Source organism: Musa acuminata, chromosome BXJ2-3 (assembly GCF_036884655.1).
Source record: "Musa acuminata AAA Group cultivar baxijiao chromosome BXJ2-3, Cavendish_Baxijiao_AAA, whole genome shotgun sequence".
Lineage (NCBI taxonomy): Eukaryota > Viridiplantae > Streptophyta > Magnoliopsida > Zingiberales > Musaceae > Musa > Musa acuminata.
Window position 1 is genome coordinate 7,532,890 of NC_088340.1, and position 62,348 is coordinate 7,595,237.

General features: G+C 39.1%; 9 protein-coding genes and 1 long non-coding RNA gene across 14 annotated transcripts in view; 4 read left to right on the plus strand and 6 right to left on the minus strand.

Moving 5' to 3' along the window:
* Positions 1-855, minus strand: part of LOC135607178 (patellin-6-like) — a 1,713-nt gene extending 858 nt beyond the window's left edge. Inside the window, exon 1 of the mRNA XM_065098783.1 lies at positions 35-855. Coding sequence (XP_064954855.1) covers positions 35-778 — 744 coding nt within the window. The 5' untranslated portion in view covers positions 779-855. The remainder of the gene's footprint in view (positions 1-34) is intronic.
* A 991-nt stretch (positions 856-1,846) lies between these two features.
* On the minus strand, positions 1,847-4,257 carry LOC103977798 (laccase-3). The gene is made up of 5 exons (XM_009393420.3): positions 4,117-4,257; positions 3,870-4,021; positions 3,536-3,777; positions 3,233-3,361; positions 1,847-3,149 (listed from the first exon to the last, which is right to left on the minus strand). The coding sequence occupies exons 1-5, from the start codon at positions 4,207-4,209 to the stop codon at positions 2,065-2,067; spliced, it is 1,701 nt and encodes a 566-aa protein (XP_009391695.2). The 5' UTR covers positions 4,210-4,257; the 3' UTR covers positions 1,847-2,064.
* Positions 4,258-11,228: 6,971 nt separating this feature from the next.
* Positions 11,229-18,701, plus strand: LOC103977800 (sorting nexin 2B). Of its 4 annotated transcripts, XM_018822728.2 has the most exons (6): positions 11,229-12,366; positions 13,567-13,779; positions 13,894-14,154; positions 16,843-16,929; positions 17,798-17,878; positions 18,248-18,701. In XM_018822728.2, the coding sequence occupies exons 1-5, from the start codon at positions 11,380-11,382 to the stop codon at positions 17,876-17,878; spliced, it is 1,629 nt and encodes a 542-aa protein (XP_018678273.2). In that variant the 5' UTR covers positions 11,229-11,379; the 3' UTR covers positions 18,248-18,701. The 4 variants fall into 4 exon arrangements, with proteins under 4 accessions (XP_018678273.2, XP_064954857.1, XP_018678274.2 ...); XM_065098785.1 differs by lacking the exon at positions 18,248-18,701 and having other exon boundaries at positions 17,798-18,094; XM_065098786.1 differs by lacking the exon at positions 18,248-18,701 and having other exon boundaries at positions 11,231-12,366; positions 13,570-13,779; positions 17,798-18,094.
* A 1,319-nt stretch (positions 18,702-20,020) lies between these two features.
* Positions 20,021-20,916, minus strand: LOC103977801 (PRA1 family protein B2-like). Its single transcript, XM_009393422.3, has one exon. The coding sequence runs from the start codon at positions 20,866-20,868 to the stop codon at positions 20,215-20,217; it is 654 nt and encodes a 217-aa protein (XP_009391697.2). The 5' UTR covers positions 20,869-20,916; the 3' UTR covers positions 20,021-20,214.
* Positions 20,917-21,655: 739 nt separating this feature from the next.
* LOC135607183 (protein trichome birefringence-like 35) lies at positions 21,656-23,702 on the minus strand. The gene is made up of 5 exons (XM_065098787.1): positions 23,227-23,702; positions 22,848-23,019; positions 22,541-22,740; positions 22,303-22,455; positions 21,656-22,167 (listed from the first exon to the last, which is right to left on the minus strand). Exons 1-5 carry the CDS (start codon positions 23,316-23,318, stop codon positions 21,837-21,839), a joined length of 948 nt encoding a protein of 315 aa, XP_064954859.1. The 5' UTR covers positions 23,319-23,702; the 3' UTR covers positions 21,656-21,836.
* Positions 23,703-27,828: 4,126 nt separating this feature from the next.
* Positions 27,829-29,769, plus strand: LOC135607184 (abscisic acid receptor PYL4-like). The gene has a single exon (XM_065098789.1). The coding sequence runs from the start codon at positions 27,997-27,999 to the stop codon at positions 28,606-28,608; it is 612 nt and encodes a 203-aa protein (XP_064954861.1). The 5' UTR covers positions 27,829-27,996; the 3' UTR covers positions 28,609-29,769.
* A 1,139-nt stretch (positions 29,770-30,908) lies between these two features.
* LOC103977803 (protein GET4) lies at positions 30,909-49,229 on the minus strand. The gene is made up of 12 exons (XM_009393423.3): positions 49,072-49,229; positions 48,360-48,439; positions 45,095-45,173; positions 44,340-44,421; positions 42,274-42,424; positions 42,101-42,191; positions 40,155-40,238; positions 38,301-38,347; positions 37,782-37,910; positions 33,008-33,092; positions 32,137-32,217; positions 30,909-31,294 (listed from the first exon to the last, which is right to left on the minus strand). The coding sequence occupies exons 1-12, from the start codon at positions 49,117-49,119 to the stop codon at positions 31,286-31,288; spliced, it is 966 nt and encodes a 321-aa protein (XP_009391698.1). The 5' UTR covers positions 49,120-49,229; the 3' UTR covers positions 30,909-31,285.
* A 906-nt stretch (positions 49,230-50,135) lies between these two features.
* On the minus strand, positions 50,136-50,858 carry LOC103977804 (LOB domain-containing protein 12-like). The gene is made up of 2 exons (XM_009393424.3): positions 50,655-50,858; positions 50,136-50,575 (listed from the first exon to the last, which is right to left on the minus strand). The coding sequence occupies exons 1-2, from the start codon at positions 50,808-50,810 to the stop codon at positions 50,261-50,263; spliced, it is 471 nt and encodes a 156-aa protein (XP_009391699.2). The 5' UTR covers positions 50,811-50,858; the 3' UTR covers positions 50,136-50,260.
* Positions 50,859-53,826: 2,968 nt separating this feature from the next.
* Positions 53,827-55,639, plus strand: LOC103978090 (transcription factor MYB35). Its single transcript, XM_009393793.3, has 3 exons — positions 53,827-54,043; positions 54,153-54,282; positions 54,791-55,639. Exons 1-3 carry the CDS (start codon positions 53,911-53,913, stop codon positions 55,488-55,490), a joined length of 963 nt encoding a protein of 320 aa, XP_009392068.2. The 5' UTR covers positions 53,827-53,910; the 3' UTR covers positions 55,491-55,639.
* Positions 55,640-55,711: 72 nt separating this feature from the next.
* LOC135607185 (uncharacterized) lies at positions 55,712-60,712 on the plus strand. 2 transcript variants are annotated; one of them, XR_010485106.1, is made up of 5 exons: positions 55,712-55,993; positions 58,066-58,159; positions 58,736-58,799; positions 59,769-59,929; positions 60,570-60,712. It is a non-coding gene; the product is annotated as an uncharacterized LOC135607185 (long non-coding RNA). The 2 variants fall into 2 exon arrangements; XR_010485105.1 differs by having other exon boundaries at positions 58,736-58,789.
* The last annotated feature ends 1,636 nt before the right edge of the window (positions 60,713-62,348 follow it).

Below are 62,348 nucleotides of genomic sequence, written 5' to 3' on the forward strand. Positions count from 1 at the left end.
ATGAAGCAAAGAAGAGAGCTCGCCGTGCGCTGACCTTTCTCGTGACCATTTCAGGGTAATTGTCCTGAAAGAGGGAGAGGATGTGATTGGAGGCGGCGCGGAGCTGGCGCTTGGGCATGTCCTTGAGGTCGGTAACCTGGATGATGGAGTTGACGCCGCCGGGACGGAGCTGGAGCAGGCGGACGCCGCGCTCCATGACCTGGATGCGCCACCGGAGGAAGCGCTTCAGCTTCTCGGGGTTGCCCAGCACGCTCTCGTACACGGCCTTATCCCTGAATACGCCGTAGGCGTTGTAGCACACGGGGTGGCCGCGCCGGTCCCAGCCGTGCATGTACGCCACCACGCCCTCCAGCTCCTTGAACCCCACCAGCTCCTCCTCCGCCACCCCGTCGGCGCCGAACTCCCGTCGCCACTCCGCGCACCGCAGCAACATGTCGTGTGCCTGCCCCGCGTCGAAGTCGCGGGCTCGCAGGAACTTGAGGAGGACGACGTCGGCCCGGTCGTCGCCGGGCGCAGAGGGGGCGAGTGGCACGCCCCACATGGAGATGGGCGTGGGGGAGGCGGAGAGGAGCTGCTTGAGCTCCCGAAGTGCCTTCTGCTCGGACGACTTGAGGGTGGAGAGGAGGTAGGTGTCCTCCTTGAACGAAGGGGAGCTGTCGGGGACGGTGGAGACCGCCGTGGCGCCGGCTGTGGCCTCCATGAGAGAGCTCAACAGGCTTCGCTTGGTGGCAGGTTTGGAAGAATGAACGGGCTCACTGGTTGCTTGAGATGCCTCCATTGTAAGCGTTGAGAGAAGGAAGAGAGACCAAGGTACGTAGTCTTCCTCTTCCTTGTGTTGACTGCTGCTACTCCTACTACTACTATTGCTTTAGTCGAGAGAGAGAGAGAGCTTTTATTGTGTCATGGACATGAATGATCCGTGAGTGTTCTTGTCGAATGATGTGTTGTGTTCTATTCTCTTTCTGTTCTCTTCACCAACACATCACAAATCTTCAAAGATGATTCCACAATCTATTTCCTAAAGCAGTCGCCTTTGGCAGCATCAAAGATTGATATTACATTGGCGCAACAAAAGGACTCCAACAAGACCAAAAGCGAGACTGTGCTTTGCCACCATAAAGAGAGAGATGCTTAAGGAAGGAACCTTTTAAACTAAAGCTCAAGAATGACTACCACAACAATGATCTCCTTGGATTTGAAGATGAGATCAGTCTTCTTCTTTAGGATCTAATTCCGAATTGAAACAGCATTTAGGGAGAGCAATGGCTTTTAGAAGCTCACTTTAACCTTATGCAGTGACAGAAAGGTTGGGTTTGAATGAGATTGGCAAGTTTAGTTTTGGATGAGGGCAAAAGAAGATGAAAGAGTTTTGAGCAAAGCTTTCTCGTAGACCGAGAGAAGTTTAAATTAAAGGATCACAAGTGTGGAACACTGTGCACGTCTGGGTAGACTGATGAGCTGCATGGCTTCTTATCGTAGTGCATTAAGCTATAAGGTAATTATTATCCTGATAGATGATTAGAATACATTTCCAGGTCTGATCCCAAGTCTACGATTGATTGCACATCAAAGATAGGTTTAGTCAACGAGGTGGATTAGTTTGAAATGATAAGACTAATTAGTTTAGCATCATTCCGTGGGAGAATCTTATGCAGCAGATTTAGGTAGGGAGTGTCGAGCCGAAGTCGAGCAATTCCAAGTTTTAGTAAGAGAAAGTTGAAGGAGGAATCATTAGTGGGTGCGTTTGTTGGCTTCCATATCAACTTTCTTTTTCTAAAGACCACAATCGCGATGGATGATTGATCCTTTTTTTTTGTTTCTGTTAAACTTGAATGACGGATCTAAAATGCTTCATCATTTTTAATGATTATAATGTGCTACAAATCATGTTTACGAGATCTAAACATTGCAACAGATCAATGAGAGACTTGGCAACTCAATAGTGACTGACTTCGATCGCCAAACAAACCAGAAGAAGAAGAAGAAGAAGAGCAGATGACAGTGCCACAATACAACACGAGGACTGCAAATTACGAAGACACGACTGTGGATTTGGAACGTCGATCAGCACCGAGGAAGGTCAGCCGGAGGCGGCTCCAGAGACTGCAGCTTGCCGACGCCGTTCTCCACCAGGAACGCCATGGCCAAGCCCCAGGTGATGTGCACGTCGAGGTGGCAGTGCATCAGCCACACCCCCGGGTTGTCCGCCACGAACCGGATCACCGCCCACCCGTTCACCGGCACCCCCACCGTGTTCCGCAGCGGCGGGTCCACCAGGTTGAAGTTGGCGGCGTCCCTCGCGGGGTCGAAGTTGCCGAACCCGGTCGCCAGCACGTAAAAGTGGTACCCGTGGATGTGCATGGGGTGCTCCTCCCCCGCGAAGATGTTGGTGCCCTGCAGCACCAGCTGCACCACCGACCCGTACTTGAGCGGGTACAACTTCGTCCCTGGCACAGGCTGCCACAGCGCCCGGCTGATGTTGGCGGCGGTGTAATCGAACTGCACCGGTGGCGCCGCCGGGAAGTCGGTGGTGAACACCCCCCGCACTCCCAGGTGATAGGCTTGCAGGATGGAGAGGCGGGTGGGCAGCTGGAAGGAGACGTTGTTCATGCTGGCGCCGAAACGGGTTCCGTTGGGGCCGCTGCAGCGCCGGCCGGGTGGGCAGTTGAACAGGCCCAGTCCAACGGTGAAGAAGAGGTGGTGGTCGATGGGGCTAGGTATCTTGACGGGGCGTGGGCTTCTGATGCCGGCGGCGAAGGCAGTGGCGGTGGGCGTGTCGTTGAAGGCCGGGAGCACCGGGAACGCTGGGCGGACTCCGGGGCGGTTCTTGGTGGGGCACCCGCTGTTGGTGTACTCGAGAATGGCGGTGGTGGTGGTGTTGTCGAAGGCGACGCCGCGAGCGCTGGCGTAGGCGTGGGCGGCCATGTAGTAGCGCCCGGCCGGCTGGTCGGCTGTGAGGAGCACGTCGGTCGTCTGCCCCGGCGCCAGCATAAGGACCGAGGTGGTGAAGGGCTTGGTGTAGGCGGCGTCGGCCGCCACCACCGTCATTTTGTGGCCAGCGATGCTGATGAAGTGCTCGTTGTTGAGGGCCGCGTTGATGAACCGCAGCAGGTTGGTCTCACCGGGCGCCACCGTGAACACCGTCGTCTCTGTAAGGTGTACCACATACGATCACTCTCTACCATGAGAACAGCACCATCATCACCACCTCTCACTGACAATAAAATGTTACCTTTGTTGGAGCATTTGTAGAGATCGCCGGGCTGGCCATTGATTGTGAAGGCATCGGACACATTTGGGGCGGCTCCGGTCCTCGCCGCCCGCCGCACTACACGAATGGGATCCTCGTTCCACCACTCCCCTGTTGAACAGATGATTCATCAAGAAGATTTCAGAGATGTGTCATTATACAAGTCACTCTTCTCTTCTTTACGTCATATTCAAGAACTTGGTGTGGCCATGTAACCATGTGTTTGCAGAGTTACGTCCGCTTGAACCCTTTGAAGAAGAAGAAGAGGAGGAAGAGGTATAGTACCAAGGATAACGGGGATTTCTTTCTTGGGCTTAGGGAAAGGGTAGGAGCCATGTTTAGGGTAGATGATGAGAGCGCCGTGGACGGTGGCTCTGAGCCAGGAGCTGTGCGCGTGCCACCACAGCGTGCCTTCCTGCTCCTCGATCGTGAACCGGTACGTGTAGCTGCCGCCGGGCCTGATGGGGCACTGCGTCACGAACTCGGGGCCGTCAGCCCACGCCGTCCGCAGCTGCCGAACGCCGTGCCTGCCAACAACACCGCCACCCGGCCATCAGATCTCTCCTGAACCAAACCAAAAACAGCGTCTACGTGCATGCATGAACCGGGAAGGAGGTACCAGTGAAGCGTGACGTTGTACTTGGCCCGGTTGATGACGTTGACCACGAGCGTGTCCCCGTCCCTGACCGCCAGCGTCGGGCCGGGATACTGGCCGTTGACTGTGATGATGTTGTGGGTCCTGCACAGCCTCTTCACTGGCGTCGCTTCCACCTGCGCGCGCGCACACACGCACGACTTGACTCAAAACACGTACACACGACACAGGAACGAGGAGATGTAACAATAAGCACATACGACAGACATACCACGAACTCATGGTGGTGGACTTCAGCACTGGCACAGCCAAACAGCAGCAACAACAGCAAGCATTGGATGATCGAGTCCTTGAGAACCTCCATGTCTCAACTCAATCCTGTTATGGGTGGCGGTGGTGATGATGGAACAGAGCATGAAGGGGGTTGGCTTATATATGCACACACAGCAATGGGTTTGTTTGAGGTTGGAAGATTAGGTTTTGTATTTGTGGAGACAGTGAATGCAGGTCCTTAATCAAACTCTAGAAAGACAGTTAGCAGTACATCTCTGTGGGAGTTGTTACACCCACCGGATCACCACGAAAATTGCATCAATGCTTGCAGCACAAGCCTTCTTCCACAATGAGAGGGTTGCTTTCCTTGATGAGAAGAACTCCATCATTGCAGGTTTGCATTCCAATTGATTTGGTAATGACATGTACATGCAGATAACGGAACTTAAAGGAGTCATAGATAACTGCTCTAACCTTTTTGACAGCTAGCTGAACTAGCCCACTATTTAAAGTACTTTTTGCAGTCTTTGTAGGAATTATGACACATTGTGATGGTGTTTGGTTAGGGTTGGTGGAGGAGGAGACACCTCATCCAGTAGTTCTCAGGTAGAAGGTGAAATGGGCCTTTAAAGTCCATCAGGAAGTTCTGTTTCCACATCTTTTTGTTTGAATCGAAGTCAGCAAGTTAGAAAAATTGAATCTAACTAATTTGACCCTTCATGTCTCCAGATTTCTTCTGGTTACATTTCATCAATCCATAACTGCTTGATTTATGACATCTACTAGAAAAGGAAGCTTCAAGTCAGTTGGCTTCTTCAGCTGAACCATATTGACGTTACAATGCAATGCAAACTCACCCAGTTAAGGCAGGTAATAAACAGGATTGAACTGGAGTTATGGCAGCTAAAGAACAAATTCTAATTAGAATACATGAATGCTGCTGTAGAACCCCTTTGAAATCAACAACATAATCTGTACAGGAAAATGTTTTTTTTTTATAAGGATACTAATCATTTTTAGCAAGAATTTTTTCTAATAAGATACATGTAAAAAATTAACTGTTTTTAGATGAGGCAGAAGGTCATGAGCTGAACTGATGTAGAGGTCTCATGAAGATATATTTGCCTTAGAAACAGTTCGAAGGCAAAACATAAATTAATTTCTTAAAAGTTAAAATGTACTTTGATATATACTTACTCGAAATAACAAGAGAGCAAACGAAATCTGCCAAAAAAACCCATTTCTTTCTAACTGGATCTCGTTTAGGCTCTCCCTGGATCATGTCAGCTTTCCTCTTTTCTATTCCCTGGTTTAAAGCTTCCGATCTTCTTCTGCACATGAAAAAAATATTAACATTAAATGATAGTTAAAAAAAATAAGCTTTAACATCTGATACAAGAAACTTTCATGTTTATAAAATATAGTTTATTAGTGAAAAGCAACAGACACACACTAGCACAAGGCTGCACTGTTTGCTAGATGGTTTCCTTCACTCTTTGCATCCATCTCCTAGAATTATATGCATGTCTATCGTTGAGTCAACGATTTGGGAACTCATCCAGTATTTGATATCAATATAATGATGATATTAAACTGGAACTCCTGGTCTGTAGATGTTCTTATAATTTATACAATCTTATATTCCAATAAGGCAATAACAACATATAAGTTATGCTGACATGACATTATTAGACATGACAAAATAAAAATTGGACTTCATACAATTGTAATGTAAAATCTTATGAAACATATCACAATAAAGATAATTCATTAAAAACACGAAAAAATTAGAGAGATACTCAGTATCCTCAAGGTGTCCATGCAAACTCCAGCGCTGATGAAATCCTTCCATGCCTTGAATTCCACTTGCAAGAATCATGTGCCTAGAAGAATTCATAATATAAATGGAACTTTATAATTAGCTAATACAAGAAGATTTTGCAGTCAAAATCATTAATAATGAATTCCATAATGTAGAAACAATCATTGCTTTGTATCACATATAATGGATTTTTTCTTCCAACTCTAAGGTACACCACATTTTAATAAGTACTAAGTGATATATTAGCTTTTATTAGGACAGCTTTTTCTAAATGTAAACAGTTACTAGCAACTATCTGCACTTTGGTTGAGCATATAAAAGGTCAGTTAAGAAAATAAAGATCACATAGTTTTTTCTATCTTTCACTTCTATCAAATGAACCACAATGTTGGATAAATAAACAAAGGGGTAGATAAAATGTTAATCCACAATCATTTGCAAATATATCAGATGCAATTCTGGCTATTTAATCAAGTGTGATGACATATATGTTCCATGAAGAGATACGTGGATTACATTATAAAAAAAAAAAAGAAAAAAGGAAAGATGCAATGGAGGTACTTGTCATTCTACCATTCTCTAGACCATTGTGACTACCATATATCAGAAAGACAATAAAAAGCTAAAATATTGTACCTTTCTAAAGATGTAACCTCAGATTGAAGTTGAGCAGCTCTTTCCTTTGCTTCTTCAATGGGCATGGACAATCCCAATTTATGTTCACTATCTGAAAGTCTCCGTCTTAGCTCTTTATCCTATTAGAAATTTGTCCAACAGACAAGTCAAATATCAATTCAAAGGACCAAATAGAATTTTGTATAACACAATGAAAGAATACATAAATGTTACCAACCCTTTTCGCAGCACACACTCGATACAAGACAATCTCATTAGTGAGTTCCACGGTAATGTTCAAAATAAAGTTCAATGATTCAATCACATCAATTTATTTTTTTGGTGACGAGATGGATACTAGCACCAGTGTTTTTAAAAGGTGCCCGGGCACTCACCTAGGTGCTTGACTGAGCCAAGGTGCTGAGCGCCTCAAGCGAGTGCTCAATTGAATCCAACAAATCGAACCAGATTTTGGACTCTGGTTCAATTCAATAGTGAGTTGGTTGGTTCAATCGAACCAACTAAGTCCAATAGTAAACATCGAAACCCACCCTGCTCCCCCAACTCGCTTGATAAACCCAAGGATCCGCCGCGGCATCCTCTGCAGCCGATGGAAGGTCCAATCTTCCTCTTGCGCTACTGACTAAGTCCTCTACCGCCGATGTAAAGGTCCGAATCTTCCTCCTTAGCCACTGCTTTTTTTTTGCGCAGCTCCTTCTACCGTCTAATCTTTCATGTGCAGCTCCCTCCACCGTTGAGGGATAGGTCCACAACTTTCTCTATCGCTGCCACCGCCATCCGCAACTTCCTCCGCTGCCGTTGCCGCTGTCCGCAGCTTCCAGAGTAAGGTGCATGGAGCTAGTCACTACTGAGAACTAGCAATAGCGCAACGAACAATCAAGGGCAAAAGAGGCTCTCTCATGAGTATGTTCCCCATCTTTGTAGGTCTTAATCTAATCAATCAGGGGCTTTTGTTTAGTGTGGTTGATTCGATACGTTCTTTCCTTCTAATAGCTCTCCTTGACTCCTTGAAGAAATCCTTCCGTTGGGGGGCGTTCCCAATAATCCATCTCAACCTTTAGTTTAACAGACTCTCAGAAAGATACCGGAGTTGTCATATCTATATTCTTAGATCAGAATTCTTGCTTTTACTACACCTCAAACTCAAAAAAGGAAGAAGAGGTATAGCGAGCGCAAGCGCATCTGTCCGGAAGTCTCCTTCGCCCAGCCCTAGAAGGAAGGAGGATTGCTTCTCTCATCAGTAGGCAAACTTCGCTTTCATGCATCGGGATAATAGTTTCACCTATGACTAAGCTCTGTGACTAGCTCCATTGTCATCATCTAAGTTCTTCTTCATCATGGCATGACGCGATCAATTCTACTCTTAGGGCCTTCATTCAGAGCGGACCAGACTCTTCTTTGTTTCAGCTGCTCCCAGCAGATCAAGATCATAAGCGGTGCTCAAGTCTGCTGGAACCGCAAGTCCCGTTTCGTTTTCAGGTCGCGTTCGGGTGCTCGGAAAGTCGACCAGAGAATCTGCAGTAGAAAGTCCGGGTAGGGCTGTAGCTCAAAGTAAGGCGGGAAAGAATCTTAGTCTGACTCTCAAAAACAATGGATCAAGCAAGTAGAAAAGCGGAAGATGGAAAGTCATTACAATTCTTGTTTTCGGGAGTTAAGTTCGGAAAGTCAAAGAAGATAGGCACCCTGCTTTCCATTCCATTCCAGTCTATTCTCTAAGACAAACAGATTCAGTCCTGTATTCATGGCGGTAGGGCTGCTCTTCCACTACTCCAATGGGAAAAACCCTATGTTGCCCTTTATCAGCTCTTCTAACGCATTTTGACCTAATAATATCACCCTTTCTTCTCTTGCTAATACATCTCCTGCTCCAAAGTCAGCATAGGAATGGGAGGTTCCTGTTCTTAGGAAGTATCCAGTTGTTGGCAAAAGAAAGAAAGCCCTTCGAGATGCAAGAAAGGGAACGTAGTCTCTAAATCCACATTTGAAAACACCACATCTTTTCTTTGTGCACACATGTCTAAATCACATAAACTAAGATTCCTTCTCAGAAAGATATTCTTTATTTATATATATATCAACTTCACTGCATTGATGACAAAGAAGCTTAGATGAGACATTTCCCCAGAGTGGATCCCGATATGGCTTTTGGACTTCTGCTCGATCATCGGCTCTTTCGCAAACCGCCATCCGAAGGTTCCTCCGTCACCGTCACCCTCTCGTTCCCCACCTTCCACCGTCGGTGACTCCTCTTCTCCCACCCTATTGAGCACTATTATAACTACTATTAACAGCGGATTGTTAATCCTAGTACTGATATTTAAACTATTATTAACATATTTTATATTATATATTATAATATATTTTAAAATTATATTATATATTTTTTATATTTTAATATTCTAGAGTGCTTCGCTTCGCTTGAGCGGGCGCCTGGGCGAGTGCCTCAAGAATTTTAGGATCTTAGCATCTTTTGGGGCCTAACGCTTTTAAAAACATTGACTACTAGAGTTATATGACATGATTCACTATCATTTACATAAATAAAGATTCCTTAGCACTCCATCACATAGATCAACACCTTCGAGAACATAAGATGCAATCTTCGGGGGAATGATAGGTTAAGGAAGCCCTAGCATAAGGCCATCACCTACTTACTAAAATTGTTTCTTCTATGGTTGGCTGTGAATCAACTGAAGCAAGATAAACAAAACACATTAAAGCAATACAACCATAAAAATATTATTCCAAGCAGAACCACCTAACTGTTACACAAATCAGTACAGTTTCAACAAGTACATTGGTCTAAAACAAAGGCATGATAAGGAGTCAAATTTACTATCGATTGAACAAATAGCTCACAAAATAATAAGTGACAAGCACATAGACAAACACAGTAACACGTAATTCCAGATAATGCATTCAATAACTAGAGATGAATGATGTCATTTGAATTGGTTGCTAAAATAATATCATAACACACTATTTAGTTACTAACACAAAGCCGTGACGAAGTCCGAGAAAATAAAGATTGGATACAAGAAAAAAAAAACTAGATGAACTAAAATTAAAATTGTTGTGATTTTAGAACCAAGAATCCACAAAATTTTGAATCAGTTCGAACTCATAAGCCCACTTCGTTATCTATGGTTTCCCAATAAAACCTTGATTTTGCAGATACTGAAGAAAAAAATGATAATATCAATATTTATTAATCAACCTTCCAAGTAGATGCTCAGTGCAATGATTTCTTCAACAATGTAGTTCAAGACAAGAATTAAATTGCTAAAGTTCCTTCCCAGTAGACAACAAGTTCATTAACATAATTCCCAACCTAAGGAACTAAGATCAATCCTTTTGTATCCTGAAATAAGATATTTCTCTTTTTTTCTTCTTTTTTTCTTTTTGGAGAGTTGTTTGTTGAAACAAGTAATTAAAGAAAGCAATACAGTCATAAGATATGATTTTTTCCATTTGGAACACAGTGCCAATGATGGAATAATAAGCATACACACTGCATAAAATAAAAAAGCAATTAGATGCATCTATTTTAACTTACTGCCAATCAAATCTGCAAGAAGAAAGTGCAATTAGTCTAAAGCTTCAAACAAACAACTAGTCTGAAATGTATGATCCGTTCTTGTTGTAGATAGCCCCTGTTGGTGTGAACCTAATTATAACAGTTTTACCTCCCTATTATGCATAACAAAGGAACCAGAAAATACATGAGATGGAAAGATTTTCTACCATCCACGATTGCACTACTGGTATGTGTCCTCCCTCTGGCAACGACTACGAATACCTCCATAGGTTAACCCCAACGCAGATGATGTTTGGCATCGAAGATTCAGCTACAACAGAAACAAGGAATTATAAGTAAATTCCAAGGCAGCAATCAGTGACATTAATGTCAGTTTTGATCAGATCGTATAGATTAACTAACAGTATTTATCCAAAAATCCAGTCAGAATGTCAAGTCAATCATCCTCTGTACATTGGAACAAGAAAGATGCCTTTCTAAGATAGTTCTTCACTGTCAATTTGTGAATATGAAGCAGCAAAATGGCATCCCTTGTTTTTTTCGAGCATTACGTCGAACAGGTGACGCGCAACTGTTTGTCAACTGGATGAGGAGCCATGTAAAGAAATAGCATGAAGTAAGAAGAAGAAAACGGCTAGAAAGAGAGCTAAGCACGGAGAATCTATCGAAGGAAAACCGGGTTGGAAGAGGAGACAGCGGCACATTGTTGCTCGTAGTCTGGGCGACAGCGACGCTCGAGGGAGGATGTTGAGAGAGCCACCAAAAGCAACATTAAGGCGGATGACTGCACCCAATAGAAGGCTGGGATTTCACCGAAGCGCCTTCTCTGTACAAAGTAGAGATGGGCCCGTGTTGCTTTCACATAGATGACACGTGGAAGTACAAATGGACGATAAATTAGCACCAACAGATGATCGAGATATGGAATTAAATGTTTGATTACTCAATTCTTGTCGATTTATATGCTTAATTAATCAATCTCAATTAATTAAGTCATGAATTATGAATTAATCTGTTTAATTAATCCATCGGACACAACGACGGTCACGTGACCCGTGATTTCTGTTACGGCAGTGTCCAACTCTCCCCTACGACTCTCTCTAACGAGTCCTTATCGTCACCGCCAGTGCAACTATCCCTCTTCATTCGTAACTTCCCCTCCGAACGCTTCTTTATATCTCCTCTTTCCCTCCGAATCCCGTCGAGATTTATCTCACCAATTTGCTTCTTTGTTTCTCTTCTTGCAAATAGACAATCAAACAATCATGATGGGTCTGGAGGCGTTCTTAGGGTTTGCCTCAATCAGGGCGAGAAAAGAGAGGGAGAGCCTCGCCCGCTCCGACGCCGCCGCCTCAGACTGCCGCACCGCCATACCTTCCTCCCTTCCCTCCGACGTAGATCCCCTCCTCTTTCCCACTCCTCGCGGCGGTGACTCCCCTCCGCCGTCGTCCTCCTCCGTCCTCGAGCCGCCTTCCTACGCAGACGTTGTCTTCAGCCCCTTTGAATCCAGCAATGGCGCGTCCGATCAGGGGCCCTTCCTTCGCCTCGATGCCTCCCCCAGATCTGCCCGCGCCGTCGCCTCCGATTACCGCCGTATCGCCGTATCCGACCCGCAGACAGAGGTGGAGGCCTCGAACTCGCTCGTCCCAGGCGGGACGACCTACGTCACCTACCTCATTACCACCCGCGTCCGTCCGGGCTCCGATGACGCCGGCCCCGAGTTCAGCGTCCGGCGGCGGTTCCGCGACGTTGTGACGCTCGCTGACCGGCTTTCTGAGGCATACCGCGGCTTCTTCATCCCGCCGCGGCCTGATAAGAACCTGGTCGATAGCCAGATAATGCAGAAGCACGAGTTTGTGGAGCACCGACGGTTGGCGCTCGAGAAGTACCTGCGGAGGCTCGCGGAGCACCCGGTTATTGGGAAAAGTGATGAGCTTAGGGTGTTCCTGCAGGAAAAGGGGAAGCTGCCGCTGCCAACGACGACCGACGTGGCTTCGAGGATGATGGATGGGGCGGTACGGCTGCCGAAGCAGCTGTTCGGGGAGTGGGCGGCCGCACAAGTCGCGCCACAGGACATCGTCCAGCCTGCGAAGGGCGGCAGGGATTTGCTGAGGATATTTAAGGAATTGAAGCAGGCCGTGGTCAATGACTGGAGTGGAGTGAAGCCATCGGTCGTGGAGGACAAGGAGTTTTTGGAGAGGAAGGAGAAGATGCAGGACCTCGAATGGCAGCTGACCCCCGCATCACAGCAGGTATGTGAAAATTACTGAGAAATGGAAGTGGAGTCTGGATGCTTGTCTGATCCACTGATGAATGTGGTATCTGTTGCTGTAGATATGGTCTTAGAAATTGAATTAAGAGAAAAGATCGTTTAGTTTACTTCAATTTTATTGTTTTTGTACAAAATTTGACTTAAGAATCTAACAATCCAGAATTCTGTGTTTTGATTGATTTAATCTTCGAAGTTTCTCAGCTGTAAATAAACAAAATACCACTTTGGAAGCAGAACTACAATGTAGTATTTCTAATGGAGTGGAAAAGGATTTGCAGTCATTTACAGTGCAGTGTTCTTAAGCAGTAACCACAATTACCAACTATTTGGAAGCATTTATTCTGAGAACAATGATGCATTAAATTGTCTGGTCATGGTTATCAATTCTTCTTATAGAAGGTTTTTGTGACTGCAAGATCGTCAAGGACATTCTATGACAATATTATAATACTTTATTGACAAACCTTGTGCCTTTAACCTTCGGAAAAGGGTCACGGTAAGTGGAGAGAGATGCTCGCTGTATTGGATGACTTATTTTCTTTTGTTTTGCATACTTGTTCCAAGATCTTCATGCATCATTTTTGCACCTTTATATTGCATTTTGTTTGGATGAGGATTTCTAGACTGTTCAAGTGTTGTTACTCATTATATCTTGCTCTCTTTAAGGATTAACCATTTGTTGGCAATTTAAATTAGATTCCTAACAAGTGTTTGTTGTTACTCATTATATCTTGCTCTCTTTAAGGATTAACCATTTGTTGGCAATTTAAATTAGATTCCTAACAAGTGTTTGTATAAGGCCACGTTTATGCAGAATAAGCTACATGAGGAACACAGCTCTAATTTGTCGGTTTTCTGACAAAGCACAAACTCTTGCTTAAGGAGTTAAGATTGTCTAATTTAGAGTTTTCTAAGCTTTTTGGGCCTAAATATTATTTCATTTTTGGTTAAACCTTTCACATAAAATGCCACTCTTATATAATTGGGAATTAAGTTTCTTGATGAGAAGTGTGGTTCTGGTTAATAGTTTTATAGTCAACCTAACTACCTTCAGAGTCTTCTTGTGTTATCACTCAGAATTTGCCTGGTGCTTTTTTAATATTTCAGTGGTCCAGTTGTTGAATCCTTAGATTTTGTTTGCACCTTTAGATTTCTACTAATTGAGCATTATGCTTTTTAGCAGGCTGAAGCTCTTATTAGATCACAACAAGATGTCAGTGAAATAATGGGAGGGTTGGGTTTGACCTTCATCAAACTGATAAAGTTTGAGACTGAGGAGAGTGTATACCGCTCGCAGAGGATACGAGTTGCTGATACCAAAAATGTCGCAACTGCTGCAGTAAAAGCAAGCAGATTATATCAAGAATTGAATGCTCAAACTGTCAAACATCTGGTACTTATCATAGCTAGCTTATCTATTTTTGCATGAACTTCATTAAACCAAAAATTGTCGAGGAGGGACTTTATGTGTCCTGCTATTTACTTATCTGGGAATTTCATTTCTCAGGACACACTGCATGAGTATCTAGGACTAACGGTAGCTGCTCGCAGTGCATTCTCAGACAGAACTAGCACTCTGTTGACTGTGCAAACACTAATGTCGGATTTAACAACCTTGAATACAAGGGTTGAGAAACTTGAAGCTGCATCCTCAAAGATATTTGGTGGTGACAGATCAAGACTCCGTAAAGTGGATGAACTAAGAGAAACAATAAGAGTCACCGAGGATGCAAAAAGCTGTGCAATAAGAGAGTATGAGAGGATAAAGGTATTGTCTGTTTCTCTCACAGATCACACAGAACAATGCATAAACACTGAATATATTACCAAATAGAAATTTCATCATTTTTTTCATGTACCATGCTTGTCCATCTACAATGATTGGAATTTTCAGTTATAATAATTTTCAATCAAACTTCATAGCATATCTTTCAGGTTCCATGGCTATTCAGGATATTTCTTTAAATTATGAGTGCATCGATCTTGCCTTGGTAGACTGGAAGGAACCATCTGGACTTGTCTTGCTGAAACATTAATGCAACTTGCATTGGACTCTAGTTGTTCAACACGTAATAAAAAGGAAATTCCTAGTAAATTTATCAAGCTGCAATACTGCTTTACACTAAAGACCTAACAAAGCATGTTAATCTTGTCAAAAAATATAAAAAATTTGTACTAATGTTTTAGCAAGTGTTTTCAAATCAACTTTGGGAATTAGCTTAACTGTCATTTCCTGATGTACCATACCAAGGATGACACCACGGATGTCTTTGTTACGTTCTAATCTGTTTGCAGTTTGTCAAAGTTGATTTGGTAGATAATAGTTAAGCTAATTTTCAGAACTGATTTGGAAACACTTATTGAAAAGTCGGTACTGAGTCTTTTTTATTTTTTTGACAAGATTAACATGCTTGGTTAGGTCTTTAGTGTAGTTGTATCACATCAAAAATTCTGACAATAGTCTTTGTTATTATGGTTCTTTTGCTGTTTTGAACTTATATATGCAACGTCTTCCTCAGTAAGGTAGGGGTGTTGAAAAGAAGAAGACTCTCGTTCCTCCACCGTGTCCTTTTGATGTTGTTGAAGCAAGATATCTTTATGTCTGTTGAAAGTTAGCTTATGATGTCCAAGTAAATTTATCAAGCTGCAATGCTGCACCAGATAGTTTCTTATTTGACTGCATGATGAAATTTGTCTTACTAAATGGTGAACTTTTTAAGTGATGCAGCCCAATCAGTAACACATTTGCACATTTTGGTAACTTACTACTAATGGCAAAAATAATAAAATTCTTATCCTAGTTTTAAAGATGCAATGAATTGTCATTTGCAAAATATGCTATGGTAATGTGAGTATTAATTACTTCATGCCAGTTTTTTCTGTATACCAGTAGAAGACTATGAGTTGGTTTTCTAGGAGTTTTCAATTATGATGATAGTAAAACCATATAAGTCTGTCCCAGTAATTTGTATAAGCGTTACTAATTCTTTCTTTTTGTTCATTATATCAAATTATGATCTCTCATCTCTTTGTTGCTTTTGGAAATTGATTTCTAGCCCAACTGCAGTTCTCAATGCTATTCCTCCTATACTACAATTGGCTATTTATTTGACTGACTTGAATGAGCTAGAAATTCCTCTGGTTGAATCATTTTGATGTGAACTGCAGGCCTCCCATGTGAAGGCAATCCAAAGATCACAAAGCAACTCTCAAGGATTTAAGCATTAGATTCTTTACTTACATTTAAAGCAAAATTATTTGATTTGGGGTATCGATATTTCTCATGCTTAGATGGTTTAATTGACTTCGTTGCATTTTAGTTATACTATTGGATTAAATGTTAGTATTATTTTTTTCCTTCTATCATCACATCAGCATCTTATCCACAAACTATTTGTATGCTTGTGTACTTGATAGAGTACACTCTTTTTTGCTGATATATGACACATAAATGGGTATCAAACAATGCCACGTGCTTTTGGACATCCTGGAAAAGGGGGAAGAATCTGGAAATATGGCTGTTTGATGTTGTTGAGTGGCATAGGTCTTAATTTATGAGTTTTGCACTGTTGATTATATTGCAACATGAAGTCTGCTGTAACTTGAGAGTTTTTGATGGATTACTGAGAGAGAAATTGTTAGTTCCATACTCTGTTCTAGTCATCCCACCCTTTGGGCTTGGGAACCTGCTACAAATCCTGATTACTCAGCTCCAAAGGTCTTTTGGTTTTTCACTCAGGTTCTTTATGCTACTGTTGTTGAGGATAGATTTCTCATAGGAACATTTAATTAGTATCATGCTAAATATGGCAACCGGTGGGAACCAATGAGCATGATATCAATAAGCATTTGCCTAGAATATGATAGCCAGATATGTTATATCAACTGTAGAAACATTTCTACTTGACTCTAATTGTTATTTCATGATCTTAAGATGCTGCTGTTAAAATGATATCATTTTTAATCCTACCTTGCTAAATAATAGAATGAGAATATTTGAACCCTCTTCTTTTATGGAAATTCGAACTTTATCTGTTACAAAATCATCTGGTGACGTTACCAGTGTAATAATAGAATTGAGTACCCATACCAGTGTAAAGCATTTGTGCATCTGGTGACCTTAACTGGAAAGGACTTATCTTAAAATAAAAAAAATCCAAAATCCAAAAGGACTTCAGGTCAAACATATAAGTGACCGGACCTTCTTTTATGGGCCTTCAGTTGTCCAATCAGCTAATTGAGGTTGTCCTTTCAATGACCAAATGTATGCTTTTGGTCTTAGATCTCAAATTGGGAGGTTTGATACTTTATGTGGGTTGCTTGACAACAAAATTTGGGTTTCCTTTTAACTCTGTTTGGCTTTTGCTTCCTAAGACGTATATTCTTCCAAAACAAATACATTGAACTATATAGGATATAATTTTGCAGATATCTAAGACAGTTGTCATTTGTGCAGAAAAACAACCGGAATGAGCTTGATAGGCTAGACAGAGAAAAGCATGATGATTTTCTCAGCATGCTGAAAGGGTTTGTAATAAATCAGGTAAAGCCCACTCTCTGCTTGATGATGTGGAACATATTGGGAAGCAGCAATATTGTGTCTTTTGACCATGGAAGTACTTGGACATTTCTCATGCTTTAGTTTGTCATTTAAGAGCCAACACCTTGAACAGTAGTGAAGATTGTCTGCACTACTTCATATTTATATATGAAAAGTTTGGCATAAATTGATTTTGAAGAAGGGTTTAGTGCAAGTTACTTGTTCCCTTCAATGCAATTTTTTCTGCAAATTATCTCGGGATAGATAATTTCACTTCATATGCAACTTTCCTGTCCTCAAATGCAGTTGCACCAGCAATTCCTCTGGTAGCACATAATCAAACTTCAGGATAGTTTATGGATGTCATATTTTTCTCTTTTTTGTTAGCTCGATAAATACTAGGCTATATAAAGACATACCGAATCTTCTGTTGACTTGCAGTGTTGTTATCAATACATTAAGATCATCTGAAATACATCACTGACATGATGCAATATATATTTTTTTGAACATCATACTTGTAGAATTTACTCTTCTTTGTTTTGTGTTATGATTTTACCATTGATCCCACTTCTGGAGCAAATTACTGGGGACTGGGTTTTTTTAGCACATGAGATTTTTTATTTTGGAAAAACAAAGCTAGGATCCATTCCATTGATTAAAGTATTGTGCAGCTGATCTTTTTTGCTTGGAACCACGATGCTGGCTGGAATCCCTCAGTAATTGCCCAGCATCTACTGTGCATGTTAAGTTAGATAACTATCAAAATGTGTTGTTGTGAGCATTTTAAGCTTGTAGTTAGGAAATCATCGTTGTTTGTTATGCCTATAATACATTGCGACTTACTGATTCCTTGATTCACGTTGAACAGGTTGGATATTCTGAAAAGATTGCAAGTGTCTGGGCTACCGTTGCGGAAGAAACTAGTAGATATGCAAGAGAAAACAATTAGGTTATTGCTAATGCAAGCCAAAACTCAGTTTATAGCCTGCTATCTTCTCCATGACACTTGCGTATACACTACCTTGTAGATAGATATAACAAACAAAAAAAGAGAAGAGATTAAACAGATTCTTTCCTATCTTTATTTCATTATTATTATTATTATTTTTTAGGTTATACAACACCCTTTTTCTTAATGATTTGAAGTTGCTCTCTCGTTTGGCTACTGCTGTTTGGGTTTGTGAAATTTTGATGGGGCTGTTTTTTTGGCTAATTATTGACAACGTCGTATGTTATTTTCTTAACCTTATTTCATCCATTCAAACATTACATAACATGCATATTACAGTATCTTAACGTAAGATGTCTTCTTCTGCAGCATCGGACGGGGTCTTCCCGGAGGCAAGTGAGATGGGTGAATGTGGTGGCGACGATGAAAATGGTAAAACCTGCCTTGGCTCACTCGATTGCTAATCACATAAGAGAAATGCATGATTAAGATATGCGAAGGCAGAATATATATAATGTTAGGAGCATTTCGTTTAGAGGGACTTCTTTTCCCCTTCCCAGATAGATAGAATGGAAAATGCTGACCTGTCCAAAAACACTCCATTGCGTGTCACCAGCTCCAAAGGGCCGTCTCCGTCGCCATGATCATGACGTAGTGTCGGTCGTGAGAGACATTCCTTGTTCGGCATGGAGAGCTCTTGGCGAGCACAGGTAGACGGCAATCACTTGCCCAAACATATACGTATGTTTGGACTAATCAACAATAGAATATCAATAAATAATATATAATACACCAAATTTACAGAGTTCGAGGTTTCTTACCTAAATCCAAATTAATAGAGGCAATCAGTCTCTCTCTCTCGATATATATATATATATATATATATATATATATATATATATAATGGTTATTGTTATTATGATCCTTTTGTTGTTTTGAATTTATATATATGCAACCTCCTCTTTTTCTCATAAATAAGAGTGTCGAAAAGAACATGACTCTTTGTTTCTCCACCTTATCCTTTCGATATTATTGAATCAAGATATTTTTTATGACTCTTGAAAAATAACTTATGATGAACTTGATTTAGGTATTATATTTTTTTAATACTTATTTTTTTTTATTTTGGTTAAGAGTATGAGTATCATGTGATGAGTAAAAGAAAAGAGTTTGTGGAATATTTTGATATAATTCGTAAAATAAAATTTAAAAATAGATTTATCTACGAAATAGCACTTTAACCTCAATTAGATTGAGAACGTACAACATACCTTTGATGAACTTTAAACGTTCAGGAAGCCTGGTGAAGATGCATTATTTGCTAATAGTCTAGTGATTATTTATAAACATTTCATAGCAAATGAAACAACTTTAACCTTAATTGGATTAGGGAATGTACAGCCTGCCTTTGATGAACTTCAGGAAGTCTGGTGAAGATAACTTATTTGTCGATAGAAAGAAAATAAACAGTGACCTCTCATTGTTGTTCAAAAACATATTAAGGATCTAAAGGGATGAGTTAAAAAATTGTTGGTTTAAGACACACAAATATTCCATCAGGTGAATTGAATTATGAAGGAAGCATTTGCTGAATATTTTAAACTAGTAAATAGGGTGACAGTGATATTAGGCGTCCAAGAAGGTGAGATCAACTGTGGGAGTAATAGAATTTATGGAGACATATAATGGGCTCAGTTGCTGAATATGTTGTCAAAGAGCACAAAAATTAATGATGAACCTTAATACCATGGGGATTATTAGTTACATTATCTTGTGTAATTAAAGTAAACTCATATGTTCTATGCTATGTCTTTCTATGTGATTTATTGGATTTAATTTAATTTTTTTACTTAGTATTACAAGTTTTACTCTGCAGAGATTTCTTTTAATATGATTATACATGTGAAAAGTGATGTAATAATGTTCAATAATTTTTTTTGTTTATTAGGTTCTATTAAATTTAACTTTATCCTTCTATGAGTAGTCATCAAATTTGATAATCTAAAAATTAACCAAATTAATATTAATAGCGTATATATAATGTGATTGCAAGACACTGAGCGAGACAAACAAAGCAATGTGTTGATTGCCAGATCTCAACCTGCAGCAGTATTAAATCAAGATAACAAAAATTCCAAGAGATCAACAAATTTAGCAGATCTAAAAGAAATTATAGATAGAACGCGTTAACAAAGTTCAAGATCTAAACCAAGTAACGGAAAGAACGAGCAAACCATCCATCGAAGGATTCAATGTCGATCAGTTTCAAGAAGAATGCGGGAGTAGAAGGAAACCCTAGATCCGAGAATTAACTATTTGTGCTCACCAGATCCACGTCAGACGAGGACGGCGGGGCCGGAGGAGGCCGGGGCCCCGCCGAGGAACGACAAGAGGCCGCCGGCGGGCCCCCCCGGGTCCTGCTCGTCCAGGAAGAGGTCCTCCGGCAACCGGAAGGCGCCATGGACGCAGACGATGGCGGCGCCGACCGTGAGTGCGGAGACGATGAGGGATCCGACGGAGGTGAGGAAGACGACGAGGAGGGTGATGAGGACGAGGCCCGCGAGGACCTCGCGGTCGGAGAAGGGGCGGCGGAAGAGGACGAGCGGGGGGGCGTCGGCGGGGCGGAAGAGGTAGAGGAAGGCCCAGGCGGCGAGGAGCGCGAGGAGGAGGAGGAGGGAGAAGGGGTGGGAGAGCAGGGACAGGGCGAGGGCTGCGGCGAGGAGCGCCAGGTAGTTGACGCGGAAGTAGGCGAGGTTCTTGCGGAGGCGGGAGGCGGCGTCCGAGAGGGAGTCCGGGCGGGCGAAGGCGGTGCGGTCGAGGAGCTCCGACCAGGGGCGTCGGTGGGCGAGGGAGCGGCGGGCGGAGTCGGAGAGCCGGGAGAGGAATAGGCGGAGGGCGGGGACAGAGATCGCTGGGGCGGAGGCAGTGGCGGCCCCGCCGCCGCCGCCCGCGGAGGACACGGGGAGGATGGGCGGCGCAGCGGATGCCATCGACAGAAACCAAAGCGAGTCTCAATTGGGTCCGTCCCTCTTCGCTCAAGTCGGAGATGTGTCAGTTTAATACACGTAGTTTTACGTTTCTATCCCTGAAAATGCTTAAAAATAACGTGTAAAATCCAAATATAATATATATTTTCTCTAAATATTAAGATTCTCCCCTCCATTAACAAACATCCACAAATCTCAAATGAAGTAACTAATATTAGCTAATTTGAGTTTATCTTCGTGAAACATATGAATTTATGGCCAACAATTAAAATCAAAATTGTAAAAATAAATACAAAAGATATAATTTTGTCATAATAAAAATCAAATAAAAGATAGATAATTTTAACAGTGAATAAGAGCTCAAAGAATCACCAAACAATACTATAAATCAATGTTAAAGTTTCTTAATCATAATTTATTAGTTGATTCTTTATATTTATATATATATATATATATATATATATATATATATATATATATATATATATATATATATATATATATATTAGATATTCAACCGAACTCTAAATCAATATTGAAGTCCTGAACTCAAACTTCACCAGCAGAGGAAATTCCACTACATAATATAAAATTCAAAGGAGAAAACATGCTATTTCCAGAAATAATATACATGTATCTTCCTAATTGATTCAACAGGACAGTAAGATCTGAAAACCACTAGATAAATCTTAAGCTGATTAAGCCTTTGATACATGCACCTCTGCACAATGAAAAAACAAAATCCACTTGAAGAATCTAGAGAGAAAGTCAACTCCCCTGCAATATCTAATGCCAAGACTCCTCAGTTGACTCTAATAGAAGTCCACAGTTCATTCAGTCATGGAAGCCTTAGCTTTTTTGCTCAATTCTGAACAAGAGAGAAAAAAGAACCCTATTATCATGTATGCTTTCTTCTTCTCGTAGTTTTCTTTTCAATGGTAGTAAATACCCAGAGATTCTGTATCTACATCTCACAAAGAGTTGAACAGCAGCTCATTCCAAACATCAGGGACTCCTGGCAAGCACCAGTGGATGCAGTCAGCATAGCTAACAGGATTTGCTAGCTGCTGTGGGCTGTGTGTCTCCCAAAACTTCCTGTAGATGGAAGGATGCCCATCTTTCCTGTACTCTGATAGCTGAGTAATGTTCAGCACCACAACCTTTGTCTGCAGCCTGCCCAGAATGCTTCCCACCATTTGCATGGTGTGCATGTCAGATCCACTTCCCCAGTAACCTTCCTCGTCGATAGGGTTTGTCTCCTGAAAGCAGTTCCCCTCACTTCCTGGATTCCACTCCCTGCTCCTGGAATGATGACAGTGTTTCAGGTTGGGAAATTAAGAGGACAACAAGGAGAAAAGGTAAGTGAGCATATGCTTCTTTCATGTACATGAAAAGCTTGTGCTACGTGACATTGTTCCTACAGCATGATATGCTCACCAGAGATGTGTAGGTGACATGGTGACGAAGAAGACCTTCTGTGCCAAATGGTTCACGGTGGATGCAACCCAATCCGCCCACGTCTCCATGGCCAACTTCATGGCATCCAGTCCATTGGCCTCTTCACAGATCCCATCATCATCAGGTTTCCACCTTCACCAGAGAGTTGAGAAGCGACTGATGATGACATGCTTCACCGTTACTTCTTTAAGGATAATGAAGGATGTTCTATACTCACAATAACTTAATCTTTTGGCCACTCCTCCACCATAGATAAGAGTTGAAGACAAGAATGTCTGCTTTCTCCCACTGACCTGCATGCTTGCCCAGCGCATCTGGTCTGATGATCCTGTCATTTGATCTGTGGTTCACTGGGTCATCAGAATTTGATTCCACAAGCAGTGGTGCCCAGTAAAACTCTATCGTGGCATCATATTCCTATAAAAAATGTGTTAAGATACATCAAGAAAAAGATGAGCTCGATGCAAGTTCTAAGATGCTTATGGCTATACAGAGAGGATTCTCGAAGCAAAATGGCAGCTTACTTCTGCCCTAAAGATTGTTAAAGCTGCATTTGGTGTCATAGATTTCTTCCCATCTGGAATGGCAGACTGAACCATGCACACCATGGATATCCACTGTCCTCTGGTTAGAGAATCACCCACAAACATCAGTCTTTTTCCTCTCAGCTTCTCCAGCATCTCTGTGGCATTCCATCTTTGGAGGAACACAAGAGTGCAGAAAAAGATTTAGTGATCGATGTCAGACTTGTTTACATGCCAAGACCCAAACTTGTCTGTTTCTTCACCCATCATCAAACGAGAGCATTAAGACTCATCAAGGAACAGAGAAGCCTTATGATATGTTTCGGCAACCAAACACAGTAGAAGAATCATGTAAACAGGGATGGAGGAGAAGACGTACTTGTTCAAGTTGCAGCGATGAGGCTGCCATCGCCACCTCTGGTACTCCTCATCCGGCCGGCCATGCTTCCGGCACGCCAACTGGTCCGACATGTAAGGGCATGAAGCTTCCTCGTACAGGGGGTGTGAACTGTTGTCATACACCCACCTCCCGGAGAACACATCGCATCCTTCCTCCCTGCTCTTTTGCTGCCTTCGGCGCTCCGCCGCCGGGCTCGATTTGCCTCTGTAGCTCCTGACCGTAGTACACGCGTTCGACCAATCCAGACCATCTGACAAAGATCAGAGAAGTGCATGATGAGATCAAGGCAATGATGAGAGGAGCAAAGGCAATCTCACCAAAAGTCTCTGTGACAAAGTGGGTGGGAAACGAGGGCTGTGCGGTGGAGGCCTCTCGAGTTCTTATGGCTCTCTCGTCGTGGACAATGGAGGAGAGCAGCAAGAGGGAGAAGACGACCAGGAAGAGGAAGAGCTGGACACTCGTCCTGCTCCATCTCCGCATCGCGTTGCGAAGACACGCACACACACAGAGAGAGAGAGAGAGTAATGTGGGGTGATTAAGGGTTAGTAGTATGTGGTTTTGGACACAATGCGAGGAGGAATCCAACAAAAGCAAGCAATGAAGAGCATATTATATATAGATATAATATACATTTATATTTCTACCTTCCATGTTGCTCCACACTTACATCTCACTTAGACCTTTTACCATATCATATCCATATTTTTTTGGTTCTGAAATAATTTATTATGAGATGAAGTAACTGATTTCATTAACTCGATGATCAAATCTGATCTACAATGTTTAACAGTATATTATTAACACTATATTCATCTAATAGTAATAAATATATATATATATCTAATATTTAGCATGAGAATTCATTGTCAACGGCTCAGTCTCAGCCATTCCCTCATCACCAAAGCCTCGATCTCCAGCACGAAATTTACAGACATGCACCTGTGTACAAACTTCACCGACCAGTCTCATAGGTAGACAGACGTCCCGATGCGCTTTGACTCTCAAATAAGAAGGCTCACTTGGTGGTACAGAGAGAGAGAGAGAGAGAGAGATTGGGCACTTGCTTAAGAACAAGAGATAGATATGTCTGTTTGTGTGTCTCTGAGAGAGAGAGAGAGAGAGAGCGAGAGAGAGAGAGAGATTGGGCACTTGCTTAAGAACAAGAGATAGATATGTCTGTTTGTGTGTGTCTCAGAGAGAGAGAGAGAGAGAGAGAGAGAGAGAGAGAGAGAGAGAGAGAGAGAGAGTCTTGGCATGATGGGGCACTTTTGCTAACGAGAGAGCAAAAGGAGAAATGTGTGTGTCTGATAACTTTCAAGAATTATGAGATCTCTCTCACTCACAAAACCATATATTTGTCCATATCTGTCTGTAATATTCTTTCCAAAGCATGTCAATAGGGAGGGAATGTGGTGGGTATATATGTTCACTGTTTCAATCGAGGGAAGGAAGCTTTCCCTCCAAGGATGGCCCCTTCGACTTCCTATGATTGAAATGGTTCCTTTGGTTTCGATTAACTTAGTCCGCTTAACTGTGGTTAGGTTAGGCTTTCTCGTTCCACCCTTGAGACTTTATTTGACCAAACAACCGTAACCAGCATCGCTTGCGGTTAATGAAGCCCAAGAACAGTCAATGGGCCGGCCCACATGAATCCGGAAGTATGCTATTCTAGCAAAGCCAAGAATAGATCATAGGGAGCCAATTGTGGTTCTTTCATCAAAATAAAAAAGAAGAAAAAACCAAATGATTATATAATCACAGATTTTAAATAATAATAATAATAATAATAATAACACTTGTATCTCTAATTATTAAGAAATAATGACACTCGTATTCCTAATCTTAATGAGAGCCAAAAATGTTAAATAATTGATCACAAGAAATGTTGGGGAAGAAGAGAAAACTTGACAAATCAAAATAGAAATCTGAAAATTAACAATCAAGAATATGTAAGAAAGTTGAGATTTATTTTGGTTTAATAACTCCATATCTACGTCTAAAAAAAAAACTAAATTGTTTACCAAGTAAGATAAATTATAAGACTTTTGAGTTATCCAAATATATTCTTTGTACATCCAATTATAAGACCCATCGTAGATGTTTGGATCGACATTGGCAAGATCGATCATCATATCGATCTCATTGATCACCACCACAATAGTCATTCATAACGTCATCATTTGTCACTAATATTGAAATTATTTTTTTACTCATTAAAATTATGTGTTATATTTTTTAATCAGTAAAGCTAACAGTATTAGAGTAAATATTTTACTTTCATAATTATAGAGATTTCAATATAAACTTTTTAAGTCTAAGGATTGAGATACTAAAAAATCTAACTAGAGAAAGTAATATATAATTAGATCGATAATATCTACACAATTGAACACAATAGGAACTGAGGTTTTCTGCTTTAGTTTGTCTTATTTTTCAGTATTAATTTCTGTTTCTATGTCTGAATTCCTATTGGTTTTAGAAAATTAGATCAAAAGAGAAGAAAAGAGAGTGAAATAAACTTCACAATGACTTCTTTATACTATCATTTCCTTTTTTCTGTGCACTTATGTCAGTGGAAGAATTTTAGAACTGTATCAGTGAGCTGTAAGATTCATTTTATTTTTCAGAATATAGTTTAAGATTCACTTGTTGAACAAGAAGTATGATCCATGTCATAAGGTAATGTTTAATTAATGTGCTAAATTCTGTAGAAAATACTGAACAATTTGATATGTCCAGCACAGAAGAACACAAGGAGTGTGTGTTCAAGAATACCTAAATTTTCTAGGAACAGACATATAACTTGAATTATTAATAAGCTGCATATACTTTTTAAGTGCTTAAGGTTTCAGCAGACAATTTTGTTTCTTTTGGATACTGCTTTGTTTGTTTCAAAGTGATGAAACATTTGATCTACCAAAAAACAAAGATAATTATGAAATATTTGCTTGTTGCATTTTTTTTATATGTATCTTAAACTTGGTCAATAGCCAAGAAAACATAAGAAGAAAGTCCAAATAGCAACCTTGTTGAGATCACTGGCCTTCTTCATATTTGGGGTCTAATTTTGTTGAGATGCAAGTAGATGTGGAACAGAGCAAATCACATATTAAAAGCTTATCACAACCACCCATTTTAGCAGGTGCACATATGAAGGGTGACCTCATGGCACTTTTCTTATCCTCTCTCTCTCTCTCTCTCTCTCTCTCTCTCTCTCTCTCTCTACTTCCATACACTCCCTCTTAAAAGTCCCTATTAAAGATCACACCCTATATTTTTAATCCATATTACATGTTTAGGGCACTCTAAATTGTCTGGAAAGAGTCAAGCTAGTTTAGACCTAGCTTGTACAAATGTAATTTTATTATTAGGGATAGAGTTGTTAATAAAATAAATCAAATAATCTTATATGTACAAATGTAAATTTAATTTTTTTTGGATAAAATGATAGTGATTGAAATTAAATTATATTAAAAAAATTATGTTATATTATATTATATTGTAAAAAATTAAAAATTATAAACTACATATTAAGCACTTAATGTCACTACTTTTATTCCTTCACAATATCCATCTAAGTCTAAATTTAGGTTTCTCTTTTGTCCAACTAAGTCTAACTCTACTCTCTCTTTCACCTTCCTATACTTCATCTTGATTTTAATTTGAAGACAATTCAAAGGACCCTCCCTATACAACAATCATGGTGTGGTCAAATAAGACATGAAATAGAATAAACAACATATATCAAATGACCTAATGACACTTATATTTTAATCCCCTCCCTCTTTAAATCCCCTTTCAGAAAGCCCACCCCAAATGTTCAATCCTTATCATCTTACTAAAATTACATTTGGCACAATCCACTTGCCCCATTTGCATTGTGATCCAAGAATAAGTCCTTTACATTTATATATTTTTTCTTAGAAAATAACATCCTCTTCTCCTTAAATTTCTTTTTGAAAACCAACTGCAAACCTCATATCCCTCCTGCAAATTGCATTATATATATATATATATATATATATATATATATATATATATATATATATATATATATGTATATGTATATATATATATGTATATGTATATATATATATGTATATGTATATATATATATGTATATGTATATATATATATATACATATATATATATATGTATATATATATATGTATATATATATATATGTATATATATATATATATGTATATATATATATATGTATATATGTATATATATATATATATACATACATATATATATATACATACATACATACATACATATATATATATATATACATACATACATACATACATATATATATATATATACATACATACATACATATATATATATATATATACATATATATATATATATATACATATATATATATATATATACATATATATATATATATATATATATATATATATCATCTTCACCTTTGATTTCGTTTTTGAAACCCCACTCACATACATCTTCAAATCCAAATTTCCCCAATAGTTAGACTTTTAGATTTATAATAAAAAAATAAATAAATTTAGAAATAATCCTCTATGAGTCCTCCCATCTTTGCCAACACATTCACTATTTATATCCTCCCACCTTTGCTCATCTCCCACCCCAAGCCAACAACTTTGGCTAATCTTTTCATTTCTTCCCCTTAATTCTTCCTTTTATTTTCTTTTCAGTCCTCGCTGTATAAGAAGGAAGGTTGGAGAGGAGGAGGTTGAAGTGAAGGAGACATGCCTTCCATTCCTCCTCCCAAGCCGTCCACCCAATTCCAAATGGTGACCGCCGCGGAGCGGTGCACGGCGCACGCGCTGCCGGAGGCGGTGGCGAGGCACCACGAGCACGCGGCGGGACCGAAGCAGTGCTGCTCGGCGGTAGTGCAGGCGGTGGCGGCGCCGGTTGGCGCGGTGTGGTCGGTGGTGCGGCGCTTCGACGAGCCGCAGGCCTACAAGCACTTCGTGAAGAGCTGCCGCGTCGTGGGCGGCAACGGCGGGGTGGGCACGCTCCGGGAGGTGCGCGTCGTGTCGGGCCTGCCGGCGGCGACCAGCACCGAGCGGCTCGAGGTCCTGGACGACGAGCACCACGTGCTCAGCTTCCGGGTGGTCGGCGGCGACCACCGCCTCGCCAACTACCGGTCCGTCACCACGCTTCACCCCGCAGCGGGCGGCGGCGGCGGCACTGAGGTCGTGGAGTCGTACGTGGTGGACGTGCCGCCGGGCAACACCAGGGAGGACACGCGCGTGTTCGTCGACACCATCGTCAAGTGCAACCTCCAATCCCTGGCGCGCACCGCCGAAGCCCTTCACCGGCGCCACGTCGCCGCGGCGCCGACGGCGACCCCGTGATCCACCTCCTCTTCCCTGGCCTGTCTCGTCTCTGTCTTCTTCACCTTTTGCTTAGTGTAGGAAACACAGTTGTACAGCTCATGAAATAAAAATCATAATATTTCTCCTCTCCACTTTTCCATTCTTTTGTGGCAAACACAATTCACATAAAAAGTGGCATTAACGTTCGACAAATTTTTAAGATCATATTATTCACCTTAAAAAGATGAATTCCTTGAAAAAATTAATAATAGTAAGCAAAAAACAATTTTGATTGAGTGTCATTTATTTGGAGAAAAGCAGACAAAGCTTTACCTTAATGGCTTCCCCAAGCACAAAGTAGTAGAATACAAATTTTCTATTCAAAGATTGAGGTGTCATCCCTTCAAAGTCATCTGCAGCTACATTTGAACAAAGAAAGGAGTTGTTATTTAGTCAGTGCTCATCTGATGCATGATAAGGTTTTAAATTCTTGCCCTAATTTCTTTAGTCACAGGAGGTTTCAAACTTGCATAAAATTACATTTACATATATATATATATATATATTTAAAGATATGTAATGTAATGTAATGTATTACTTTCCTGTGACGGGGAATCAGCAGCTGGCTCTACCTCTGCAACTTGCTGCTGATAACCTCAAGTTGGTGATGGACAAGAGGCAAGTTGGGGTTCCTTTGTTTGGCCTTTGTATCTGCCACTGTCCTTCGCTTGTCCCTCTTTTGCCTTCTTGTTGCAATTTCTTGTGATGCATTATTTCTGCTTGGTACCAGGAAATGGGGATGGTCTGCAACTTGTGCCTGCAAGTGGGAATGGCTGGCTTCACTGGTTCCTATCACCCTCTAATTTATGGATTGAGCCCCCTACTCCTCGTGTACATCAATCACTTTCAAAGCCTTTTCTCAGAATTGACCACACAGTGGGTCAGGTTAAATGGTGGGTGGGTTTACAGGAAGGAATGAATCAATGAATGAATAGTGAATAATACAAAGTGAAAAGGTAGTGGCTTGTTGGTCTAAAGGCGAAGTAACATACATACCCTGCTTTCATTGGTGGTACAACGGTCACTAAAGAACTGTTAGATGTGGAAGCAGTGAATGCAGTCTCCAATGAGGTTAATTACTAAAAAGAATGTGTTGTGTTGTTCTTGGAAGTGTTCTTGTTCTCCTTATCATCCTTCGATTTTTAACCTTCAAATACAAAAGATCAACATAAGGAGGATTAGGGAAACAACTGACAGAAATACACCGTTCTCCAATTACAAATTAGAGCAATTTGGAGGCTTTACTGCTACAATATTTGTTCTCTAGCTAGACTGCAATTTAAAAGAGGCAAGGATCATTTCATATAATCTGGGAAGAAGAATTACTAGGCTATCACAGCTGACTGAAGCATGAAGGATTCCATTTCATGTTCATTGTCAGCTGACAAGCTTCGCTGTTTGATTGATTCACAAGAATAAAGCGTGTCACTGGAAACAGTAGCTCAAACTTGCATCCATATTTGACATTACAAGGGTGCAGCTACTTATAATTTATTTTTATCTTTCATTTGGATAATTATTTTGATGGAACAGATATTGTGGACAGGTTGTTGAAAGATTCCCAGGATGGGTGGGTTTAAATCTGACAGATAAGAGGCAGTTGGCTCCACCATATCATGTCCAGTGCATGTCTGAGGAATCATGAGTTTTATTCCTTGTCTTTGGCCTGTTTTGGTTCTTTTTCTACACTGATCAGTGGAACTTGGTGCCCACTCTCCACCTTATTACTGCAAATGTGAAGGACCAGCACAAGTTGCTTGTAGGGTGACCAGTGAAGTTCACCTCTCCAACATCTCTCTTGAATCAACTGGTGAATTATTCTTCTCATGCATGAAAGCTTCTCATGCATGAATTAATAGATGTTCTTGTAGCAAAATTTAAGGTGGCACTTACAGGAATGGGACTAGATGATTGTTACTCTTTGAGTTTGAAAGGAAGGAAAGAGATTTCAAATCCTATTCTTGGGGAGATATGGAATCAGATATGGAAAAAGTTTAACATATATATTTTTTGTAATAATCAAATATTTACATTTTGATATACAGTACACAAGCAACAAGATTTAACCACATCTTATTTTTTTGTAAGAACAATCTACAAAGGGATTGATCATTAATCTGAAGTATTACTTGATCAGCAGACATATTTGTAGAAGTCATGCTTAAATCCAACACCAACAAGACGCAGAGATTTAATATATTGAAAACATTTCATAATTTATATAAATGCATCAAAAGACAAAAAAACGCTTAGCCTGAATCTCAACTTAACAGAGAGGGTGGCACAAATCCATGAAACACTATACTCCAACATAATTCATAGTAATATCAAGAATCAAGCACCACACAAGACATATATCAAGAAATTCAGAAATTGGAGGCACCAATAATTCATAATTCATCATGATATTAGAGAAATATCCCTTACACATAAAGAATGCTCCATAACCCATCCTCTTTGGCATCTTTCAGCTCATCGATCCAGATCTTCTCATCTTTCTCGCAAACCTGCTACAGGGAAATCCTTTCCTTCCAAGAATTAAACATAGGCTGCATCTTGCCATGACATTCAAATGTCCTCTGCACTTTCTTTGGAAAGAGAAAAGAGAAGGGGAAATCTAATGACTCGAATATAACCTTCACACTGAAGCCAGCCCTCACATCATCTGCGGCAAAAGTTGAATTAGTTACTACCTTCTTTATGAGTATAAAACAAGGAACAATTATCACTGGGCCTTCTGTCAAAACTAAATCACCATTCAATGTTCCATATATGCATTCTATAGACTAAAAGTTAGTACTACCTTCTGTATGAGTATAAAATAATGAACAATTATTACTGAGTCTTCTGTCGAAAATAGATATCATCATTCAATGTTCCATATATGCATTATATAGACTAAAAGGACTTTTCCTATAGACCATCTTAACCCTGCAACTACTGTGGCAGGTGCATACTGTTTTTGCTAAAGCAACTTTCACATGTAAACTTTAGGATAACATTACAAGAAACTGGCATGTAAAAAAGGAAATCATATAATAATACAAAGTTTATTTGTCAAACCTTGTAAGAACTAAGAAGTATATTCCTTTAGCAGCTTATCAGCCTTTTTATGCCTCTTAGAATACAAGACAAGTTATTGGTTAAACCCGATAGTGCACAGTCTCTCACACAAGGATATAATCTTGTCTAGAAGCATTCACTTCAAAAGATATCATTTTGTTCTTGATTTAAAATTTAATATAAGATGAAAGTCAGATCACATAAGTGTTCTCTGAAGCAAAAGAATACGTGACAAGGAGCAGAACTTTTCAGTTGTGAAAATGTCAGTTGAGTTTTTATTGAAATCTTTGAAATCATTGCCATACTGCTGAGTTTATAAATCATATATGGTTCTTGTTTAGAGTACTGCATTTTAAAGTACCATTATATACTCATCCACATATCTCCTAGTAAACAAACAAGGATAACCAGTATCACTTAAAATCAATATATATCATAGCCCACCTTAAAGAGATCACCAAAGATGCCTTGCAGGCCACTTCTGCGTCGCACACCATAAAACCTTTCTGCGATTTCATCTAATAGCTACAGAATTATCAGGTAGACCAAATAATCAGCAAAATACCAGTGCAACAGAGAGCTTAAATGTATATAATATAGCACAGTCCAAGTGCCGGCTCCCACCAATGTGCAGTTCAAGTACAGTCAATATATGAAGCCTTATCATTGCAAGCAAAGACTATTTCTAAGATTTGAACCATGATCATCCAGGTCACAGAAGAGCAACCTCACCATTGTGCCGGGCCTTGCCTCAACAACAATGCACTTAAAACAAACTAACATAAAAAAAGTGTTTTTTATTGCTACAAATTATATTTCATTTTCTATGACACCATCAATGAAATTAGTCAATGACTATTAGTTTCAAGATTCACTCTATTAGGTCTCAAATAAAAAAATACACACTAACATCTGCTCAAGGCTGTAACTGTGGTACCATGTGAAACATCTTGTGCAGACATGTTGATAGCACCAACAGAGGGCCTTGACACCATGTCACAGTGACCAATGCACACTATTTATTTGGGGCAAACCAGCCTAAATAAGTATGAATCAAAGAATTAAACCTAACTTTTGGAGTGTCAGTCCACTAAAACTGACATTTACGTTAAATGTTTATCACTAACTCCCTTTTATTTGACAGTTCAGGACTTCCAAGCCACCCCTTGCCAAGTCTCAGAAGACAGGAGGTGAGATTGAAGGAAAAGGTGCTGCTACATCCTACAGGTATGTCATGATTTTTCACCTTTTTTTGGAAGCAGATTTAGCATGTTTCATTAGAAAATACTAACCTATTCAAGGAAAAAGATATTACCTCATCAAACAAAGTTTCCCGGTCTATGCTTGACTTGTACTTCTGCCTTAAAATCTTAAACAGTGGAAAAGCATCTCTTTCCAACCTGATTCACATGACACAGATTGATGATCAGTTGCATATATGGATAAACATATTATGTAATACCATCATGCAACAAAATAATTACATTGACAAAAAATACTTAATAAGAAAAAGACAACTAACTCATCATTGCATATATACAAAGCAAGTATACAAATCAAGTTGCTCATGCTCTAGCACTTAGAACATGCAGAAGTTTCTTCAATCGACAAATTAGCAATTCCATATAGGAGATCAGTTCCACATTTCCAAGTACCAAGACTCCAAGAGTGCAAAAAGAAATGTACAGCTTTAGCGAATGTGAAAAAGGACAATAAATCTTTCCACAAACATAAGGTTTGTACAGAAGCATGTGAAAGCATGCAAATATATTTTTGAATAGAGGTGACAATAAATGTATATGCATCAAATTGTAGAAAAATCCTAGACATCATCATTTATGGTGGGAAACCTTATAGAAGTTTTGACAATTGTCTGATAAGACCTCTAGGGTTTTATCGTAGAAGAAGAGGGAGAAAAGGGATGATCACTTCGAGGGAATCAACCTCCTTGATCACTTCGAGGGAATTAGCCTCCTAAGGTTTGTCAAAAGACTGGAATAATATTTCATAGATAGATGAAAAGAAACAGATACATCCATATTTATAGAGTTCCACCTCTGAGTCCATCAGGACTTGGACTCCTAATAAATAAATAAATCTTAAATAAACCCCTATTCGACTCTTACTGAACTAGACAAACTCAATAAAACATTATTCAAAGCTCAGAAAATAAAGGGATCCTAATCATGGTATGCAATACCGAATGGTACCTCCCGGTATGAGCGGTACATACCGGTCCGACAACATACCGGTTCGTGGACCACCCGGTACCGCTACAGTGCTACAGTGCTACAGTAATGAAGAAAATATATAAAATTGTTCAGTATACTAGGGTGTACCGCTCGGTATGCCCTGGTGGACCGCTCGGTACACCGGTACCGTACCATACCGAGCCAACCTCGAAACATCGGTACGGTACGGTATTGCATACCTTGATCCTAACAATTCCTCTCCTTTCAAATTAGCCTTGTTCTCAAGGCTGAGCAGTATCAAACTCTAGGAGCTTCTCTTTCAACAGTTCAATCATAGGATATCTGTGGCGCATCATAACCCGTTGATCAAGTAAGTACGGTCTCCACTTCTTGATAGTGTAAATAATAGGTTGGCCTTTCGGTGTAGTAGTCATTACAATCTTCTGAAGAACCCTCTCCATTCGATGGCTAGTGACAGTTGTGACCTTACTTCCACGTTTTCCCATTAGGATCACTTGCTTTCCATTAATAAAAAACTTCATAATTAGTTTAGAAAATTTTCAAGAAACATCACCCAGGATTGATAGCCATTCAATTCCAAGCACCACTTCAAAGTCTTCCAAGGGTAGCAAAAGGAAATCCACAAGCAACTCTTGGCCCTGTATAAACAATTTTATCTTCGAACACTTGCTATCACAAGTTAAAATCCATTCATCAGCGACCTTACTTTGAATTTGTCACAGCCTTGAATGTGGTAGGCCAATCAATTAGCAACCTTACTGTCCATAAAATTGTCAGTGCTACCAGTATTAATAAAAACTGTAACATGTTGATGTTCCAAAGTTCCTCCAACTTTCATAGTTTACGGGTTAGAATAGTCGACTAATGCATGCACTGTATGTATAATAAGTCCAACATCTTCATCAGAATCCATACCTTCATAATCGGAGTCCACATTGTCAGCTTCCGGTTCCTCCCCAATTGGTTCAATCATCAGAAGTTGCTATTGTTTACATCGGTGCTCCCTACTCCACTTTTCATCACAGTGCCAACACAAACCCTTCGTTGATCTCTCCTTGAGTTCTTCTCGGGTTAGTCTTCGGGTGTTAGGGTTTTAGCTAGGAATATATGGGGCAACTAGCTTGCTGATCATTTGTTTGTTGTCACTTTTATTTCGACGATTCTCCCTGTTGAATTTTCTTCATGCAGATGTGCAAATGAGATTGCAACTGTCATTGTGTCGGGTTGGTGAGCTTTGACTTCGCATCGGATATTTGGATTAAGTCATTCGATAAATATTCCCACCAGTTGCCATTCGGACCAATCTCTGGCTTGATTTAACAATCGTTCAAATCTGCTATCATATTCTAGTACGGTAGAAATCTGACGAATTTTAGCGAGCTGTCTATCAACATTCTCATATTTAGATGGTCCAAAGCGAACGAGAAGCTCTCTCTTAAATTGCTCCTACGAGGGGACCTCCTGGCAGGTTTCGTACCAATCATACCATTGGATTGCATCTCTATCTAGTTGGATTGAAGCTATTTCCACCTTGGATTCTTCTGGAGTTCTATGAAAACAAAAAAAAATTTCTACCCTAGAGATCCAATTGGTCGGATCCCCAGCTTCCCATTTTGGAAATTCCACCTTCATATGTGGATAGCTTATGTCCTATTCTTGGTTCCTTTTTCCCGTGTCTCCAGATCGATTCAGCATAAGACTTGAATTTTCATCTTGCTGAAACTTGCTAAAGCTCTCCAATATGCTCATTTTGAAATTATTAAGAGTTTCCTACAGTCGGTTCTTAAACCTAGTTTCCAAGGCTTCAAGTTGGGTTTTTACTGAGTTGTCGGTAGCCATTACGTAGGACTGTAAATATGTAATCCCCAACTCCTCTTTCTGATGTGGAGTCAAGGGCATCAGCATTGCCATATTCGATGCTACTGTTGTGATGCCAGTCGGTGGCAACACTGTGGGAGTGAAGGGTTGCTGCGAGGATATTGATGAAGCCTTGGGCACCGAGAGGCTGGGAGCAGCACCGCCGAGGGCTCGCTATGGTCGTTGGGAGGCAATCACGCAACTGTGGCGGGACGGGACGCTGCAACCACACGGTTGGGATGGGCATTGGCTGGCGGGAAAGAAGGTTGTGGGATCGCCAAGGGTCCCTACGAAAACCGTAGCCTTTATGCAACGGTGTTTGTAGCAAGAGCAGAGGAGATGAAGATGAGTCGCACAGGAAGCGCGGCGACGATAGCGAAGGGAGGGAAGAAGGGGTCAATTGGGAAGCCGCCGCGATTGTACGGTTGGTTAGCAATGGACGTCGAGCAAGGACGGGCTCGATTGGGAAGCCGCGACGATCGCGCGGCTAGTTAGCAACGGAGGAGGAAACAACGGTGATCGGCAACTGCGGCAGAAAGTGTGAGGAGGCGATGGGGGCTTTGCCCTTTTTCTATCGTTGCGTGGGTGAGACGCCGAGGATTAGGAGCAGCGACGATGGCCCTTTCTCACTTGAGCGAGATGGGGCGACTGCCGACAACGGCTGCTGAGGGCTCGAAGGAGCGCTATTGGAAGGGGATGAGGAACTACAACGAGACATCAAGGATTAGGAGCAGCGACGGTGGCCCTTTCTCGCTCGAGCGAGATGGGGCGGCTGTCAGCTTCTTCTCTTCTTTTTTTTTCTTTTTATGATGATGATAGCTACGGATGGAGCCCCTAAGGTTTTATCATAGAAGAAGAGAGAGAAAAGGGATGATCACTTCGAGGGGATCGACCTCCTAGGGTTTGTCAAAAGACTAGAATAATATTTCATAAATAGATTAAAAAAAAAAACAGATATATCCATATTTATAGAGTTCCACCCCTGAGTCCAAAGGACTTGGACTCCTAATAAAAAAATAAATATCAAATAAACCCCTATCTAATTATTACTGAACTAGACAAACTCAATAAAACATTGTTTAAAGCTCAGAAAATAAAGAGATCCTAACATTGTCATAGTCATTTTTCTTTTCTCCTCTCTCCTCTGCCTCCTTTATCTCCTTGCTAAATTACTGCCACATCCTCTTTCCCCCCATATTGCCACAACCTTCTCCTCCCCACGGCATCATTGTCACATCACCACCTCCTACCAATATGTGTCACCCTCCTCTTCCACCTTCTCTACCTCCCCTTTATCTCTTTTGCTCAGTTCTCCCCTCCACGAGCTGCACCCACAATGGTTGATATGGAAGTGTACTGACACATGGTATGTCCAACCACATTGGTACTGTACCAACCCATCCAAGGACCGGTATCGATATTGGGCAATTTAGTAAAGTACTGGATGATATAAATCAGTCATGGTTTAAAATTTCGGTACCATAACCCATAATGGTTACCGGCTGCACTGGTACTAGTCTAGTATATACCGATATACTGACACATGGTATGCCAACATACAGTTGGTACCGAGAAAGTGATATACCAGTTGACAATGAAATGGGGAGAGGAGCAGAAGAAGAGGAGTGGAGTAGGAGGAGAAGAAAAAGAGGGATAAGAAAAGTGCACTAGGAAAAAGAAAAGATGGACCAGAGGAGGAGGAGAGGAAGTACTGGGAGGAAAGGTGGGGCAGTGGGTGGTGCACTGCATGAGGCAAGGATCAATGGAAAAAGACCAGTTCTGCCGTCTGTGGTCTAGTTCAAGCCATGACCAGTAAATACCACCCAATGGGCGAAATTTGAAACCATGACAGCAGTAGGCTTTTGATTGCACCAAAGAAAAAACAAGGAAGTTTCTCTTATATAGTTCCAGCATTCTATCCTGCAAATGCAAAGCTAAGAGCTTCACATAAACAAAGGTTAACCAAATTCAAGTATCCTTTAGTTTATTAGAAGGAAAAATGCAATGGAGAACACTTACGTCCGCAACAGATATCCAATAACCTGGATCAAGTCTGAGTGTGGTATTTCAAGTTGCTTCTGTTCCAGTTGCTTTTTAAGCTCATCCATGAGGTTGTTTGCATCTCTAAGATTTCCTTGTGATAGATACCTATAAAAATAATAAAATAATGATAGAGAGATACTACAAATGCAGTTCAAGATAAAACATTTGTCCAGGGTCATGTAACATCGCATGACAGTGCTCTTTGGTCTTGGAATTACAATATATTACCACAGAAAAAGTTACTTAGGCAGATCAAATAAGTGAATAACCCTATTCAACTAAATAGCACTGCTCATTATCACGTCTATAGCACACGTCCAATTATCCACAAAACAAGAATTTCTTTAGTTATGCTATGTTTTTGCAGCAACAAAACTAAAGAAAACATGATATCTAGAAGCAAGAAAAAAATTCAATTACCAAAAGATAAAATCCATTACACCAATTTTGTAAAACATAGGAACTACAGACAAGTATCTGATGTTAAGAACTTACAGCAGGACTGCACGTGCAATTGCAATATCATCCTCTCCTGGATAACACTGAGCAAAGAGATAAAAAATGGTAAAACGTCTTGTGCTTAGTTATGCTTCACAAATCAATTTGTTGGGAGGTAGGTGGTTAGGTTTGAGAGAAGAGCGAAGAATAATAAATGTATAAATGCATTTCATTAACAGCCATATTGGCATCAAACAATTCATGATCCGTCAAGAAAAGGCATCCTAAAAGCTAAAGAAGAAACCAATGAAATCAAAACATGACAACTTATTTATCAGGCCCAAATCAAATTGAGTGGTCAAACCAGAAAATTCGAGAACGGGACCATTAACCAATCTGATTCACTTATTGGATCAGATGTGTTGAAAAACCGAGTGAACAGATCGACTCGACTGGATTTTGGACAACCCGCTTGAACCAATTGGGTTACATAGAACTGATTTGATTTTGTAATACAACAAAAGATTACTTAAATGCCCTTAAATTTTTTTATTATTAATGTCAATCATGAAATTAGGGTTACTGAAAAATAAATTAGGGTTAGCCTTACTTAAATATGGCAAATGATACTCCCAATCTTGATGACTTGGATTTTAATGATGATGAAGAAGATGATGGAGATCAAGTTAGAGCTCGCCATATAAGAAAAATTGGATTTCAGGACCAAAATGTACATGAGTAGAATAAAACAAATATTGTAACAAACAAAGATGAGTTTGAAAATTCAGATCATAATATAATTGACTCCTTGAGGTAAAACTACCAAATGGTATTTTGATGACTAAAAGTATCCATCCTAATGAAGAATTAATGCGTATACACTATTTGACTAAAAGTGTCCATCCTGATGAAGAATTCATGCGTATACACTATTTGACTAAAAGTGTCCATCCTGATGAAGAATTCATGCGTATACACTATTTAAGTCATGATGATTATGTTAGATAAACAATTTCTTCTGTGTCATTAAACAATTGATTTTGGATTGGATTAACATAATTACTACTAAGATTTTATCATTTGTTATTTAATATGGACAAACATTTATGATTATAATGTTGGTTGATATTATCATTTTTATCATTTTCTATATTTTGTTAATTAGTTTAATATTTTAACTTATTTAATATATTTTAAAATATTTTTTAATTAAAAATAAAATCTGACTAGTTGACCCATCAGTCCGATCAGCAAAAGGCTCAATTCAATCGCTTCATGGTTCGATTGTGATAACTATGCATGATGACCTATGCAACTTTTCTTTTTTTATTAGTTTTAATATTTTAATTATATATATTTTAATTATTTAATATATTTTAAAATATTTTTAATTATTTAATATTTTAAAATATTTTAAATTAAACATGTAGTCCGACTAGTTGCCCATCCGACCAGCAATGACCCAAGGCTTCGACCAGGTCCTGATTCGATTTTGACGACCATGCATGACAGCCCACTACACATCACAAATAAGACAAAATATCAAAAATCTGACATGTCAAATACTTTAAGTATATTTCTTATATACTTTTTTCCAACCTCATCTTACTGAAATTCAAAAGCACTGACGAAAATTAGTTTTTAGCGAATACCAGCAAGTACCGGGTAATGTCTATTTTTCATAAGAAAATATATAATACTAGCATACGATCTAGCATCAACTTATCATGTCTAAGAAAAGATATATTATTTGTACATAGTAAACCATTACAAATGGGATTGAATTCTACATTAAGGAAAGAAGTGGCAGATTTAAAATCAAGAGTAACATTTGACAAATTTAAAGATTGATGGAACCAGATAAAGATTTAAATAAACTCCATCCCAGTAGATAAATTACTGAAGCCTTACCTTACCCATAAAATTTACTATAACAGAAGCAAACTTCTCAGGATCACTTCCACGAACAAAGTGACTTGACACTTTAGTCATGTCCTGGAGAGCATTATGCATGCAGAGGTTAATACTGGCAGCATGAATAAAGCGAGGAAAATTTGTAAACAGGATAGCTTAGTAGTACCTTGTAATATGAATTAATATAAAAGAATGACAGTTTAAAAAACAACATATGAATTGATATCAAAGAATTACATTTTAAAAAGACACTAAAAAAACCAGAAAAGGCTCAAATAATTACAGATTAAAAAGCCACTAAAAGGACCAGAAAAGGCTTAAATTCATAGCATGATATATAGGAAAAGGAAAGCTGACATCAGAATTCCTAGTCAGGCTTTACAAGGTTGAATAAGGATATGAATGAACAGAAGACATTGCTGTTATTGGGAATACTTCAATTATCAATTAGATATGTTACTTAGATAAAAGTTCCTTCAGCGTACATCTATTATGTAGGACTTAGTCCAAGTATACTAAGGTAAAGAGAAGTCTAACATGGAAAAAAGGGACCACTTGTGAAAAAAAATATATGGGAACCTTATTTAGTGTCAATAACATCAATGCACATGATTTTACTGAATTAAATATTACCATTTCTTCTTGATTTTTTTTTGCTGTTTTAATTACAAGTATTCTGTTTCCTAGACCCTTCTACTTTATGGCATGGTTTCCATGCAAATGCCAAAAAAGTAATGAGACCACTAATCAGACACAACCCAACTCACTCACACCATATGTGTGTGCCTCGTGTAATTGGACAATGTTCTACCTCTTTGATCAAGACTTGGGACCCTGATTCTTCTCTCAAAGATGGCTCAGGAATATCTCCCAATGATTATTTAGGTATCCTAAATCTATTGTTCATACAATAAAACAGGATGGTTAAAATGGAGTGCCGGTAGTTTTGTATAATAATCATATATCCTTCAGATTAAAATAAAATTAGAAGACAAATATAAGCTCAACCATGCTCACACAAAGTAAGTCAATTAAGATCAGTGCTATGAGAAAAAGACTTTAGAAAACTTTAATAGAAACAAGAGAAAAAGATCTGACTGCTTTGAGTTCAACTATGGATATTGTACTACACAGCTTTGACAAAAAGGTCCATGTAACAAACCCTATATAGTTGGGAGTCTTGGGACATTATGGCTTACTGGGGGAATTATTTCATGCTATGGTTGATTGTGATCTACAGTGGGATAACAGGGACCCATGGATATATGAATTTTCCTAGGAGTAAGGTTAAATTCCTTCACTGAGGCAAGCTTTGCCAAACCATGAGGAAGGCTAAGTGCAAAATAACCTAGGAGATTTTGTCAATTGACTCCAATTCACAAGAAGGTGGTCGCCAATGCTCTACATGTTTGTAGAGAATATATGCTAGTTACTGGTTTGCAACAGCTTTCCCTTAAAAGTCCACCCTGGACTAGGCATTCTGTCAGGAAACAAATCCCCCATAATTAAAAGTGATCCATCAAGTGCACTTTCCGTTTGGTAAAGAGGTCATAGTACTGGTTCATCCAAACTGTCTCATTAAAACAATTTGTCCACCCCAATGCTGGTTATGTGATACATTATCCATCTAGTCTATAAACACTGCACACATCCCATATTTCACTTAAGTCTTTTTTTGCCAATGACAAGGATATGAGCAAAATGATACATATTTAATTTTTCCCATGTTTCAACTTAATGGGGTTGACTTAAAACATTGTGAGTGAACACCGCTACAAAACTAAATCAACACTTGTACATTTTTTATGCTTTACCAATATTTTGTTAACCTAGGCTAGTAAAGAAACATAGTATTCATTCTTGAAAATTGAAATCAAGATAAGCAAAGATCCTTTTTTCACAACTTTTCAATTGAAAAAAGATAAATTGTCAGTTCAATTTACCAGCTCAGGGGATTCAGAATACAAGTATTCTGCTAGCATGTCATGCAACTGGGGAGATCCATTTTTCGGAGCCCCAGACTCAGATGACCACCTAAGAGAAGATAATGGATATTATTGTTAGAATAAAAAGGGTAATGCACACTTGATGATACCAGACCTAAAAGTGAACTTACTTGATTGCAGCTCTCAAAAATGATGAGCAACCCTCTACACGAACTTTAGCAGCCATCAAAGCTTCTGAAAGTTTCTGCATATCACCATCATCCTCTAAATGCTGTGGAATGGGAATCCTCGGGAAATCATCATAGATTTTCCTAACACGATCTAAGTTGGATGAAGTCAAGACCACGAACAGATAAAGGCTAGAAAAAATATCTTTAATCCTTTAACATGGCAAAGCATAAAAAGAACTAAGTGCATTTTGTACTCATCAAGTCCCTAAAAGAAGTTTATTTTTCTTCAATTATTTATTTCTTAATCATCATCTTTTTTTAATTTTCTTTTTGTTTACTGGGTCATGGGCATCGTGAACCATCAGCAATAACACCCTGCAGGAATGCTTGAGATAAAACAATTTGTTACCTATAAATGATAGTAACCTATGAAATGGCTATCTAGAGAATCCACTATATCTGGTGAGGGCTTAAAAACCTTAAAGAAAGATACTTTGTTGTGTTAGAAAGTATAGGCTAACCAATATCACAAGCAATACCACCAAAAGAAAAGACCCTGATTCATATTCTGATAGGGGATATTAAACAATATTTGTAGATTTACCAGCACAGTTATAATTCTAAAAAATGACTCGACAATGATATGTACAAGTGCACTAATAGAAAAGAGAAAATACAGAACTTCAAGGATCAACTGAGTTAAAAACTAAGGAGAAGCTGTAAGCTTATGATGCAGAAGAACAGATTATAATATATAGTTCTGTTAATAAAGTACAAACAGAGATGAACATCCGGCTTAGATGCCACAATCGAACAAGATATACCGAAAAACAAATCACTTGAAAGGATGGTTAAACAAAAATTATTTGTCAATCAAAACGTTATGTTAATTTGATTACTGATTCAGTATTCCCATCACATTTTTAAATGTTTACGTGTTTGGTGTGCTTTCATAATTTTGTTTCAATTTCTTTTCCTCCCAGATTTGGATCACTTTAAGCTTCTATGAGAATTGAGAGGTTTACATGTTGATCTTCAACATTATTTAATTTTAATACATTTAAGGATTATGATCACATTGTTAAAAATCATTTGAGGAAAAAAAATATGGCAATTAGATAGTTGGTCCGGTAACAGAAGGTCTAATTTGAGTTTGGATACAACAAACTATCTTTGATGGGAACTACCATGTAGAAAAACTACAAAAGGAGAGAGAAAGACCTATAGACGGATGCTCAAGAAATTAGGACCAGGAACCAAAAAGTCTAACTACGATTACCTGGCCACTCAGGGTTGCAGCTAAAAGCCTATTGCTACAGAGGATCTTGAACCCTTCCATTCAAAAGAGAAAGCAGTGTACCAGCAGTGGAAATACTCAACTGAAGCTAGCTTCGAAAGAGGTAAAGGCTATTTAATCCTGTTACACCTGTCACAGCACATTCATTGATCTTTTACCTGAGAACACGAAAGTTATTTGAGAAACCTAAACACGTGATGATTTGTTATAGCCTCTAACATGACTGCGTCATAATTTCCTATATTTGAACATAGGAAAATCATAGAGAATAACTGTTTCATAATGAATTTTAACAAGAAGCATTACTTACAGGTAAACAAAACCAAGTTATTTAACATTCATATGAAAATGTTTCTAAACATGCAATTAACCTTGGAAAGCATTTAGTAGCATTTAAACTAAACATATGGAGAAACCCCCACAGGAGGAGAAGCAATTGAACTAAAATGCACAATGCAGATGAAGCCCCCAGGTTGCACTTTTATCATCAGTCGTCTACACTGTCCTCAGGCAGTTATTGATTTTAACAAAAATCACCACCCACAAATGACTCTGTTAAATTGTTACCTGCTGTCTATTGTTTATAAAGGATAAAACATAAGGCCTTTAAAGATAAAGTGAAGGTAAACAACATAACTCATGACTACTGAGATATTTATGTGTGTTTAAAAAGAGATTAACAAGTTTTGGTTCCAAAACATAATAAACGCTTCACAAAATAAGCAAAAAAAATTATATTCTATGTCGCACTAATAGAACAAGAACAAACCAAGAGTTCCTTTGCTGTAGGAATATTTTCCCTTGACTAATGTTTCCACAAACAAAACAGCCAGCTCAGCTCCACAAGTAACCTGTATATGTTTAAGATGATATTAGAGCAAAGTGTTGGATCACCAAAGAAATAACCTTCAGGAGAAAATATGTTTTGTGTTGTTAAGCAACATTCTTTAGTTTCCTTTCGTCTCAGGTATTATCTGCTCTAGGCTCCATGATAACCCAAATAGAGCTACTCAATGTGCAACAACTGTGGCTCAATTATTAAACAAATTATGACTGTTATATATAATATCTGGCTGTAAATGTTGGATCTGTATGTCACAATCCTGAGCTTTCCGTATTAAGAAAAGAGATTGACAAGGACAAATGGGTCACTGAATCAGAATGTTCTACCTAGATGAATTGCTTCAACTGTGTTTTTCCAACATGGCAAGCAGAAATTGTAAATGCATCTGTAACAGACAAACTTATTTGTTGCTAGTTTAAATTATTCTTATACTTACAGGTTACAAGTAAACTTTTTATTCTTTTTTTTGTCACAAAAAAAAGCAATCCTCCATAACTCTTAAATATTATACTTGAAATGAACAAAATATTTTAATTAATTCTACAAAAAAATAAATCATGACATCAGATCAGAAGTGACGAACAACTTAAATAACATCTGTCAAACTCCAAGATATATGTCACCAGTGTCTCTTTTTTCCTTTCCTAGAGATCTAAAACATAATATGTCAAGAAAATAACCTGCCCATGCTTCAGTTGTATAAGAGCACCTGACTGAAGAATATCCAAGGCTTCAGAATATTTCTCAGCAGCTACATATCTGTTGCAAATTGACAAGAATTAGTACCAAAAATGATCAGAAAGTCAGTGGTTAATATTTTAGAGAATGAACACAATTGTGGAAATGATACCATAAATCATCGTATAAAAGAAGACACACAGACTAAGATTCTGGCTCCACAACACACGCACTGAGCTGTATATATGTGACAAACCAACATCTGCAAGGTAGAAAGGTGTGTATTTCTGTTGTGCATGAGCTAAGGTTGCAGCATCATACTGCATCATATGCATGTCAAGCAGGCATGCAGTACACTGAAGCAGCATTTCAAGGTACATACTTATATGTGCAAGAAACAAAATAGTACTGCATGCACTGCAAACAATGGCACACCATAACACAGTTTGTCCATCCTAAACTTGTTTGCCTTCTGGTACTAACATTTGCCTGATGTTAGAAAAGATAACCTGAAACTGTTTCTTTTTCATGTGGATAAAACCCAAGGTACTCCCAAAAAAGGATAAAAAAAGGCAACATATGTGGCCCCTCTTCTCTTTCCTTTTCTTCTTCCACATCATATTATTCTATTTGCTACTTACTCCCCTTCGACACCAACAAGTCATAATGTCCCAAGTACATGGATCTTGTCCCACAACTAAGCTCTGTGTAATGTAATATCTACAATAATATTGAGTGCAATCATATATCTTTTGACCATTTCCAGGGAAGACTTCTTAGGTCTCCCTCTATTTCACCCAACTAATCCTAATCGACTAATATTGAGTGCAATCATATATCTTTTTACCATTACCAGGGAAGACTTCTTAGGTCTCCCTCTATTTCACCCGACTAATCCTAATAGACTCACATTGTCTAACACATCTATAGCAAGGACTGAAATCTCGACACCGTTAGATCGGTATGCACCGATCCAACCACCAACTGGTAACTAACCCAAACCGCGTGGTTCAATTTTTCTTTTTTTTGTCCTCTTAGGCTTATGGACTAGGTATGCACGATTCTCATGCTCGCGATGAGGCCTACAACCACTCGCACTCACTATGCTGCCACCGCATGCCTCCCTCCTCCTCCTCTTCCCCTTCCTCTTCCTCCTCTTTTTCCTTCTTCCTCCACCACCTCTTTTTCCTCATCCTCCACTAACATCTTCTCCTTTTTTTTCCTTCCTTCCTTCTTCCTTGCCCACATCCTCTTCTTTCTCCCTCTTCCTCCTTCCTCCACTGCCTCCCCTTCTTCCATCCTCTTCCTCCTCCTTCACTACCTCCTCTTCTTCATTCATCTCTCCCTTCTTATCTTCCTTCACCGCCTCCCTCTTCTTCCTTCCTCTTCCTCTTTCTTCCTTCATACTCTCCTTCTCCTTCCTCTTCTCTCTTTGGTACATACCAGTGTCCTGTATGTCATTACACCTGTACCAACTCATATGTACCGGCCGGCCTGGTATAGTACTCTGGTATGAAATTGCAATCCTTATCTACAGACCCCTTGAACATAGTCATATCATCTTAGATTAATTGCTCCCATATCATCCTCTACTGTGGCAGCACCTAATTGTTATTGAATCAAAATATTTCCTATTATATTTTTACTAGAAACTAGACATTCACTTCAATATTCTTACCTCAAATAATACTAACATTGTGTGCCTATTGTTTCTTAGCTACCAAACATTCTAGTGCATGTATAATTATTTGATAATTTGTTTAATCTAAGGGGAACAAGATGATTGCCCAGAATGCCTATTTCTCCTCTTCTATCCAATATTTACTTTTTTATAAACAACATTTTCATCTATCTATCCTTTCTATTGGAAAATAAATTCAATGTGCCTAAATACTTTAATTATAGGAAATTTCTGTTCATTCATCTTTAACTATACACTTGTTTCCTTTTTTTAGTATTTCTAAAACTACATTTCATATATTTGGTCTTAGTTCTACTTAGAATTAATGTCATCTAATTTTTCATCAAAAAGAACAATAATGTCAGCAAATAACACCATGAGGGTCTATCCTATATGTGAATACTTTAGGTTGATCCTTGGATCTCCTATAATTATAAGATATGTATATATATATATATATGTGTGTGTGTGTGTGTGTGTGTATTCATCAACAAAATTATTAGTTTCTTCTTTCTTTTATAAAATTCACCCTAATAAAATCTATAATAAGTTTTTTAAGTCAATGAAAATATCTCTTATAAGCAAATATCTCTTTTTTTCACTATATTTTCTTCATTAGTTGTCTCAATAACTAAATACCATCATTGTTAACCTTCCAAGCATAAGATCAAATTAATTCTAAAATACTTAATTTTCATCTTATTCTGCCATTAATCATCATTTTTCAGTTTTCCATAAGTTGACTCATTGAATTCCTATACAGTTCAACAATTTAAAATTTTGTTTTCATAAATTGGTACCGAAGAACTCTTCAATCATTAGACTTATTTTGACTCAAAATTTTATTAAATAAATTAATCAACAAATATAGCCCTTAATCTCTTAAACTCTTTCAAACCTCAATAGAGATGTCACAGCTGATATTCTCTTATCTAATATCATCACCTTTAAAGCTTCCTATACTGCATTTTTTAAAATTTACGAATAAATATACGAAATCTAAATTTCACATTATTTTTTCTCTAAAGTAAATTTATCATAGAATGTTTTATTAAATAATTTATAAAAATAAAATAATCATTTTCTTTAATCTCCATATCATTAATAAGCAACTTTTTATCTTCATCCTTTATACATCTAACATAAAATAAATTTCTAATCTTCCTTTATACAACTTTTCATTTTCTTTAATTCAATAAATATTTTTTTCCCCATAGTATTTGGATTATTATATACACTATCAAGGTTTGCCTAACTTACATCTTTCTTTATCTTTTCTCAGTTACCGTATATCTTCTAAAATTCTCAATATTTTTAGCCTCCCCTCAATACATAAAATTAACTTATGCATCCTGTAAAAGAAAATTGAAGGAAAAAAAGAGATAGATGCCAAATATTATTTCTCTGAAAAATCGACCATTAAAACAATTAAACTACAAGAAACTAGTAGATCAATGAACTTTACAAGTATGTTCATATGACGAACTTGTGAACTTCAAAATCACCACTAACTATGAAAGCCACTTCAGTGATGACTTGCAAGGATAGACAAAAAAACTTCTAATGTAACTGAGACATATCCACACCTTGCACTCAAGGACTTGTACATCTGCTGAGCTTCATAGAAATTACATGCATCTACCATCTTCTCCAACTTATCTATGGTCTGCAAGTACATATACAGCTTAAACATATAAACGTCTGCACTACGACCAAAAAATTTATAAACAGAATCTTGAAACAAAAGATACCAGCATAATGAATCAATATTATTCGTTAACAGGATCGAGCAATCTCAAGCAGGCTATCATAAAAAGGAAAAAGTTAGTTAAGCGAGTTCAAGATCAAGAGTCTCGGGCCATCTTCAGTTATCGGCCCTAGCAATGGTAAGATTTCCTACTTACACCTCAAAAGCAAACTTGAAATATTAAATCTCCTGCAATCTTCAGTCACCCAACCCTGGACACGACAAGATGACCTACTTATCCCTCAAAACTATAATGTTCTGCGACAAAATTTCTTGATTGGAACATTCAATATAAAGAATCTCCACAAATCTTGGGTTTGACGACCCTTTAAACAATAAGATTTCCCTTTTATACCTCAAAGTTGTAATCATTTCCATCTAGATTCGCTTTCTTTTTTTCTCTTATTCGAGAAGATTAAGATCTTGGACCGGGTTCTTGTTTCAAAATCAGAGGAATCGTAAGAAAAGAAGAGAAAACTGCTCGAAGTCTGCTTTGTGGCACGGAGAAGAGGGAGAAAAAGAAGAGGAGAACAGGAGCATCTCAGCCAAACCTCTTGCGGCGGGGGTAATTCCCCGCGTCTGACTCTGGATCTCGACATGGTCCTTCGCGCTTTCTCGCGTCCGATTCGAAGGGGAGAGGCAGGATCGAATCGAATCGAGACAGTGGGAGACGAGAGTCCGGAGGCGAAGGCGAATTTGCGAAGAGTTCGGCCTCCGCCCAAATGGTCACGGTCCAGCTATTATATAGTAGATCAAGAGAAACGAGGTACGTACGCGTGGCACTAGCCAAATCCAACGGTCAATCGCCGAAAGGAGAAAAGACATCTGCTGTGTCACGATATTGCATGATATGTCCTCGTAGCAGGTCTGTCAGACCTATAAAACGCGGCCACGTGTATGGGTCCCATCCGTCGTGCCATGAGACCACATTGCTGCCCCAGAACATGTCATGGGTGATTCAACCCACACGAAGCCCCAAGAACTTGCACGAGTGTTGTATTTGCCAATCTCAATATAAAAAACCAACACAAGATATGTTCGAGTCAACATCTTGGAAAATGTGGAGACGACAACATCAACATAAGTGCTTCATCTTACATGGATTCTTTCTCAATCAATCTGTAGGTTCAATGTTGATGAGCTTTGTTTCATCGGCTTATCGGTTTGAATTCCTCCATCCATGCATCAATCCCTATTAAGTATTTGCTTAAGAATAAGGGCTTTCAGGCCATGCTTTTGTCTGATCTCAGTAGTAAGTATTCTAGCTTTGGCCCAGTTCTATCTCTTCATTGCTGTGAGGAATAGTGCAGTTCGTTTGGTGGGAAAAGATTTATAAGAAAATGTGGTGAGGATGAAAGCCCACACTGTTGAGAAATCATTGATCATACAAACAACATTTAGGTGGGAAAAACTATATACTTATCTTCCCTCTAAGATCCACATTGTTATTAATTGATCCTCCTATAAGCTTAAGAACAGCTTTGGTGTTCCTTCTTTAAGTTCCCCCATGCTCACCATACATGTGTGAAGATACATTGGGAGTAGATAAGTACAGCATTCCACCAAGCTAACTCATTAAAATTAATGGCAGGCAGTTCTTTGTACAAGAAGGAAATGCACACATCTCGCATGCTGAAAGAGTGGCACTTCAAGCAATCATCTGAAATATTCTCTGTCAAGAATATCTCAACCTCTTTCATGGCAAAACAAGCAACAAGCAATTGGAAGTGGAAACAAGTCTCATGTCCAAAGAAACTCTCTCTTGAGCTGATCCTGAGCTAGATTGCTAGAGGAGGCATTGTTCATCAGCTGAGGCATCCCAGTGAGGTTATTGTCATAAGCCTCTACCTGCTGCTCAGCCATGGGGGGCTCCTGCTGCATCTGAGCACAAAGGATCTCAGTCTGGGCCACGGCGAGCTGCATCTGCAGCTGAGACACCTGGTTCTGCAGGTAAGAGATGGCCCCAACACATCCATAAACTGGATTCTTCGTCCTCGCTGTCGCCTCATAGACCAGGCTGCTCACGGCATCCGCTCGTTGATGAACCGGCAGCTCCTGCACTCATTCCAAAAGTAATCGAGCAAAATCATCAGATAATGCATGAAGAATCTACATGCAGTCATATGATCAGGACCTGCAGCATCTTGCTAACGTTGCTAGCGCCGAAGATCCTGTGAACGATCGAGAACTTGTGAGGGTCATCAGAGGGGAAGTAGGGGGCAAAGATGCAGTCCTTGGTGCAGCGTCTCCGTAGCAGCTTGCATGAGGCACAAGGTGAGTTCCCTTCCATTGTTCTCTTCTCAGGCCAATTGCACAAGGAGATCTGGAGGGAGATGAAAAGCTGCGGTATCTAATGCAAGTGAGTGTGCCTATTTATAGCAGTAAAATCCAAGCAATGAAGCTTTGTCACTGATTACTACAGTGATAGAGGAGACAGCCATATTTATTGGTAAAAACATAGGATTCATCATTAGGAATCTTAGTTTTAACTCAACCATTGAGTCAAGTTTCATCAACCAGGTTTAAAATTATGCTGCAGTGACTGTGCCTGTCCTTGAAACATGTGAGCATGTGATTTCCTTGCACACTTTACATGTTACACATGCCGTCAAAGATACACTAATATATACAGTAACCTAAAGAACGCAGAACAAAGAAGAGAAGAAGAAAACAGTACTGAGCTAGTTTGATGTAGCTTACTGCAAATTTCTCTTAAATTTGATTAGTTCAGATGCTGGAGGCACTAAAACATCATTTTGATTAGTCTTCAAGCTCTGTTTGTTTGGTGTGTTGCTACTGACATGCTTTGCAAGAGGAACCTTGGGAAAAAGATAGAAGGACATGATAGAAGTTGCTGCGAGACCAATCGAGAAGAAAGAGAGAATCAAAAGCATAAATAAATCAAATCCATGCAGCAGCACGTTGTTTTCTCTAATCTGTTCTCACGTAGATTGAGAGATGGAAATCTTAATTAATGACAGCGTCCAACCGATGCAGAAAGAACCCTAACCCTAGGAGACTCCTCCATAGAGACAGAGAGAGAGAGATAGAGAGACAGAGAGAGAGAGAAGGCTCGACGTGAATGTTTGTTGGCAGACATTCACGTGCCCAAAGTCTACGCCTCTCACTACAAGTCCATGCATTAATCCTCTCCACAACAGCTGATGGTGGTGCTTCATTACGTACAATTCATTTAAAGGACTGAGTGTGAAGTTATTGGATGAAATCCACAGACAGTATACTGCGGATTGATACCAAACAACATTGCCGCACCTCGTGACTCTCCTGAATTAAGAGGCAAACTGATGAGCAGTCGACCTGAAGGATCTAACAAAGCAGTATATAATCCAATTGTACAAGCTTCTCGTTGTTGTATCTATCATCTGAGAAGATCAGGAGCGTGCGGCTGGCCATAGCCATCATGTTCTTCTTTCTTTTGAGTGAAATCCTACACTTGATGGAATATAACTTTTCAGCTTTGTGATTTGTACATGGAACTTCATAACTTCTCAGAAAGATATGATAAAATTTTCCAGTAACTTCCTCAGAAGTTTCCTTTCAAAGCAGGAAAAGGTAGTACTGATGTTTTGGTAGGTCTTTGTTAGGCATTAGAATTAGCTGTTCTGACCCTATCATAAGTAGCTTGCAGATGATCAATTGCTGACAGACCTAGATTTTCTAGTAACAACGAGTTGTGAATTTGATGTTGTTGTTGTAGGATCATCCTTTTCATATTTATGTATATAATACAACTGACAGTACAGATTTTAATGCAGAAATAAAACTGTGGAAATATGATTTGAAGTTAATTGTCAGCATCAGCAGATCTGGACAAGAAAATAAACTATGTTTTGATTAATGAGGAAGTAAACAGAAGCAGATGAGAGCATCTTAGTGAGATCCAACATGGAACTGATGCATGTAAAGGTATTATTATATCACACATGCAACTGCTGAAGGTTGAAATCACAAGCTACTGTTGTTGCCCAAGTCCTCGCATTTAATGCTCTCACATGACAGCCTTCAAGAGCACTCTTCTTGTCATGTTCTGTCCCCTGTCATCAACCTCTGCACTAAAATATTATGATCATGGTGTTGCTGCTGTAAATGCCTTGCTTTCAAATCTGTGCTCTTTAATGTATTTCAGCTCTAAGCACTAGGGAGGAGGAGGGAAAACAGACATCTTTCTCTTGCTTAGAGAGAAAGATATCATGCAGACATTGTGCAGTGGTTTGGATTAATCGACTATAAATCTTTACATGGGCGTTAATTTTCGTAATCGATAAGCATTTATCGAGAAGAAATCACAGATATCATCATGACAAGCACTCAGTGAACATCTACATATCTTCCAAAAGTTGCTATTGTTTAGGCAGCTTGTCATGGACTTTCCTCTTCTGCTCATGATTGAAAGATCGCTTGATCCATATGATCCGAGAATAAAAAGAAAGAACACTCGGCTAATCATCCTTCCATGCTTCTAAATGGAAGAAATTTTGCGATCAATTATACAGAACACTTGGCTAAACATCTTTTTCATGTTAATATGGATAATATATCAATGGTTTGATTTCTTATATATGCCCTGAGCATCTATTCATGTTCCAACTTCAAGTTCTCAAGTTTTGAATTGGGTTCAGATCGATATGGCTCAAGAATTTTGTGAGGGAAGGAGTGCTTCAACATCTGCTTAGAATATAATCCGAAACAAAAACTAATAGGATGATCGGAAACTAAGTGGATTCCATGTAAATGGTTTCATACAGATTATCCACATGAACAAAGCAAAACCACAATGAAAACCTTTTAATTCTTGATATTTATCTCTTCTTAGATAATATTATGCTGTAACTTTGCCACTATATGCTATATCAATTAACACATCAGCCTATGGCCAAGGCATTTTTGTTGTGAAAGTTTCATGACAAACTCATGCAAGTGAAACATATATATATCATCACAAATCACAGCTTTGTCATTTTCTCTTTCCTTTTTTTCTCTCATAAAACCTACAAAAATTAATAGAATATTCCACCACACTGGACATGACATGCTTCTCCCTATCATTTCCATCTTTTTCTGGTGGAATGAAGTGCGGAGATTGAAACCCTAAGCTTATTAATTTCCACCTCAAATGGTTTCTGGGGAGATGACAATAATCATGCCGTCATTAGATAATTGAGGGGGGAATCCCATGCATTTCTTGCCTCCCTCTTGTTAATATGTTTAAACTCATCACCTGACTTGCTATATATCCTCTCCTCACACCCATCTCTTGCTTACAGGCTGCTTGCAAACAGGCCTGGACTTACATCACCATCAGTACACCTCTCTTTCTCCCTCCCTCATGGCTATGCCTTCCTATATCTATTAATGCTGTGTTAGGAGAGATGGGGAGGCCTCCATGCTGCGATAAATCAACGGTGAAGAGGGGACTTTGGACAGCTGAGGAAGACGCGAAGCTACTTGCATATACCTCCACCCATGGAACTGGGAACTGGACAACTGTTCCCAAAAAAGCAGGTGTAATTACATGCAAATTATGAGACAGTTTGTGCATGAGCTAGCAGTAATGCTTCCTTTTCTCTCTTTCATTTAATTGTTCTGGTGATGTGCGAGCCACGGTGTGCAGGATTGAAGAGATGTGGCAAGAGCTGTAGACTGCGGTGGACGAATTATTTGAGGCCTAACCTCAAGCACGAGGGCTTCACTCTTGAAGAAGAAGAGCGAATTGTAGCCCTCCATGCGACAATAGGAAGCAGGTATAGTGTTCTTTATCATCAGTTGCTATGTTGGTATTAACTTAGCCATACATCTAAACATGGAATTTACAGTCTTTCAACCCCAATTCATAGCATTCTTGTCAGAAAAAGAATGAGTTCAAATGTTAGGCATGGAAAGAAATGAGAAGCTGTGGGCATCGGAAGATATGGCATATGGGATATGATTATATTAATTCTAGCAAGTTATGCTCCCTTTCTGGATGATGTCCAAACTGTACTCCCACACCGAGATATATGTAGAACTGAAGTAAATCTTATGTGGATCAAATCTGTGTCCTTTTCTTAGACTTTGGTCACTCAGGAGACTAAAAACACTTGAGGTTTCTTTGTAGGTGATCAGAACTATGGGTAGCAGGAAAACTTGATGACTTATGGTATAACAAACAAAGCATGGAGAGAGAGAGAGAGAGAGAGAGAGAGAGAGAGAGAGAGAGAGATGCTTCATGCTTGTGACTTGGGAGCTCATTGCATGAGTGCTGCAACGCAGGTGGTCTATAATAGCAAACCAACTCCCCGGCCGCACCGACAACGACGTGAAGAACTACTGGAACACCAAGCTCAGCAAGAAGCTGTGCCAGAAGGGGATCGACCCCGTCACCCACCGTCCTATCTCCGAGATCATTCAGAGCATCGAACACCTGCAACACGAAACCGCCGCCGCCGCCGCAAGCAGATTCAACAGGAACTTTCGGTACAAACCGGCCACCGCCGGAGCCCGAATCGGCTGCCTTAACCGCGACCTCAGGAGCGTCTTCCTCTCGCGACCTGCGCCGACCGTAAACTCCGCTTCCGGGAGCAGCTCGTCGCCCAACCTCAACCTCTTCGCCCAAACCCAAGTTGGAAGCCCGATGTCAACATACTTCTCGCCTAGCGAAGCCTCCTCCTCCTCGACGGCAGCGACGACGCCCAAAGCGACAGCACCACCTTCGTCTCCGGAGTTCAAATGGACCGATTTCCTCATCGAGGATGATGACGATGCTTATGCTAAGAACAAGGCCAAAGAAGTGGTAACATGGAGCGACGTTGCTGCCAAGCATAATGCTGCGGTGGATGAGGGGACGAGCCATCGCGCAGGAGCGTGTTATGGGTCGAGTTCTTTCGTGGATGCCATCTTGGAACAAGAGAGGGAATTGGTATCCAAGTTCTATGAGGAGTTCCTGAGCTATCCCAATGATCTTCCATGGTGAAGAACTTAGTACACATCACAAGAGTCTAAGCTTCCGCAATAAGTAACAATCGTTTGAGTCTTTGTACTGCTTCAATCCGTCGGAGTAGCTCTTAAGCTTACTGAATCCTGAACGCGTTTTGGTGTAATAGACTCATAGGGCTTTTGAGCCCAAACAGAGGCCCAACTTTGGGCCGCTTTAGCCGATTAACTTGGGCCGAGAGAGAGAGAGAGAGAGAGAGAGAGAGAGAGAGAGAGAGACGGTCATTCTTCTCGTCTGGTCGATCGCCGCCTATCTCGATCGTGCTTCCATCTTGTTCTTCTGGGATTCTTTTCCCCGCATTCTCTTCTTACAGCGCCGCCGCTTCGGCTTCGGCTCCCAATGTCTCTCTGGCCCTCTGCTACGAGAAATCGTGCCGTAATATTGCCAACATCGTCGTCAATTACCTCGGCGAGATTGACGCCGACCGCCTCCTCTCCATCGTCGGCAACGCCAGGAGCCGGAACGGCACCATGTCCTGCTGGGTACTCCCGTCTATTCCTTTCTCTGACCAACTCGAAGTGGTCGCCAGCCTTAGAAAGGTCGTGAGGATGATTTTTTCTGCCTTTGATGGGGTGTAGAATATAAAAAAGGAGGGTTCTTGCAATAAAACGGATCTTGTTCTCTTTCGTCGTTGTCCCAATGAGTGCTTATACGCCTATAATGCTCGGCCCTATTTGTTAGTACTCTCTCTACAGTCGTTCCTCTCTTCACAGATTGGATCCAGTTATGCTCTTTCAAGCTTAGTTGTTTAACATCCTAAGTTGTGAATAGATATGGGTAAAAATTTCGGCATAATTGGGGAACATCTGAAAGATAAAAAAATTAAGCTCTTATCTTTACAATGGCATCATATAAACTCTTTAGTTTGTGCCAAAAGACTCGAATGTCATAGGCTTCATCATCAAGAGGCCGTAAATATAGTTGTGTACATAAATTTTATTAAGATAACTTGTAGATGAGCTGCATGTTATAATTGGTCAAACATGAATTCTAGCAAAAATGCACGCTATTGTTTACGTGGCAGCAGGTTTCATCAATATTGTTGCCTAATTGTCACGGACTTAGCTGGTTTTGCCTAAGTCGTGCGGCACCCTTGCGTGTCCGTCTGTAAAGGTCAGTCTCCCCGAAACCTCCTATGGTCCCTTAGGATCTACAAAAGAGAAAGCAGGTTAGAGAAAGCGCCTCACTCGGGATCCACAAGCAAAGATTCCAAAAAACACTTCATAGACAATGCAAATTACAAACAAACAAACTTTACAAGTTCTGAACAGTTGCACAACAAAGGGTCAAAATGGTCCACTATAGACCGAATATCTCTCACAAGTGTCCACATGACACAACCTTTATTTACAAGCCTAAGAAGGCCACCAAACCCAACTAAAATAAGGCTTTTAAGTCTTCGACCGTCCCTCTACATGCTGTGCAAAGCATGAACAAACCAAAAGACACAGATATATATAAGTATTACATCAAACATCCTATTTAGAACTTTGTCCGTGACATAATGGTTCCTTCATGGATCCACAAGTACAATGTTCAGAAAGGCAGAGGTAAGAAGGTGATATGAACACACCTCACGTAATCCATATGATGTATCTTGACATATCTTTACATGCTCGGATGTATAGTTACACCAACTATTGGAAATGTCCTCTGCTTCCTTATTTCCGCCTGTTGAAGTGCCTGATTATATTAAAAATAAACTAATTTCCAATCATATCTTGTACACAGCATATGCTGCAGTATGACTACTGAATCTGCACATCTTAATCCAATTCTTACTACTGTTTCAGCATAATGCTTTATCAACCTAATGGAGGACACCCTTTGTGCCATAATATAGTTGCCCATGTTTTGGGCTGGTATCAGGGGTCTACATTAGCAAAAGTCAGGCAGCATTGCATGTTCCGCTACCAGGTTTTTAAATTATTAAGGTCATAGCTAATTCAAGGGATCTTGACATGCATGATGTGGAATTCGTTTAGCTGAATCTGTGTGTTACATAGTGCAAATCACTTGAAGAGTGATCTTTCATTACATCTCCCAGAAGCTATTATTTTCTTTCAACTTTTGCAGAAGAACATTTCAGCATCATCTACTCAGTTGAGAGCCTGGTTTTGAAACATAACTACCTTCACTGGAAATCCTGGTTTTCAGAAACTGGATTTAGTTCACATGCAGATAGTGGACATGGGGAAGAGTTCTCGTCCAACTTCTTTATCATATGTAGGACATGTAGTAATAAGTTTGTAATATAAACCTGCAAATGTATTTTGAAATTTTATGGGAAAAAAATCAAGTCAGTTTTGATGCTGTCTGCAGCAAATTTTCTTCTGATTCTATTGATTCTATATCTTCAGCTAAAGTAATCTTGTTACCATAGCTTGATGAAATGTAATGTAAATCTCTTTTTTTTCTCTCATACATTGGATTGAGTTTCAATTTCTACAATACGTATCAGCATATTCTATAGTTTGTAATTTCTTAGCACATACATATCAGATTTTATTTTGACGAGTCAATTTACTGAACTTGGTCCCTTCTATTTTTGCAGCTTGAATTAACAGTATGGAGCACAAACAGATTCTCTGAAGCCCCCTCAGAGATACATCTATTGGGTAGTGGTGGATGGACATCCACTTTATGAGGTTAGTTCTAATGATTAGGAACTTCTTCAGTCCTCTTCTGTTGCGTCACTGTGATGTACATCATAACGAATTGATTGGCTGAAATTGGGTTTGAAAGCAGCAATATGCAGGAGTCCTTATCAGAAGTTTCCAAGTTACATATACTGAAGCATACAACATTCTCTTCTATTCTAATTTCAGTTGAACAAGTCAATTTACCAGTTGGTTTATTCTTGCGTTACTATTAGGGTAGATGATATGTTCAACTCTTGACCTTTCTGCCTCCTTGAGCTGTGGGGAAGCAGTTGTATTGCTTGTGCTGAACTCTGAAGACATGATTATTTGTGATCCATTGTTATTCTAAAATTTAGAAGAAATGTAATTTCTTGAGAATTTGCTTTCTTGGGATCCCAAATTAGTTGCACAAGCATTGTATGTTGCCATCTTAATGTGCAAACCTGAGTATTCCTTTAAATAACTTAAGATATGATATTTTGGTGTTTTGTGTACTTCAGGTTGGTATTGGTGAGTTTTTTTCATCATTGTATTCCCATAGATGCTTCTCATGTTTGAAATAGTGTTATTTGTCTATTACAGAGCAAGGAAAAGCTGGCCCTCCATTTCCCTGCTTTAAATTTGAATCCAAGAATGGTAAGCCAAGGTACTGAGTGCATCTTTAGTTCTGATTATTTCATCCACCTAACTAACTGCTTACCTCCTGAGTCCGATGCGAACCACCTCAAATGCATATTTTTAAATACTTGTTTAAGAGTTTGACTTTCTATATATTTTTTTTCAAGTAAAATATTCTTGTACTTCGAAGTCTACTTGGAATTTGTAAGTCCGGATATAACCTTTAGAATGTACATGTACATGTCCCCTGACATTGATAAAATAAAGAGAGAAAAAGGAATATGCCTGGATGGTTATGTATATGTTAAATTTTAATCAAAATGGTTGTGATTGAAGTTGATTAGTTTTGTTTCTGTTGGAATCACTTGTCATGTGAAATGAAGGTTTTTGTTCAATTATTAATTTCCAGCCAGACTTCAAACCACAAGCAGCCAGTTCTGTAGTTGTGAGGAAGGCAAGTCTTCTTCCATTGACATTGTTTGTCATGTGCATCTTTCATAAATCTACAATGTTGAGCCACATTTTGAGCCACACCTGGGTGAGGAACTTTAGTAAATTGGGTATGAAAGACTCTCGTTGTTGATCCTTTGGTAATGCTCTTTAATCTCTTTAAATGAAAGGACAAGTTTTTGATGTTGGGCACATTAAAAACTTGTGCTTTCATTCTAAGTTTTGATCCTGGCGGAGCATTCGTTTACCAACTTTGGATGCTTACATGTAGAATTCAAGATAACACATTGTTTACCGTGAATCCTGGGCAAGAAATTGCACTAGACTTTGCAAATGATCTTTGTTTTGTTGACATTTCATTTCATTCCACTGTCATTTCTGATGGTTGTTGCATGAAGTTAATCTGTAGGCCCTTGTTATTTATGATGTCAATCATTTGCTCCCTCCATTGAACTTGTTCTTCTCAATGTCATACAGCTGTGCTCTTTATCTTTCCTCAAACAAAATTTATGATAACTATCTGCGCCACCTTCATTTTCCATCGCAGGATTATGATAACTCCGAAGCTGACATTTGCAAAGCTTCTACTGGGGAGTCGCCAAAAGACCTGCTCTGGATTGACCCTCCATACCCAACCGGGAAAAGGAATCAAATAGTCTTATGCTCATGAGATGATCATTTCAGAATGATAAGATGAAGACAAGAATGGTAATACAAACTTCCATGCAGATTTCCTATACATGATTGTTCTTTTTGGTCATATGGTGGCCTTGTGAATAGGTAAATAATGAAAATCTTCGCTCATAGGAAGAAATTTCTTGTACATGAAAATGTGAACCTTCATCTTGTTAGATTGCAAACATACTGGAAAAACATCTGCAACCTGTTGTGTTAAATACTATTTTGCTGCTTAAGTAATTTATCGTTTTCTTTCTCTTGGCTTCAAACCCATCCTGGTACATTATAGATACTGGTTTTGTTGTCATCATCTGGTGACAAACTCTAGGGTGACCATTTTATGACAGTAAAACTCTTAGAGTTGTTTGCCTATAATTCTGTTCTCTAATAATATTAGATATAGAAGTACATTGAACATTTCACCTCTATTCAGCCATATCATGGCAAAAATAGCATAATTTAGATCCTTCTCTAATTTAATTGTCAAAAATTTAAAAATAAATAAAAATAATTGTGTGTAATTGCCCAAAGACTATGCATTTCTCTCTCCATTATAGGTTGGTTTTTTCTTGAAGACATGTTTTATGTAATTTATTTTTAGGTACAATCATGCTATTTGAGCCACATGCTTTTTGTTTGATATGAATGATACAACTTTTTTTATTTATAGGTACTGATTGTGGTGGGTTATGCCCTCCAATGTTCCCCATCAGTAATGAAATTTGTAGGCTCACAACATTGGTGGATCTCAAGGATTGTACCTATGGTAAAGAAAGAAAAAGATGAGAAGGAGAGGCATCATATTATGGAAAATGCTGGTAACAAATTTACCTTTTTCTCATTAAGGTTAGGGTTGATAACAAATAGGATAGGATATTAGTAAATTTTACCTAATCCAGAAATTTGAATCTTACCAGAAAACTGGTTTGTGTATTTAAATTTCTACTTATATTTTTAATTTAATCAAAAAATAGAATTTAATATAGGATCACTAAAAGGTATGGAAAATGTTGGTATTGAAATAACTTGAATTGCACAATTATGCATGGTCCATTTTTTAAGAAATAAGAAAAAAGAAACATTCACAAAGATCTTTACTTCAACTCATTTAGAAGTTCAAAAGCTTAAAATATTACTAGACATAATATGTTTGGATTATATCTATTTAAATTTCTGTTGAAAACAATCACTGATTATTCACCTATTTACTTGCATATACGCAGTCACTGTTCTTTAAATTCCTCCCTCATATTGTCCACATGACTTGAGATAACTTTTCAGAGAGGTGAAGAACTCTGATTTCATCTCCTTTTGTTTTGGTGTACACTTCATTGATTTCTTTGTTTAGTACGACAGCAGAAGCAGTCATGACAAATCATTACTGCCCAAAAGAATAAAAAAGGTTTATAGTAGGGAATAATTTTGATGCTGTGATCATCATTAGGCATCTCTGACATACGAGGAATCGGAATAGTAGTTCTTACATTCTTATCAATTTGATTTATTTTTTTCAAATATATTTCAAGTGGATTAGACAATTATACTCAAAACCAGACATGACAACCTATGGCTTGGATATATATATATATATGAAATGTATAAATATATTATTTGACAATTATACTCAATTTTTTACTGTTAAAAAAAATATATCGGATGAGATCTCGAAGACTCGATCTTATTTGGTACATCAATTGGACTCTTCATCTAGTACATCAACATCAAATCGGTATTTTAGTATAATACTTCCGATTTATACTTTACAATCTTAAATACTATCAATATAAAAGAAGTAGCTCTTCTTAGAAAACAATGTTTGGGTAGTAAGCTTGCTAACAAAGGCTGTTTACAGAAGAAGAATCATTGCCCTTTTAACAATGAAGCTATTAAATGCGTGATGGGATACGAGTCACTGGAAATGGCAATTGATAATTATAAGCTGTTGATGTGTTGCTTTGAGTTATGGATTCCATAATAATTATGGATTCAACTCGTACGGTATACATAAAAAATAATATGAACAATAATTAATGGGTTACTAGAATATTAATATTTCAGATGAAAAGTCCGCAAGATGTGTTGTCAAACCACACTATTTTACTTGTGTGTTTTATATATATGATACAATTGTTTTTTACATTAGATTAACATGCTAATATTATCAAATGAATAGGGCCAAATTATTAATCCCGGAGGAAGAAGAAGGTGCAACGAATGCGTACAAAAGAACTTTCGTGAATCGATTCTGATCATGACACATAAGATAAAATAAATCTCATGGTCTTCATCAGATGAGGACCAGAAGCTTATTGAAGAAGTAGGCAACCTATAAAGCATTTACGATCATAATTGTAGAGAAAGTGGTAGGAGATAATTTGATTATTATTTGGAAAAGAGATGGAATTCAATAGGATTCAATATAATAAATACTACTTAAAAGGGTTGTGAA

Coding starts and splice junctions, on each gene's coding strand:
- LOC103977798 (XM_009393420.3), bottom strand. CDS start 4,209: ATGGAGGTTCTCAAGGACTCGATCATCCAATGCTTGCTGTTGTTGCTG. Junction 3,778..3,869: donor TACAACGTCACGCTTCACTG/GTACCTCCTTCC, acceptor TGTTGTTGGCAG/GCACGGCGTTCGGCAGCTGC. Junction 3,150..3,232: donor CTACAAATGCTCCAACAAAG/GTAACATTTTAT, acceptor TACACCTTACAG/AGACGACGGTGTTCACGGTG.
- LOC103977800 (XM_018822728.2), top strand. CDS start 11,380: ATGATGGGTCTGGAGGCGTTCTTAGGGTTTGCCTCAATCAGGGCGAGA. Junction 13,780..13,893: donor CTCAAACTGTCAAACATCTG/GTACTTATCATA, acceptor TTCATTTCTCAG/GACACACTGCATGAGTATCT. Junction 16,930..17,797: donor AAGGGTTTGTAATAAATCAG/GTAAAGCCCACT, acceptor CACGTTGAACAG/GTTGGATATTCTGAAAAGAT.
- LOC103977801 (XM_009393422.3), bottom strand. CDS start 20,868: ATGGCATCCGCTGCGCCGCCCATCCTCCCCGTGTCCTCCGCGGGCGGC.
- LOC135607183 (XM_065098787.1), bottom strand. CDS start 23,318: ATGTCGGACCAGTTGGCGTGCCGGAAGCATGGCCGGCCGGATGAGGAG. Junction 22,741..22,847: donor TAACAATCTTTAGGGCAGAA/GTAAGCTGCCAT, acceptor CATTTTTTATAG/GAATATGATGCCACGATAGA. Junction 22,456..22,540: donor GGCCAAAAGATTAAGTTATT/GTGAGTATAGAA, acceptor TCTCTGGTGAAG/GTGGAAACCTGATGATGATG.
- LOC135607184 (XM_065098789.1), top strand. CDS start 27,997: ATGCCTTCCATTCCTCCTCCCAAGCCGTCCACCCAATTCCAAATGGTG.
- LOC103977803 (XM_009393423.3), bottom strand. CDS start 49,119: ATGTCGAGATCCAGAGTCAGACGCGGGGAATTACCCCCGCCGCAAGAG. Junction 45,174..48,359: donor TACAAGTCCTTGAGTGCAAG/GTGTGGATATGT, acceptor AATTTGCAACAG/ATATGTAGCTGCTGAGAAAT. Junction 40,239..42,100: donor ATTCTGAATCCCCTGAGCTG/GTAAATTGAACT, acceptor AATGCTCTCCAG/GACATGACTAAAGTGTCAAG.
- LOC103977804 (XM_009393424.3), bottom strand. CDS start 50,810: ATGGAAGGGAACTCACCTTGTGCCTCATGCAAGCTGCTACGGAGACGC. Junction 50,576..50,654: donor ACGTTAGCAAGATGCTGCAG/GTCCTGATCATA, acceptor GAATGAGTGCAG/GAGCTGCCGGTTCATCAACG.
- LOC103978090 (XM_009393793.3), top strand. CDS start 53,911: ATGGGGAGGCCTCCATGCTGCGATAAATCAACGGTGAAGAGGGGACTT. Junction 54,044..54,152: donor AACTGTTCCCAAAAAAGCAG/GTGTAATTACAT, acceptor CACGGTGTGCAG/GATTGAAGAGATGTGGCAAG. Junction 54,283..54,790: donor CATGCGACAATAGGAAGCAG/GTATAGTGTTCT, acceptor GCTGCAACGCAG/GTGGTCTATAATAGCAAACC.